The 72,089-nt window shown below is 33.6% G+C and overlaps 3 protein-coding genes across 3 annotated transcripts; 1 reads left to right on the top strand and 2 right to left on the bottom strand.

Annotated features, from left to right (window-relative positions):
• The first annotated feature begins 23,214 nt into the window (after positions 1-23,214).
• Positions 23,215-27,163, top strand: LOC127126506 (E3 ubiquitin-protein ligase At1g12760-like). The gene is made up of 4 exons (NM_001427576.1): positions 23,215-23,659; positions 24,330-24,449; positions 26,007-26,304; positions 26,444-27,163. The coding sequence occupies exons 1-4, from the start codon at positions 23,340-23,342 to the stop codon at positions 26,603-26,605; spliced, it is 900 nt and encodes a 299-aa protein (NP_001414505.1). The 5' UTR covers positions 23,215-23,339; the 3' UTR covers positions 26,606-27,163.
• A 1,275-nt stretch (positions 27,164-28,438) lies between these two features.
• On the bottom strand, positions 28,439-29,789 carry LOC127126505 (50S ribosomal protein 5, chloroplastic). The gene is made up of 2 exons (NM_001427575.1): positions 29,601-29,789; positions 28,439-29,484 (listed from the first exon to the last, which is right to left on the bottom strand). Exons 1-2 carry the CDS (start codon positions 29,683-29,685, stop codon positions 29,132-29,134), a joined length of 438 nt encoding a protein of 145 aa, NP_001414504.1. The 5' UTR covers positions 29,686-29,789; the 3' UTR covers positions 28,439-29,131.
• Positions 29,790-39,463: 9,674 nt separating this feature from the next.
• Positions 39,464-47,171, bottom strand: LOC127126504 (aladin). Its single transcript, XM_051055435.1, has 14 exons — positions 47,005-47,171; positions 46,864-46,919; positions 46,618-46,785; positions 46,379-46,493; positions 46,100-46,199; positions 45,825-46,004; positions 45,521-45,579; positions 44,348-44,435; positions 44,164-44,242; positions 43,755-43,854; positions 42,535-42,586; positions 41,486-41,623; positions 41,237-41,324; positions 39,464-39,825 (listed from the first exon to the last, which is right to left on the bottom strand). Exons 1-14 carry the CDS (start codon positions 47,060-47,062, stop codon positions 39,763-39,765), a joined length of 1,344 nt encoding a protein of 447 aa, XP_050911392.1. The 5' UTR covers positions 47,063-47,171; the 3' UTR covers positions 39,464-39,762.
• Between the last annotated feature and the right edge of the window lie 24,918 nt (positions 47,172-72,089).

Genomic DNA, 72,089 nt, shown 5'->3' with positions numbered 1-72,089 from the left:
TGAAACAGTTATGGCCCCTAGCGCAATTGTTCTCCCAAGCCAATGAGAGAACCTAAGCTAACCTAATAACGATCTAAGCTTCTCCAAGCAAGATCTTCAAGGTTGTCCTCCTTTGGCACTGACTTCTTTGCTTTCTTCATAACATTACATTACATAAAGAAACTCGTTTTACATACGAGGGAGTGAGATGAGAAAAGAAGTTACATTGAGAGATTAAAAGAGAGGCACGACATGCAGGTCGTATTTTAAAACCCAAAACAAAATAAAGGAAAACTAAGACCATAACCGATCACCACAAGACAATAATAAACACATTATTATTATCAATTTTAATTCTTTTAATCAACTAAAACCAAATTAAATCTCGACGACCGATCACATTACGCAGAGTTAGCCGAACGGGTGAATTTTGCCTTGCGTTAACCGGTTAACCAAATGCGTTAACCGATTAACACTGTTGAAAAACTGTTAGAAAATTTTCTTTCTGTCTTGCGTTAACCGGTTAACCAAATGCGTTAACCGGTTAACACTGTTTGAAAAACTTAGAAAATTGTATTTCGTCTTGCGTTAACCGGTTAACCATATACGTTAACTGGTTAACACTGTTTGAAAATCTTTTAGAAAACAGTATTCCGTCCTGCGTTAACCGATTAACCATATGCGTTAACCGGTTAACATTGTTCGAAAAAGTGTTTAGAAAGCACAACTCTTGTGCAGTCACAACCCCAATCGCATAACTCTCTGACAACACAACCCTTGTGCCGTCACTAACCTTAATGCACCAATTTCAGACCGTCAAACACATCTCGATTGTTGATTCAGTATGATTGATCAACACGTCATTGCTTCACCATACTAATGTCGGATCAAGAAGCAAACGACCATTGATCGCTCAAAGGAAAACAACCATTGAGTGTTTGAATGAACGAAACGAGAACACTATATCATATACAATGTATTTTGCATCAGGATTACTTATATTATATATATAACTTGATCGATCTCAATTTAATCTTTGATTCATTCTGTCTTTAATCGTATTAATACAGAAAATAAGCAGTTATCAGATTCATGGTTTCGTAAGTGGCTCTGATACCACTGAAGGAGAATTGCCATCCAAGGCGCAGCGGAATTTAAAATTTCTCCATTTAGTGATCCTTACGAATGGGCATGATCAGTGATAGAATCGTTACCTCTTGTGGCGATCACGAACGTTGAACGATGACAACGTCTCTACTCAGTCCACACGAACGGATTCCTTCAATCTCAGTGCTAGCTGCTATGAATGAAGGCTTTGAGTGAGAGAGAGAGAGAGGGAAACGAAATTCCAAATTAGAGTGACAATGCTTCTACACAAGGGTTCTATTTATAGAACCACTTGTGTGGGCTTCAAGCTAAAAGCCCACTTAAGTGTATTTTGGCCCATATCTTATAATATGCCCAAAATCACTTAAGCGTGTGGTACCTTACCATATTTCGTATTCCACTTAAGTGCACCGTACCTTACGGTGTTCCTTAGTTACTCTATCTCTCATCAATCCGTCCTTTGTGTGTGACCCTGTAGGTTTTCGCGACGTTGGCAATTATATTAAATCACGCATTTAACATAATAAACAGTGAGCGGTATCTAGCAACACATCACTGCTACCCAAGTCACGAAAATGTCATGTGATCTGACAAGTCCTTCTGTGATAAAAATTATGTGTATAATTACCCTTTTACCCTTATGTCTATATTGAACACAAGGCATAGACCATGTCATCCTTGTCCAGTTCAATATTGGGCCCATAGACATTTATCCTATTGTGCAGGATGGGCAAATTCCATCTAGGTCACTCATGTCCCTCAGCATGTTTCGTGGAGTACCCATCAACTGTCTTTATGGTTATCCAGTTACGGACAACGTTGGATCAACAATAAAGCACTCGACTCTACATCTAGGGTCCATAGTGGTTTCAGGTCGAAGAGTGGTATACACCATTATCACCATGAGAATAAATTATGACACTTTGCAAAACATTCTATATAGTGTTCTCATAGCGGGTCAATCCAGTATAACTATTACTCTTAATATTCATACCTATGTTTAAGACTTGATAACTCTTTATCCGTGATCCATAAGATGTGATTATCAGTCTACAAACATAATAGTCTTAATGCTTTAATGTTATCCCACTTCACAATAAAGCTCAACTACTGATACTTTAAGAATAATGTCCTTATGTTTAATGTGATCTCATGATTAAGTCATACTTGATACATTAAACGGACTAGCTATTCTAGGGACTTTATTAAACAAACATAATAAAGAAAAAGCCTTTTATTATCAATAAATAATTCGATACAAGTACCAAAAGTATTGGCCTCTAGGGCTTACACCAACAGTATTTATATGCATGTGTGATTTAGGGCAAAAGGAAATGCAAATGGGGATTGGAAAATATTGGATAGGTCGACCTATACAGGTTATGTGTCGACCTGTTTGATGCATAGGTCGACCTGTCCAAGGTCATGTGTCGACCTATGACAGTTATGTGCTCCCTATTTGTCGACCTGAAGACTCGACACATGAAACAATAACCACATGCTTTAATACAACAGCATACATGTCGACCTATAGCCAAAATTGTTTTTCCATAGGTCGACCTGTAGTTCTATGTGTCAACCTATAGCTAATTTTTTTCTCCATAGGTCGACCTATAGTTCTATGTATCAACCTGTACTGCTATTTTTCACCAAAAAAATTATTTTTTCATGCATGTTTGATGCATGAAACCTTTCTCATATTGTTTCCAAATACTTTTATGTTTTCTAATGCTAAGATGCACATAGAGATTCAAAGGATATCATGCAATATACATTTACGCTAAAGTATCCTAGTTTTGACATCATACAAAACACATCTAACGGAAGTTGCACTCACATACTCCCCCTTTTTGATGATGACAAAACTTAAGACGATGCATATGCGTTTGTAATGAAAAGCTCCCCCTGAATGTATGCACCTTACAACTTCATTCATCTTCATCTTACTTCTCCCCCTTTGACAACATAAAAAAGAAACGAAGCAATCCATGAGAAGGATCTAAAATCACGCATAAACGAATATAACACACATATATGTTTTGTAAAGATAAGAACATCAATATGATAACACTCACATATAATGATTTACATATTGAAAAGAAATACTTAAACATAAATACAAGATAATAGTGCAACAATAGAACAAATTGTCACAACTTATGCCACATAATCACAACACACATCATGAAAAATGAAGGATACAAAATGAACACAAAATACTTAACATGCTACAAAAACGACATGATTACGTAACACACGACTTTGATGCTCCCAAAATACTGCACACGAATGTGCTATAGCAAAAAGATAAACAAAGTACTACCATACAAACTAAAAACATAGATGAAAACATAACAATGACACACAATCATGGATATTATTAACAATGTAACATGTTCAATCATAAATCATGAGAAAAATAGATAACAAACCGATGCACCAATTTCTATATTTCAAGGAGAATGAAGATGACATAATGTCAATATAAGCATATGCATTGACATACATCAACTGGACATTGTTGGAAGTGATCATACATGAACTATCTTATATGTCAAGAACATCAATCATATGAACCATAAACAACATGCGAAAAGAAAAAGCTAACACACAAAAATGAAAAATGAAATGATAGTACCTTGCTTATGAAAAGATGAGGAATGCACTCTTATGAAGTATGCTTATCAAGAAATGTTAGATAGACAAGATATATTCAAAGTGCATTAACATAACATTTAGGCAAGTGTTGAGATGTCAATAATTCCTAATTCCCGTCGAATGTTAAAGAAGGGTTCGGTCGCAAGTGGTTTTGGAAAAATATTGGCTAGTTGATTTTTACTATCAACATGCTCAAAAACGACGTCTCCTTTTTCAACATGATCACGTAGGAAGTTATGATGAATCTCAATATGCTTAGTACTAGAATGTAGCACCGGGTTCTTAGTTAGGTTAATGGTACTAGTGTTGTCGCACAAAACGGAATACGAATTAGTTTTATATCAAAATCAAGTATTTGTTGTTTGAGCCATGAAATTTGAGCACAACAACTACCGACCGCTGCATATTCCGCCTTGGCAATTGACAAAGCAACTGAAACTTGTTTCTTGCTATGCAACTAACTAAGGAATTTGAAATATGTGACAAGTCCAACTAGTGCTTTTCTTATCCGACTTACAACTGGCAAAATCAGAATCGGTGTAACCAACTAAGCTACAATCACTCCCTTTGGAATACCAAAGCCCATAATTCTAAGTACCATGAAGATACCTAAAAATACATTTGACGGCTTTGAGATTAGATTCCGTAGGGTCCGGTTGATAACGGGCATACATACAAACACTAAACATGATATTTGGCCTAGATGCAGTGATATATATAAGAGGACCTATCATACCTCTATATTTCTTCACTTCCACGTCCTTACCATTTTCGTTCCTTTCCAATTTACCATTCGTAGCCATCAAAGTTTCAATCGAATTTGCATCAACCATGCAAAATCTCTTTAGCTAGTCCTTGCAATACTTGGTTTGACAAACAAATGTGCCTTCATTTAGTTATTTAATTTGAAGGCCTAGTGTCGCAACGCGAAAAATAACCGGCGGAAAAAAACAGTTTACAGAGCCGCCACCGACGCTATTCATCCTATGACGGAAAGGAAGCGCAGGACTAACCTAAGAAAGGGAAAGGAACGGTCTTACGACTAGAGATTGCAAGGTACGGGAGTCGGTTACGCAAGGGGAAGGTATTATCACCCCTCACGTCCGTCGTACTCGACGGGACCCACGCTCAAAAGAATAGAAAAAGAATAGAATAAGGTTGTTAATAAACTGCTCAAAGAAATTGCACAAACTGGAATAATAAACAGGTGAAAGAAGAGGGAGGAAGTGGACTCGGCAGGATGTTGCATCCTGGGCCTACGTAGTTTGTTAGAAACAAACATCAAAGTCAACGTAGTTCGGGGGAAAGGAGACATGCTCGCTAGGACATCGCATCCTATGCCTACGTATCTTCTCTATCCAGAGAAGAATCAGAGCACTCGTAGCTCGGATAACGCACGCCGAAACAAAACACCAAGAAGAGACGCTGAGACGTCAAAAGAAACTCTCAAAAGGAAACAGAATGCCAATACATGGACTTACATCCGACTCCAAACAATAACAAACAAAAGGAAACTGAATGCCAATACATGGACTTACATCCGACTCCAAACAAAAACCAAACAAAAGGAAACAAAATGCCAATACATGGACTTACATCCGACTCCAAACAATAACAAACGCTAACCAGTGAACACCAAAGAAAAAGGTTATCAGAATGAACCCCAAATGAGTAACCCAATGACGGGTGAACACACACAAAAAGAAAAAGGGTGCCCAGAGAGATTTCGCTCAATCTCCTGCCTACGTATCTCATCTGGTATGAGAATCAGGGCGACGTAGTTCCCCTTAACAGGGGTATAACACTCTCCTAACCAGAGACCAGGGAAACAACAAACTAATAGGGAGACTGACTCGGGCCTAATAGTTGTCATGCAATCCACAATCCCTAAGTTGAGGTCTCTAATCAGAACCTAACTCACACAGGAAGCAAGTCAAGCCAATAAAAACACCAACACAAGTGAACAAGCATCACACACTATATCCATACAAGAGGCCCAAACAATGGGTAGGCTTTAATCAAGAGGGGTCATATCAACCTCGACAAACAAGCCACACTGTAAGGGTAAACAGGAGCTCTTAACCACTAACATTGCGAGTTAGGGTGAGCAGATTAAAATGGTAATGAGGATGAGACCTCATGCTCTTAACCCTGGCCAGGGTGAGCTCAATGACAATGAAAGTGTGGGGATCCAGAAAGAGGGACCCTATTCCACTTGACTGGCTCTATACAAAGATCTTGGGTACATGTTCTAGAGCATCAACACGTAGTGCGAGCATAAAGAACGACTCACTGAATAACAGGGGATTGATTGCTAATCCCTTTTATCTATCAATTGCCTCTTCACTTAGGAGGACTTATCAAGTAACACATGCCTCACTTAGAGGTCTTTGGCACAATCTATAAACAAACACAAACAGAGCCTCTTAATGAGGACTTGCCAGCAAAATGCCTGCCAAAAAGGTGACAGGACTTCCAGACTACATGGAGTAAGAAAGTAGCTACCTAAGTGGTGTATCAACCACAATCCAAAGCTCAAGCAAGAGCTAAAAGCAACCAACTAATGTACCTGTACAAAAGCTAACCACTTAGTATCTCAGACATCCAATCAGAAAACAAACAGTGGAACTATCCAACTGCACACAACTCAAGGAACAAGGCTCAAGCACTCAAATGAGCTCAAACCTATCAATTAGAACCCTACAAAACACAAAGAAGTCAGAACACAATCCAATTTGCATCTCAAAAGGTGAGCAACTCAACCATTAATGCTAAGTGTCCAAACCTGAAACACAAGTCAAGGTTAGTTTATGTACAAAACACTAGTACAAAGACTAGGTTCAAAACCAAATCAAATGATCAAAACAGAACTCAATCTTTTGCATAATGCACATTCAAACAATCCATAAGATGTCCTCAAAAGGACCAGCACGAATTCACAAAGTAAGTACATCAAATGGTTCATGTCATGCAAAGGCAAACAATGTGCACAAAATTGGACTTCCAACTTAGAAAATCCAAATCAAAACAGAAATGCGTGCAATGGCCTTGATATTTTTTATGCAAGTTTCTCATGTTATGAATGATCATCATGCAAAAAATAAAATCCAGAAGAGTTCAAATGATGCATGAACGAAAATGCACAAATGCAATATCAAAAATGTGACACAAATTGTTACACCATATCTTCATGTGTCAAAAACAATGATAGCATATGAGAAAAATTCCAAATCAGTGCTCAAAAATCACATCATGAGAGAAGATCAAGCACACAAAAATTCAGATCAATTGGATTAACAAGGAATATTTCACAAAGCATTTATCATGACATATAAATTTAACACAACATGGATTAAAAAATCACAAAATAAAAATCCAGAAGCAAACAAATCATGAAATGGATACTATAAAAAACTAGACATTAAAACAAAGCCATGAAAAAAAATTGGACTCAATTTGGAGCATTTTACTATTTTTTTATGATTTTTTAAAGATGAACAAATAAAATGAAATGGAGGGAAAACAAAATTCAAATAAACTCAGATTAAATGTGAGCCACATGATCTAGCGCGAAAATCTGATCAAACGCACCAAATTCAAATGCCAAAACGCAGCGCATCACTAATACGCGTGGCAAGCATAATCAACAGTCATTATAATGCATGGCACGGTCAAGCAAAGCATAGCCAATGAAAAGGACATGCAAGCAAAACAGTCAGCGTCCACGCAAGCCAAATGAAATGCATCGTTTCATTAATGAGTTGGCAATGCACACTCATCAGTCAATTGGACACGCAGGATAGTCAAACAAAGCATAACCAATGGAATTGCCAAGCACGCGCACACGTAGCAGATGACAGGGCAAAACCCTAGGAAGTTGCAGACGGCAGAGCCGGTCATCTTCTCCGGCCGTCTCCGGCGGAGCTTCAACAATTTTTTCCAGAATTTCATGAAACTGGTATCGTTCGAAAGATCTTTCAACCTAGAGTCCAAATATCATAATCATTTCATCTAATTCTCCCTAACATGCACGGATCGAAGCAAAACATTTTCAACATCAAAACTTCCAGTTCATCATACAAACTCATTTCCTAACCATTTTCGAATCTAATCCTATCAGCGTGCTCAGCAATGCAAGATCTACATGATCATATCAAGAAATTGGCAAAAGGAGGTGATGAAATTTTGACTTACTTGAGATGCAGTTCACTGAAATCGCGTGTTCAGGCTTCCAAACTCTCCAGATCTTCTCCTATGTTTATGCCTTGAAGCTTTGTGCAAGAATAATCCACTGAAACCACTCGAATCTAGCTTAATTTTCAACTTCCATCAACATGTTCATGTACATGAACTGCTCCAAATCTTGCTCAATTCCAACAAACAATGGATGAATCTTGCTTAGAATTACGCAAGGATCATGATTTTGCAAAGAGATTGAAGGTTTGCGTGAAGAATTTTGAAATTCAAGGAGAGAGAATTTTGGAGGAAAATGTGAATTTTCAGATCTGAATTTGTTATTATGAGCAAATACAGTTAGGGTTTGGCTTTTATATGGTGTGTTAATCACAATGATAATCAAATTAGGCTTGGTGTTAAACATGATTAGTGAGAACTCAAGTGAAGTGCAAAATTGCAAGTGAGCTTAGCATGACCAATCCACACGTGAACAGTACCATGTTAAGCTTCAAATTCACTTAAAACCAACCAATAAACATGATGGAAGTGGTATTTTGCTTGTAGCTTAAGCCAAATTTGAATTATGAAATTTCCCTACATTTTGCACATGTATGAACAAGTGATCATGTGAGCTTTTTCCATGCATGGTAATGGTTCATTTGAAAAGTATTGGTCATGAGGAGTATTTTGCAAAAAGAATGGACCAATTTGGAGTTTTGAATCAAAAGTTATGTCACTTTGAACTTCCATGCATACTTTGTGATCATTTGGCCATAACTTCTCAACCAATCATCAGATGGACATGAAATAGGACTTTTTGGAAATGGGAGAGAAATATATACAACTTTCATATTCACCAAAAATCCATTTGAAGCTTCTTTGATGTTGATAAGTCAAGTTGAATGTGGACCAGAAACTTGCCATTTTTGGAAACTTGAAATTACATGTCACTTTCCATTTTTGGAAACTTTTGCCATGACTTCAAAATCTTCAAGATAGATGTTTAAACTGACAAATGAACCTCTTTTGAACATGATTGAGGTGTCTCAACTCATTTCCCCACCTTATAGCCCTCAGTTGACTGCACAGTTGACTATTTTGGTCCTCAGATGACCTTGAAATGCCCTGATCAGCTTGAGCCTCTACCACTTGGGGAAATGGCTTCAAAATGAAACCTTAGCTTATGTAAGCTCTTTGTGATAATCATGTGGTCCTTATACCAAGGCAATATCTTATCTCCTTGAGAAGCCCTGATTGGAAGAATGACATTGATTAGGGTTGACCAGAGGTCAAAACCCTAATCTAAAGGAACTTGAGGATAAACTCTGCAACTCTTGATGATGATAGAACCATGATGATGATAATATATCCTTGCAAACAAGATGATGCTCAAGACCTTTGAAGAATCAAGAAACCCTGACAAAAAGCAAACCCTCAGATGGTTGATCATCAACTCATAGAAACCCTCAGGCTTGAATCATGTAACTTCTCCATCTTCTGAAAAGACTTTGGAGGATGACTTCCTTATTTCACATGATATACAAAATGCAATGCCTAATGTCCTAAGAAATGAAATGAAATATGTCAAACTAGTCTCAAGAAGAGGAGGGCAAATTTTGAGGTGTTACACCTAGGAAGTAATTTAGCTCTCCCATAAGGCTCATTTCAAACTCTCCCTGCATAAGCTTAGAAGATTATTTAACAAGTTGCATATTAGTAGATCCAAAGATAATCATCAACATGTACTTGTAAAAGAAGAGTATCATTTCCATGGCGCTTAATAAATAGAGTAACGTCGACCTTTTTCCTTAAGTACCCTTGATTAATCAAAAACTTGCTTAGTCGCTCATACCAAGCTCTAGGTGCTTTTTTGAGACCCTACAAAGCGCGTTTTAATTTGAAAACATGCTTGGGATACTCGTGATTTTCAAAACCGGGAGGTTGAGCAACATACACCTCTTCATTAATGTAACCATTTAGAAATGCACTTTTCATATCCATTTGAAATAATTTGAAGTTCTTAGAGCAAGCAAAGGCAAGAAGAAGGTGTATGGCCTCAAGTCATGCGACCAGAGCATAAGTCTCCTCATAGTCAATACCCTCATCTCGGTTATACCCTTGAGCGACTAACCGGGCCTTATTACGGGTTATCACTCCATTTTTGTCAAGCTTGTTCCTAGAAACCCATCTTATGTCTATTACTTGATGATGTTTTGGACACAGGACAAGGTCCTAAACGTCATTCCTTTTAAATTGATTTAGCTCGTATCACATTGTCATGGGCCAATGCTCATCAAGTAATGCATCTTTATCATTTTTAGGCGCAATCTGTGACATAAAAGCAAAGTGATAACAAAAGTTACTTATCTTATAGCGTGTTGTCACGCCTCTTGTGATATCTCCAAGAATATTATCATTATGGTGATATTTGGATGTTTTCCAAGACAAAGGAAGGTTGTCTACTATAACTATACTCTCCTCCTTTCCTCTTCATGGTCATCATCTTCTACTTTCTCATTTTATTTTGTTTGAGGTTGATCAAGCCCTTCATCGGCTTCATTGAGAATGTCATGCAAAGACACACCTATATCATGAAAAGGCACACCCTTCCCAACATATTTTGGAAAAGACTCATCAAAAGAAACATGAATGGACACTTAAACAATAAGTAGCCTCTTGTTATAAACCCTATATGCCTTGCTATATTGTGAGTATCCGAGGAAGATACCATCATCGACTTTAGCATCGAATTTACCTAGATTGTCCTTTCCATTTTTTAAAATAAAACATTTACATCCAAAGACCTTCAAAATGGGGTTTTGTTTAGAATAAGACGTATCAATATCCTATTCAAAACATAACACATCGTGCTAATAGCATCGGCCCATAAGTACTTTGGTAAATTACCTTCATTAAGCATCATCCTCGCTAACTCCTCTAAAAGTCGGTTTTTATGCTCCATAACCCCATTTTGTTATGGAATTCTAGGAGCCGAAAAGTTAGGCTCAATACCATGTTTCTCACAATACTTTTCAAAAATAATATTTTCAAACTCTCCTCCATGATCACTTCCAATGGAAACAATTTTCAAATTGATTTTAATTTGGAACAATCTAACAAATTGTTTGAAAGTCGGGTATGTCTCATCTTTACTAGACAAAAACATAACCCAACAAAATCTAGAATAATCATCAACTATAACAAAGCCGTAATAGTTTCCACCTAAGATTTTGATCCTAGAAGGACCAAATAGGTCCATATGAAGAAGTTCGAGAGGTCTAGATGTTGAAACAACATTTTTTGATTTAAAAGAGACCTTCGTTTGCTTCCCCAATTGACATGCTTCACATAGGTGATCTTTTGTGAACTTCATTTTAGGAAGACCAATGACTAGATCCTTTGAGGTTACCTTTTTTAGCAAGTCAAAGTTAATATGAGATAAGCACCTATGCCACAACCAAGAGTTTTCAATTATGGTAGTAAGGCACTTAGTACCAACCAAAGACACATCATCTAAATTTAGCATATAAGTATTATTGACTCTCAAGACCTTAAATACACAATCCTTCTTCTCATTATGCTCAAATAAACAACAACTATTAATGAAAGTGGCTTTAAAACCCTTGTCATAAAGTTGGCTAATGCTAAGAAGGTTGTGTTTAAGACCATCACCAAGCATTACATCAGAGATAGTAGTAGACGAGGAATTACCTACACTACATTTTCCAAGAATAGCTCCTTTGTTGTTATCTCCATAAGTGAGGAATTCCTTTTTCTTTGGCACAAAATCAATGAAAAGCAATATGTCACCCGTAATATGCCTTGGACATCCACTATCAAGATACCACGTCTTTTTGGTAGATTCAAAACATTCAACATGTAGAGTTAAACAAAGGAAATAGGTACCCAATTTTCATTGGGTCCTTGGAAGTAAGAGAAACCAAGGTTTCATTTAGGCAACCATTGAGAGACTCCTTTAGGAACTGACATCTTCCTAAATTTGTAATTTTCAATGGTATGACCCTTTTTGCAACAATAATGACAAGATATATTATGATGAGTTATACTTTTACCATTCGAATCCTTTTTGAAATTTTTATGCTTTTTGTATGAATGATGCAAAGATATTTCATACTTAGAAGGATCAATAGCAAATGCACTTTTTGGTTGTAAAACTGTGTCTAATTTGACTTAAAGAGCATTTATCTCTTTTTGCCAATTATGACAAGATTCACAACCAAACCTAGAAGGTTCTTCACACATATTCTTGTCACTTTGAATATCTATCATAGATATCTTAATAGCTTTCAACTTCCTTTTGAAGTCTAATACTTTAGCTTCTAATTGAAAAATATATTTTCATGTGAAGCTAATTTCTTAAAAGCCTTTAATGCTTCTCTATGAAGATTATCAAAAGTGTCTTGTAATTGAGAATAAGATAAATCACTAGTAAGCTCAAGTTTAAAAGGACTTACTTGTTTCTTCTTCCTTCCATTAGCCATAAGACAAATTTGGGCTGATTCTACACTTGAAGTAGAGCTTTCATCGCTTGAGGAATCACTTGCACTCTCACAAGCTACATGAGCTCTTCTAGATTTACTAGGCTTCTTGTGATGCCCTTTTTCTTTGTCTTTCTTAATCATGGGAAATTCCGGTCTATAGTGACAAATTTCACCACAATTATAACAAGAGCTTATAAATTTATCTTTCCTATTCTCACTATCTTTTGAATACCTGGAATCCCTTCTAAATTTTACTAAGTTGCCTTCGGAGTGCTTGACCTTGTTCTTCCGAATACACCTTTGGTATCTATTGACAAATAGCCGAACATCATCATCATCATCGGAGATCTTGTCATCCCTTTCTTCATACTCTCTAGGCTTATTCTTTGAGGACTTGAAACTAAAAGTCTTTAGAGCAATGAGCTTCTTCTCTTCCACCTTGTCTTTACCTTTCTCTTTCTTCATTGTCTTTTCATATTCTTTTTCATATTTTTTCAAGCATGTGATTTCTTGCTCATGTTCTTCCAATTTACCAAACAAAGTAGTAAGGTCAAGTGCTTTAATATCATTCGCCTCTTTGATAGCGGTGACCTTGGGTTGTCATTCCATGTTAAGACATCTTAAAATCTGTTAGTAGCAGTAGCATTGGAGATAGGATTACCTATATCATTCAATATATTAATAAGATGTGTGAATCTCTTTTGCATGTCGGCAATGGTTTCACCATGCTTCATACGAAAGAGTTCAAACTCTTGGTTTAATGTGTTGATCCTATCTTGTTTGACTTCATTAGTTCCCTCATGGGAAACTTCTAACGCGTCATGCATAGCCTTGAAATTTTCACAATGAGAGACACAATAATACTCATCAATACCTAATGCGAATATGAGAATATTTTGTGCTTTCCAATCATGAGACCACAACTTCTTATCATTATCATTCCATTGATTTTACGATTTTGGTATGATGACGCCTTCACCATTGGTCATTGTAATTTGATTAGGACCATTGGCGATGATGTCCCATACACCCTTATCAACGTATTTGATATGGATACACATATAAGCTTTTCAATAGCCATGATTTTCTCCTGTGAAATAGGTGCTCTATTATATGCCCCTTTAGGTTCGGTAGCCATTATCTAATAAGCAAATCTTAAGATCGGAAACAACTGGAGCTCGTGATACCACTTATTAGACGTTAGGCCTAGGTCTAAAGGGGGTGAATAGATCCTAAGTTAAAATTTTATTCAAAAATTTTATTTAGAAAATTTTATGGCGCGGAGGCAAGTTTAAAATATTTCCCGGATCTAAAATCGTCTAACCGAACCTTCTATTGAAAAGCCCGGATATGCGTATAAGTACCTGGTATGATAATAATTCATAATTTGATTTATCAACACTTCAAGCACTAAATTGAATACTCTACTATAGTTACAATCTATCTCCAATGACAACAACACACGAAAGAGTAGTTGGTATAATTTATCAAACACTTTGCGTGCAATCAACAAAGTTTGGATATTGGTATAATGTTTGTAGTTCTCAAAAACCAATCACTACCAAATCGTATGTGATTACTACAACAACACAATTTAACAAAGAATTCAAAAGTTACTATCTAAACAATGTTGATCAAGAGATCAAAGTAATAAACAATTTGTGAACCAAAAAATAAACGAGATAGATTGATAGATAGATGGATGGATGGATGGATATATATATATATATATATATATATATATATATATATATATATATATATATATATATATATATATATATATCAGATAGGTATACCTATAGAGGTTATGTGTCGGCCTGTTCGATGCATAGGTCGACCTGTCCAAGGTCATGTGTCGACCTATGAAAGTTATGTGCTCCCTATGTGTCGACCTAAAGACTCGGCACATGAAATAGAGACCATATGCTTTAATGCGGAAACATACGTGTCGATCTATAGAATTCATGTGTCGATCTATAGCCAAGAAAATGTTTCCATAGGTCGACTTGTAGTTCTATGTGTCGACCTATATCCAGAAAATATTTTCCATAGGTCGACCTATAGTTCTATGTATCGACCTGTACTGTTATGTTTCACAAATTTTGATTTTTCATGCATGTTTGATGCATAAGACCTTTCCCACATTGTTTCCAAATACTTTTATGCTTCATAATGCTAAGATGCATATATAGATTCAGAGGATACCATCCAATATACATTTACGCTAAAGTATCATAGTTTTAACATCATACAAAACACATCTAACGGAAGTTGCACTCATAATATACAATTTCATATTTACCAAATTGATTTAACTAAAATAAATATTGTTGAAAAAGTATCTACTTACAATCTTTTCAGTTACTTCGCGTGTAACCTTTGATGTGAACTCACCGCCTTTTGTTTGATGTCCCCTCTTCCATTTCTCATGTCATGATGGTGGAGATGGCGTGCAATCAAGGATTATAGAATCTCACAACTCCAATTCCATTTGTTTTCTCTTTTCTTCAATCATCTTCTTTTTAAGTTTTTCATATCCTCCACGAGACAACCTATGTGGATAGATATTTCTAGATTTATTATACTTTCCTTTTTGGATTTTATCCAAGAACTCAGGATGGTGCGAGACTTTACAAATTTCTCCCAAACATCCTGATCAATAAATGAATACATAAAGTTAGAGGCTTATATTCAGGGTCATCTTCATCTCTTGGATTATTAATATAATCATGGGTGAGTTGTGTCTTAAATTCCATCTAACGCTCACCAACATATATAAACAATTTATTTTTCACCATACTATCATATGGACTAACATCAAACACCTCATATGTTTACATAATACAATTGTTATTAGTATTAAACAAAATAAATAAATTATCATATATACTTATAAAACAAATCATAAAATTCAAAATAAATACTCTAATATCGGTCCATATATTGTTTTTCAAATTATCTTTAATGTCGTGTAAACCATCTATCAAAATACTCATTTTACTTCTACCTTGTAACACAATGTAACCTATAAAGTACTTAGCATTTTCACCATAAGCCCTGCTGGTTGCAGCATCAACTGTAACCGGGTAGTGAATACCCTTTTCATGGGTTTTTTCATCTTAGTATACACCGTGACACCTCTAGTTTTTCGTCTATATTTTTTATTAACAGAGGTTTCAACAGATGTTGTATGTGAGGTCCTTCTCGAATCGGCCACGACTATCTAAATAAAGAAATATACTAACTAACATCATTTTAGTGATAAATAATATGTAGAAACATACTAACTAACAACGTTTCAATGATCAAAATGGAAAAATAAATGATCAAGAGAAACTAAAGCCATTCCAGTGATACTAAAGTCATTTCAGTTAAACAAATGTAAGTTAAAAACAACTCATAGAAATGAAAGACATTTCAGTGATATAAACCTACTGTTGGAATAAGAACAAACATGAAAAATAAGAATAAACGTACCTCAAACATGATGAATTTTGATGCTTGAGTCTTGACGAATGCCAAATGTTGGAAGAGTTTTGATGAAAGTTACGATAAAAACCGCCTAGGATTCTTGCAAAGAGAATGACGATATGAAGTTAGAGCGTTGATAGGTAATGAAAAGTTAGAGTCTAATTCTCTGAAGTATTTCATGTAAAAGATAAATCATGTGGTTTAGCATAAAAAACCAACATGTGTGTTTTAATTAAAAACAAAAAGTATAAAAAGCACCATAGCGTCGTATTCTGGGAATACATTTAAAATATCTATGACGTCTTTTTTTTTGAAAAACTGAGGGATTTGATTATATAAAATAAAAAATTAAAAAGGCCTTTTGAAAAAATTGATTTGAAAATATTAATGCAAAATTTATTACCTCTCAGTTGGATTATGTAACCGAGGTTAATACTAATAAAAAATGAAGAAAAAAAATTAACAAAGAAAAAAAGAGAAGCTAGAAATGCGCCAACTGAAAAAAAAGATTAAACATAAAATAAGATAAAATGCAGTAATTGAGATTAGGAGCGAGCTCCCTTATAGAGCTATATTCCTCGGTTTTTAAAAAAACCTAGGGAATAGGTTGTATATTTTTGTTTTTAAAAATAGAACATGGTGCTCCCAGGATATATCCCTTCAGTTTTTAAATGTTTAAGGTGAAAACTTCATCGTGAAATGTCTTATTTGTTGTAGTACTCACTTATTTCTATGTTATCTCGACACATGTCAATATGTTATCAAATCGAAAACTCTCAAGTGAGTCCGATTTGGTTTAAATCCAAACCATGCTCCCCCTGTGTAATCTTTTAAAGCTTATTTGTTGGAGACCTATTCAACAAATATGAAGTTATGAACACCGTTTCTCCCCATAACTCTATCAACAAGTTTTTCCCTTTTAACATGCTTCTCACTATGTTCATGATCAAGTGATTCTTCCTTTCAGCAACATCATTTTTCTACAATGTATAAGGCGACATTACCTCATGTATTATGCCCTCTTGATCACTAAACCTCCCAAAGTCATTTGAGATATATTCACCTTCACCATCCATTTTGAGAACTTTGAGTTTGTAATCGCTTTGCCTTTCAACCATGGACTTGAACTTCTTAAACACTTCATGTACATAATCCTTTCTCTTGATAAAGTAAGTTCATAGTTTTCTACTATGACTGAATGTGACAAAATTTCCATTGCCACCAATGAAATTAACTTGCATCGGTCCACACACATTTTAGTACACCACCTTAAGATGAAACTTGGTTCTTAAACATGTATCCTTGTTGAATTTCCCCTTATGTTGATTCGCTTGCACTCATTCTTCATAAATTTCAACTGGTATTTTGATCAGTGGTAGTGTGGTAAATATTTTGTTCCTTTGCAAGGCATTGGGATCTCTACAGTTGAGATGCCCAAACCTATAATTCCATACTCATTCTTCTATACTAGTTGCAATAGCAAGAAACATATGATTCATAAACTTCAACTCAACTTTGAAAGTTCTATTGGGATCCATATGATCTTTTAGGATCAAAACCCCGTTTGCATCCATAATGTGTAAAGCCTTGTTCTCCATATGAATCTTGTAACCTTATCAAGTAATTGGTCAATACTTAGAAGATTACATTTGATTCTGGGAATATACAACATATCATTTATCAAATAACGTTTACCATCCCTTCTCTCGATCGATACATCACTGATCCCTTCCACCGCTAGAGTGGTATCATCCACGAAATTAACCTTGTTCTTCATGACACGATTGATTGTAACAAACCAATCTTTCCTTCCCATCATATGCATTGAACATCCGGATTCCAAATAACATTGATTTCTCCATTGTACTGTTTCTTTCATAGTCACCATGGCATTTTCTTCTGCATGTAACCAGTTGGCAAAATTGCAATCGATTACACTTTGGTTTTGTAGTGTTTTTCAAACTGTTGTTACTGCTGCATTATCCTTCTGTGATCATGACCAAAAGTGTGTTCTATCATCAAACTCTTGTCTTGTAACTCTAGCTTTATCGTCTTGAGATTCTTTCTTGTTGGCATTGTACACTCTTGCAAAATGACCAAGCTTTTGATAATTATAGCACTGCACAATGCTATTGTCAACCCTCATTCTACCTCATTTATCTCTAACATTGCCTCCTATAGAGTTTTTTGATCCAACAACCCCATTCCCACAATTTTCATCCTTTTATAATGTCGAATTCTTGGAATTTTGGGACTTTCTTCCACCAAAATTATGAAAGTTCCCTCTACTTTTGTTCACGGGCCACTTTCCATTCGCCTTCTTATTTCTCTCATTAAATTGGGCTTGGAAAGAGATATCTGCCTTTTCCTTATCAATATTTCTTTCCTCCATTCTTTATTCATGTGCTTCAAGAGAGCTTTGTAACTCTTTTTTTCTCATCGACGCAAGATCCTTCTATTCCTCAATCGCAACCAGGGATGTAAATTTGCATTAGTTAACGGGGATCCCTGTTGGGATTATCGGTTTGAAGCTCTGAAGTCGGGGAATTTCCCCCAAGGGGAAGGGGACGAAGAGAAAAGTTTTCCCAATGACACTTTGGGGCGGGGATCGAGGAAGTACACTCTGCTCTCGCAGATTCCCGACCCCAACCAAAGTATTTAAATTTTATATATAATATATTATATAATATATTATATATTATATAATATATTATATAATATATAATTATATAATTTTGCATGTTTATTTTATAAAAAAATAATTAATATGTTAGAAAACAAAGAGTCATCAGAGGATCATTTATTTATTTTTATTTCATTGTATAATGTATTGTTTCATTACCCAATTACCTAATTCTAGAAAAGTGCACCCAATACATAAAGTGTACACACCGTCTCCTCTTCTTATTTTTTCAATTTTCTTTTTCTCCTCCATTTCTCATATCCTTTGTTCTCATCATCATCAAAACAACCAATCTCCTTTGTTCATTGTGCTTATGATAATTACTCTTCAACTTTAATATACTTCAATTAACAACCTAATTTTTATTCAATTAGTAAACTAGTGACTATGTTTTCATAACTATAAGTGTTGTTGCATTTTTATTATTATTGATTTAAGATGTGTTTTTATTATTTTAAAAAGAAAGATGTAAAATATATGTTCTTTAAAAGAAAGAAAAAATGAATAAATACTACTGTCATAGTTTTGATAAAAAAAGTATATAAATATTTTTAAGATTCCATCTTCGTGGATCTCTGATTCTCTGTGAAGATCTGTGGGGATGGGGAAAAGTATTCCTCTGTGGCGGGGATCGAGGACATGGATGGAGAAAACATTGGGGTGCGGGGCGGGGAGCAGAGAAGCATCCTTTGCACATTCCCTGTCCTGTTGACATCTCTAATCGCAATCACATAATTTTCAAATCTCGGTGTCAAAGAATGCAATATTTTCACGACAACATACTACTATGTAATCATTTTTACACAGACCTTCACTTGGTTCACCAATCTTGTGATTCTTGTTGTGAATTCATAAACTGTTTCCTTTTCTTCCAATTGAATCAACTCTAGCTGCCTCTTGTGAGTTTGTAACTTCACCACATTTTCCTTGTCAGCTCCGCCATATGTTTTCTCCAAGATTTCCCACACTTGCTTTGTGGTTGTGCTATCACCAACCTTCTCAAAGTTATCCTCATCAACACATTAATGGATATAAAATAGCGTCTTATAATCTTTCGTCTCCTCTTCCATATGCTTAGATCGTTGTGCATCTTTTGCACCTTCTATAAGTGTATTTACCCCATTATTGATCAGTTCAAGAACATCTTGATAGTCAAACGACACCTTCATTTATTTGCACCTTTCTTCGTAATTCATCACATCGAGAACTAAGAGATATGCATGGGTTTATTCATTGGAAAGAAAGGTCATTTTCGCACACTAGGTGTTCGATGAATCGAACTAGGCTCCTGAGGCTAAATGTTAGAACTTGGAACCAAATATTGGTGAATTATTGAGTGTGGAGAGTGAGAGAGTGAAAGAGTGAGAGAGAATGAGAGATTAATTAAGGGTGAAAATATGACCATTACTTAATTAGTGAGATACCCAGATGGTATATATATATAACTACATGAGATGATGTACAATTATCAAATAGAAAACTGAAAAAACTCTCAGATGTAATCAATTAACATATTATGTCAACCAATTGCACTTATCTACTAACTCAATTTTTAACTAAAAAGTTCCAGGTATAACCCGTTGACATAATATCTCAACCTGTTGCACTGACTTGAATTGTATTATTTTCTCAACAATGATCTCATTGCTTTTTTTATTTAAATAACTAACAACTAGTCTATATGTTTCTAATATTGAGCCAGTAGTTTGTCCTCTAATATAGGATAAGTTGTTCGCCTACAAATATTTGTCGTAAATTGAAACTCGCGACATACCTACTTTTCTATTGCTTTAACCTTCTTCCTAGCCATATATATTTGTCTAAATTGAAGATTATCATATTTAAACATGTCACGGTTAGTTGTGGTGAAAATGTAAGACATATAAGTTAAAGGAATGAAAAACACATGTTGTATAAGTTTCAATTGTATTTGTGAAAGTCTGTTGTTGTAGTGATGCGTTATCTTTGCATTACAATGGTTTCCACAACCCTTAATAAACCTCGACTAGCATCGATTGCGTTTTCTCAATCAAAACTTCAAAACTTTTAAAAATATCAAAACTCTTTCACAAACAAGATGAAAAAGGAACGTGGTGTAATCCACAAGTTTTCGGGAGTTGGGAAAGGAGATGTAGTTCTCGCCCTTCCGAACTCTCTTATCGTCCAAAAATACTTCAAACCAATCAAACTTTTTTCTCATCGCCGCACGATTGATCCTCAAACCCTTTTCGTAAACGGAAGGTATTTTGTGTCAAGACAATGCAAAGACAATGTTTCGTCCATTTTAACATGTTAGCAAGCTAGCGATGTTGTCTGTAAATGTTGATTTGTAAATTCACTCAACCATGATGCGAACGCTCCCTTTTCCACTTATTTTGGGTAGCAAGTAATGTTTTTCCGTCGATTGACACAAAGTAGCTTTTGCTAAAATCGACAAATAAATAAATATTTTCTATCCAAAATTACGTAGCCTTGAGTTCTCCATCGTACCAGGAGATACTTAGGAGCATGATTTTGAAATCTTGTCAGACACATTAATTAAAAAAATCCAAAAAAAAATCTCTTTTCCTTTTCGCACCCTAATAAAAAATAAACATTTTTAGTCCTATCCTTTCATTTTTTAATAACTCGAGAAGCCTAACATTTCAAGGTAACACTAATGCGCATAACTAATTAAACGGTTTCTGTTGAGTACAACTGACGTGAGGGGTGCTAATACATTCCCCCTGTGTAATCGACTCATGAATCCTGATTTGGTTGCGACGACCATAATCATTATCGTCATTTCTTGAATTTTATCAAAAAAATTCTTTTCCTTTGTAGGAATACATAAAATTCGGTGACAACTCTGTTAGTCCATTCCGGGAGCATGCAATTGAGTTTCACGAGATCATATTTCATTTTTTGAGGTACGACACATAACCGCCGGTTGTTTAGCTAGATCAACTAAAGAATTTCCATTATTATTGGGAGGAGCAAGAAACGTTGATATTCCCATAATTTGTAGAAGATCATTATGTCAATAAGAGTTTTTGTTCGTGATCTTCTTCTTATATAAATTGTATATGTTAAATGTATTTGTGGCATAACAAACATGACTCTTAAGTGATATTTATTATAGTGTTCTACAAGCCGTGTCAAATTTGTTACTGAGCTAGCATGATGATCATCTTTAGAACTCTCAACTATTATACTCTTTACATTTTAAAAGATTTAAAAATAAGGAACCATGCCCCCTTGATATTTAGTTCTTAGTTCTTTAACTCTTCGAAAGAGTATTAAGTCTGACATTTTTTTAAGTTAACAAACTAAAAGATAAAGGGTGAAAATACACCGGTTTTACTGATTAAATATGTTAAATTGTATATAAATATAGTATTTGAGAAATGATATTCCTACATCAAAATCTATACGATGAATAGTAGAATATTATAATAATATATATTTTTAAAAATAAAATATTAAAAAATATTATTTTATTTTTATTTTTAAATTAACTGATATTGATATAAAATTGTGTGATGAATCAATTTTATAACTTTATTAACCAACTTTTTACATTGTATTAACCAATTTTGATGACTGTTCAAAATTTATTTGGACAACTGAATGTTTATTAACCAATTTCATAATTTTATTAATCAATTTTTTATTTTTTATTAATCAACTTTGATATATTAATAAAAAAATTTTTTAATATCTGAATGTGTATTAACCAACTTTATTATTTTATTAATCAATTTTTTATATTTTATTAATCAACCTTATTTTATTATTTTAAAGATACTGTTCACAGATATTATTCCTATATTGTTTATTTAATGTTCATAATTATTATTTTTTAATTTAAAAAAAGATTACGCTGAACAGCGTATTATGCTTAAAAAAATACTACGGTAAACATTGTATTATGCTGTGTATATATTTGATGTACAATGTGGTGTATGAATAAATAGTATTTATAAGCACTATTGACCAAAATATTGTGACCTATAAAATTTAACTTTACTTGACCTTTTTTGAGTATTGTATAAATCTTTTTGATTGGTTGAACATGTGTGATTTGTTTTATCTTTTCTTTTGTGGTATTTATGTTTTTTTTTATGGTTTTGTCGTTTCTTTTATCAGTACATTCATTTTTTTCTTAGAATGTGCTCCGTCAAATCATTGATTTTCATTAATTTTGATTGAGTCTAATATCTTATTTTGGGTGTAGACCATTTTTAAAAATATATCGTAAAAATACTTATTAATTTAAAATGATGTGTTAACTTACTATTCTATTTGTAGTTTAATTAAATACTGTTTTTCTATTTCATATGTTTGGGGTTTAATTAATCTTTTTTATCTAATAATATTTATTATTCATATGTTAATATTATATTTTTAAAAATATTAATTTATAAATATCAATAACTTATTTACTTAATTAATATATAATATAAATAAATATTATCTTTAAAAAATGAACTCCTTAATCATTTACATACACTTAATCTATTATATGGTAGGGTAAAACTAATTTATGTTCTCACTAGCTTTAATCTTTTACAATATATTATAGCAAATTATAATAATGATTTATTTATTGAGTTTAAGAAAACCAATTGTATTAGTATACCTCCACCAAGGTCACCACCACCTTCCATCGCCACCAGTTACTATTTTTTTTTTTACTATTAATTAAGCATTTCTAAAACCCATTTCGTCTTTCTCTCTCTCTTAATTTATTCAAACCTCTCTCTCTAAAAATCATAAACATGGAGGAACGACAGCCCGAACAAGAACAACACTGCCAGGTCATCACTCTCGGAACTCATAACCCTCTCCTCCCCGGGCCCCAATCGGACGATGAAGACGACGGCGGATGCGCCTATTCAAGGGCTGTTCTCGTTGTCGACATGGTCTGGAACCTAGCCTTCGTGCTTGTCGCCGCCGCCGTCATCCTATCCACGTTCGCCGAGCGTCCCTCCACTCCTCTGAGACTTTGGCTGTGTGGCTACGCCTTGGAGTGCGTTCTCCATGTGGCTTTTGTTTACTCTGAATATCGTCGTGATTCCTTCTCTCACACTCCTTACAGGTTTATCGACTCTTCCTTTTCTCCATTTCTTAATTAGGTTACTTATTTTTTACTCACTTTTGTTTTTTATTTTTATTTTATCAATTGCTAGTATAATTTGGGTCTATGTGATGTTGTTAATCAATTACTAGTATAATTAGGGGCAGATTCTGCTGAATTTTTAATAATCATTGCCTCTTGAAATTGCTTATTGATAATTATTTATTGTGTATTGGAAGGAGCTTATGGTTCATGAAGCTTGCTCCTATTTCATTTTTCAACTACTGAGCTTAGCTTTGAAGCACTATGTTGTTAATGCCACATAACCCCCTAAAATAGTATAGTGTAGCAATGATAGAGTTTTGCACAATCCTTTTAACTCTATCACTGCTACTACGCCATTCCGCTATAGTTTGCTATTGACAAGATAAGGAACCAACAGAGACACACGCACTTGACATGGTGTAATGAGTTGAGTATTATATGGCTAGAGAAATTTGGAGATACTCTACACCTTAACACTTTCTTTTTATTTCGTGTTGAGGACTGTGTGATTGATGTTCAGGCCTTCATGGTGTTATATGAGATGAATGATATTTTTCTAGTGTGTGATTGTGGTTTCTTTGATAGAACTCTATGTTTGGCGGATTATTGAGCTTTTGTTTCACTCTGGTCTTTATTGTTTTTTCAGCATTGCGAAGAAGTTAGAGCCTATGAACACACTGGCATCATCTGTTTGGTGGGTTTTTGGATTTTATTGGATTGTTGTTGGTGGCCAACCACTTCTTGAAGATTCTCCGCGTCTCTACTGGTAATAACCTTAGTTTGTATATGTGTTTTTCCATTTTCATTTTTTGGGACTGTTTGGCAGGTATTAAATGTTGTCATCAATGCCAATGAAGAGTAGTCAAAGTAGTGCAATTTTTTTATACTGATTAATCTTCTTCGTCTTAGTGCAACACAACAGTTTAAAAATGCAAAGATAATTTTATCTTCTCCAGAGTTCCGTAACCAAGCAAAGTATTATACTTAAGAAGTCATAAATGGGATAATTGTAGCTATGTTATTAAACTCGGCCGTTATCTCGGCACGGAACGGTAAAACCAAAAAACCCGCGTCAGCCGTGCCGTTCGGTCACAGATGGGTTACTCGGCTGGAACGACCTCGATAATGAGATTGGATTCGGAACGACTCCGTCCATTTTCAGCCGTATATGATATTACCCTTAAATGTTCAAGGATAACAAAGTTATTTTATTGAATTTTATTAGCATTTGGAAGTATGTTGCTCAAGACTTATGGTTTTTATTTCTAAATATAAATACTTAATGAATTTTGATTAGTTATTTTAGTTTTTAACAATTACGTGTTCATTCACGTTAACTGTATTAGTGTCAGCGTCACTAAAATATCAGCCGTTCCGTTCCCCCGCTCCCGTTCCGTTTCTCTTTTTGGAGATGGCTACACCATGCCTCTATCCGAGATTGATAACATAGAAATGTAGAATGTTTTTCCATTGTCTACCCATAATTAGTCACTGTTGATGTGTTATTTTAAGAGGGTCTGATGCTCTGGTTTAGGTCTGACCCTTCTCCAGACCTTGCAATGATGAAGAAAGCTTTAGCATTGTGATGTCCTTTTATTTATTTATTAAGAAGGATAAGTTAGTAACTATGCTCATATTTTTTGTTCTGTCTTTAATTTCTTTCGATTGTTGTGTTAGAATTGAGGTGAAGTTGTGCAAGGTCCTTTCCTTCCTCAGGAAATCATAATCATTTCTCAATTCTCACAAAATTGCCGGCTAATTTACATGTCTTTCTGTTATAGCTATTTCAACCTTGAATCTGGATAAAATACAAAGTCTACTGATTTAACTGAAGAACTCTGTTGAATAGTTTGACTCCTGGTTAGGACTAACAAGCTTCATATGTTGAGATCTTGATCTAAAACTTGAACTGTAATTCAGAGTTGCCTTTTCCATGATATGGTGCATAGGAAAGCCCTGGTTGAAAATGCTTGTATTTCTTGGCCGAGATAAATTTTGCCAAAGTAGGTTAAGGTAGAATTGTGATTACTGTGACTGTTTCCAATAAGACCTGTAAAGCTTGGCTTGAGTTTATTAGAATTTGACCTCTTGTTGAACCTAGGGGTTCAGAGTCTGAATTTCATACTAAGGCTCTGTCAAAAGGCTGAGCTCAACCCAGAATCGATAAATATACTTTGTTTGTATTTTACTAATTCATTACTTGTTTATTTCATCCCAACCTAAAAATCTTATTTAACATAATTATTTTCTTGTATTTGTCTGACAATTCTTGGATCTCTCAAACGCTTAATGATGTTATTAACTTATTATCACATTCTTGCAGGTTAACAGTGGTCTTTCTAGCCTTTGACGTATTTTTTATCATCTTTTGCATTGGGATGGCATGTATAGTTTTCTTTGCTCTCTTCTGCATCATCCCAATAATAGCGTTAGCTTATGCGTTAAGAATCAGAGAAGGTGCTTCAGAAGATGATATCAGGTCACTTCCTATGTATAGGTTTAGTCAGTCAAATGTAATGGTTATGGTTGATGACGACAACAACAAGCAACTTGTTAAAGCAAGAATCGGTTCATACAATCAAAGTCATATCAGTGAACTATCTCTTCATCCCGATGATTCTGTAAGTACAAACTGTGTCTTCTCTTAGCTCTCATTCCACAATTCGTCAATTCATAACCCATCTAGTCCAACCATATATAGATCCAATCTATATATGAAACTACTGAAAGAGAGACTAACTACTTCTGATTATGCTGCAGGAATGTTGTATCTGCCTAAGTACATACGTTGACGGAACAGAACTTTACCGCCTTCCCTGTACCCACCATTTTCACTGTGGGTGCATCAGCCGCTGGCTTCGGACAAAAGCAACTTGCCCGCTCTGCAAATTTAATATTCGAAGAGCCGACACATTGGTTTAACATTCTGTTGATAAAGACTAGACGGCACCGAGGTTAAGTATTGCTTGAGAGGTACATGACAGTGGAGAACCAAAATATTTGCTAATCTGCTGACTAGTGTTGGTATATATATATAAGTAGAAAAAGAAAAAAAAGAAATGATCCACCATTTCATCTTAGGATTTTAGTTTCCATAAAGGTATTTTAACTTTTGAATATTCTTAAGTTAGTTTATGACGGGGTATATGTATGTATATATTGTGGGCCAGTCAAAGGGTCTCCCCCATAATTTGTACTTATAAGGCTATTACAAAATCAATTTTCTGTACAGTATTTTCTTTTAGCACTTTATCCACCTCCAATCACAAGTACAAATTTGTATCCTTACACCAAAAAACTCAAATATCAAATTGAAATGTAAAAAGACTTTGAAATAATTTATAAAAAAAGGGACTTTTTGGGGTACTCTCTGAGAATATACTTATCCACTTGACTGTAATTTATGAACCAGAGTCAACAAAAAGGCTACACTATGCTCATTGTTTTCAGATGCATAGCCATATACTATTACTTTTAGGACCAGCAATGAGATCAAATTAAAATGATGGTTTAGTCGTAATGATATTATAAAAATTATGTTTTTTTTTTAAAAGTCAATAATAATTTGTGTATAATTATTACTTTTTAAAATAAAAAACTACTTAATCTTTCTTGTTATGTAAATAAAAGTTGGTTTAAATATATATATTATTTTGATTTTAGTCCTGTGAAAATAATAATTTATATCTTTTTTTTTTTAAAATTAACTAAAATTCATTGACATCAAAATTTTGTTGATGTGGCACTAATTAGTTGAATTAATGTTGTTAATGGTGTGTTTTATATTTTTTAAAATATTTTTTAGAACTAAAATATATATCATAGAAGAAAATTTTACCAAGTATTAACATAAGAGTCGCTTTTGACTGCATAAAACTTAAAATAAAAATACAAACAATACAAACAACCATTCAAAATTATAAACTCGACAGCCTCTTATTAGGTTATTATACAACATTATTAAGAATATTAATCAAACTTAAAAAAGTAAATTGCGTATCATTTTTAGGAATAATAATTAAAACAAAGTTTGAATCTTTGGTCAAAGAAAATCAATGTCCTTGAATTACTATAATAGAATTACTATCATTCCTTTAATATATGAGTATTAGGAATGTGATTAATTTTGTAAAAAAAACAGGAATATGACTCACTCAAGTTAATAGTAATGATTAATTTTGTAAAAAAACAGGAATGTGACTAACTCAAGTTAATAGTAATGAATTCACCACTTATATGCATTACTTTTTGAAATTATCCATATAATTTGTAATATATTTTTGTATAAAAAAGATGTATCTAAAATAAAAAGGGACAAACAAATCTCACATACATTCTTTGATTCATTAATGTTTCTAGTCGAGTTTGAGGGCAATGTGCTGAGCACAAAACTATAAAAATGGTAGGAAAAACATGGAACATGAGTACATACTCAGTTCATTTATTCATACAGACATCAGAAAACACAATCCATTGATTTGTTTCATTCTTTTTGAACATAACTACAGAGAACATGTTCCCAAGCATTTAAAACCACTGCAAAATCAGTTCAATTAAATATCCAAATATATTAAACCTTGAATTTCAAATCAACCCATTGATAATACAAACCAAGACTAGATGTCAAAACCTAGTAATGATAATGACAAAGGTTGTGCTACAAACAATCACAAAATCTCACTAGTTAATTTAGTGTTAGAAAAGGAAGGATAGTTGTCTAAATTTGAAAAAATATAACAAGACACTGAGATCATGCTAATACTACTCATTCCACTCTTCAATTTTCTTTTAATAAAATGATAGAATTTGCTATTAGCTAATTTGTTTTCAACACTTAACCTGCAACAAACAACACAACACAGAACAAGATTCCCAAACAACCTAAACCAACATAGCACTAAAACTTCGAATTTAAGACGTTTCTTGTGTCAACATATGTAGTTACATTAAATCGCCTCTATGCTTCCGTGTCAGTGTCGGGTGTCAGCTTCCTGTATATGCTTCATAGACTTAACACTTCAAAATGGGACTAATTAAAATATCCAAACACATCAACCATGACATGATTCCAAACCATACACCATTGACACGTCCACACCATAAACATTTTGAAAAAATTGAAGAGTTGAATGTATTTCCATATGTTGGTGCTGCATAAGTGTCGGACACTAACGCTTGTTGAACACTGGATACATGAATGTATTTTCCTATGTTGGTGCTGCGGAAGTGTCAGAACACCGAACACCCTTTAATAAGAAGTGTTGATGCTACATAGATTTCAAATCAAACCCCCTATTTCAACCTTAACCAAACAGAAGGCATATACAATATATAAACTAAAAATCTTGATTGAAAATGAACAAAATTGTCAAAATACACCAGAAAAAATGTTGACAACAAGGGCAGAGTCGAACAATAGAAAATCAGAATGAAACCTGCAAACAGATATTAAACACCTTCCAATTTCTTCATCTTGGAAGGTGGCCAATTCCCCTTCTTCCTCAACCTCCTCTTTTGAACAAGCCTCTTTCTCTTCAACCTTATCTTCTTGGCAAGCTTCATCTTCAACATCCGCTCTTCCCTCTCCTTCAATTTTGATTCTAATGGAAGCTTATCTACAGAAACAACATCACTCTCTTTCTTGCTCTCACTTTCTTCTACTCCATCTGCAACATTAGAATCCGCACCAGCAGCAGCGGATGCAATAAAAATTGAATTTTTTCTCGGTTTCTGAACAATGGGTGTCAAGATTCGAAATCCCTTCAAACAGTTGGTGGGCAGACCGATTCGTACTCTAGAAACTGACACACAATAAGTTCGAGAAAATTAAGATTACAGAAACAACAAAAACAATAATAATAACAACATGAGAATGTACTTGGGAGAAATTAAGGAGAAGAGAGTGAATAATACTTACTAGGGTTTGCTGTGGGATGAGGGAAAAGGGAGGAAGAAGAGGTAACAGGGGTGGTTGTGAAGGAATTGAAGCAGAGAAGTGCCATAGTGTTTGGTTTTTTATATTTCTTTTTCAAATGAAGAATTGGTTTATATGATGTTATGTTAAGGATAAGAAAGGCACATCAGAAGTGTCTTCTTCCATGCTCACCACTCACCGTCGCTCTTGAAGTAATGTTACCTATATTGAGATTAAAAGTTTTTTTTTTATAGTAAAATTGTCTCCTAAAAATTATCTAATTTGAATAATTCATAGTTTTTAAGAAAATGATTACACGAGGAAATTTTGATGATAAAACTAATATCAGTTAATAAATAGAAGTATGATACTGGAAAAATAATAAAAAATGATGCATTTGTATTGCAAAAGGACAATTATTTTGAGCCAGAAAAAAATATAAATAAGTCACTTTTTATGAGACGGAGAGAGTATTATTTAACATAAATTCAATTGGGAATGTTAAGTTGCATCCATTAGTAGGGATATATGTCGGGATTCTCTATTTGGGATTCTAAAAATGGAAAAAAAAATTCTCCGCAACAACGGGGAGAAGTCCGAAGTCATAGGTATCAGATGAATTCAAAGGTCTCAAGTCACCGGTCCCAAAACAAAGGTCAATATCCTAATTCTAAGTCCATAACTCCACAATGATGACAAGGATAGTAACCACAAGTCCATGAATTAGGTGAAACAGATTCCTTTTTAGGTTTTTTTTCTTTTTATTAGTGTCTTCTTTGCAATGATATCAAAAGAAAGGTCCAAATGGACAAAGAAAAAAATAATATAATCACACACAATATGATATGAAATGTTAAACATAAAGTATAAAGTAAATGACATAAAATAAAAGTATAAAGTAAATGACATTGAAATAGAAGTCAATACAAGTGAAGAGTTAGTAAAGGATGTTAGTGAAGATGAAAAGATGTTTTTGGTCATTTTTTGAAGAGCACTTAACTATTCATTCCCAAGCATGAAAATGTGAACCTATACATCATTTATAAGAAGGGCTCCAACTTAGATAAAATCAACAAGTATGCCACTAGCTCTCACAAATGGAAAAGGGGCAACATTTTCACACAATACCATGAGGAATATGAGACTTATAATCTCACTTGTAAAAATGTCTTTGCTTTTGGGACAAATTTAGCGATATGTAAAACAATCGTAATTGGACTTATGTAGAAGTTACAACTATCTGAGACCGATCAATAATAATGTTTGTGTTAATACATACTAGAGAAATGATATATAAATCATTCTCCTAAAGTCATGCCACAGAAAAAAAGAAAGGGGATGGTCAAGCACCAAGGCTAGGAGGAAGGTCCATTACTTCAATCCACACTTCATGACACTTAGGACAAACTTATGCATCAATCTAAAGTACCTTAAATGATCCATGATCACTTATAAGGTAGACTTAAAATGATGAAAATTCATCAAACACCAATCCACGCATCATGAACAAGATGGGCACAAGCCATCCAATTGATCAAAGGGAAAAGAAGAAGATGAAGAAGAAGGAATCAAGAGAAGTAACAATCAAATTGGATCAAAAGTTTAATCAAGTCATCATCAAAATCAATCATCCATTTTGGTGGATTAGGGTTTTCACCCCATCAACACCCAAGATCCATTGAGTTTGATGAGACTTGAAGTCCAAACCATCATGATCCAAGGCCAACAGAAGTTCACAAGGTGACACAAATATAAAATGCAATTAAATAAAATAAAAATGCATCAAAGGTATTTTTAAATAGAAATAAAAGAGAAAATCCATAAAGTCCTTCAAAACACCAAATAAATGGCCAAGAAAATTATGGAAGGTTGGAAATAAAATAAGAAACATATAATAAAAAATTTCAGAATTTTAAAATGCAGAAAAGTAATTTTTAACCAGTTAAAATAAAGGAGAAAAGAGAAATTTCATGAAAATTAGAAAATCAGTGAAATAAAATGTGTAAAAATAAAAATCAGATAAAGAAAAATAAAAGAGAATTTTAGAAATTATTTTCTGATTTTTTGGATAAAAAATGAAATTACTATGAATTTTTAAAGAAAAAGCAATTAAAAATAATAAAAGAAAAAGAATTAAAATCAGAAAAAACACTGAGCGTTGGATCACGCCTCATTAATTGATGTGGCAGATCCAACACTCCAAAGGTTAAGATGCATGGTGGAACACGCTGCATGCCAAACACATGATCCAACTTAAATCCAACCAATCAAAACATTTCAATTTGCCAACGTGTCTGATTCAAACTCAGACAACCTGAGAAAGCTCTGGTCGTCTTCTCCGGTGAGCTCTCACTGGAGTTTCATCGTTTGGTAAATTCAAGACACAGGACCACCACCATTGTGATCTTCTTCTCATCCCGAATTCAATCTTATACTCCAAATTCATTTATGTGAACTAAGCAAAGAGAATTTCAAAGAAGTTTCAGAAACAAGCAAGCCACGGAAAATAAAACTAAATGATGAACACGATCAATTAGCATCAGATAAGTTAGGAGAAAGCATCAGAGAGTGAAGGACTACATTGTGGTAACTTGTTTGAGTTTAAATGATGCTCAAAACTACCTTGTCTAGATGGTGATCAGAAGTTGATGAAGCTTGATCTCGTTATAGCACTTCAGGAGGTCTCAGAGCTTGAGAATTGTTGCAAAAGTTTCAGAGAGTGCCGAAGGTGCTAATGGAATCAAGAAATTAGATTGAAACAAGTTGAAACTTAAAACACGATAGTTGAATTTTTCAGGAAAAATTTCAAGTTGCAGCAGGGGTTTCTTGGCTCTCCAAAGCTTGCAAATGAAGGCAATAACTTCCTCTATTTATAGGGAATGTGTTTAGTGATTTCTTCAGTTTCAAGTCACCATGTTTAACTCAATAGGGCATAAAGAGTGTAGAGAAAATTTGTAAAAGGTATTAAAATTGGTTTTCCAGACGGGAACTGGGCTTTGAAATGATTTTCCAGACGGGAACTGGACTTTGAAAAGACTTGCCATACGGGAACTGAATTTCGAAATGGTTTGCCAAACAGGAACTGGACTTTGATATGTTCTTCCAGACAGGAATTAAACATTGCAATGATTTTTCAGACGAGAACTGGGCTTTGAATTACATGTCAGACGAGAACTGACTACACATTAATATTAATACCAATTGGTCTGATTTCGACTTTTATATAAAATGTCCATTATTTTTCAAAAACATTACACAACACACATATGTGCCAGACCAAATGGCGCTACCTCTTGAACTTAACACATAAGCGCCAAATGGATTGGCAGTACTAGGAGCAGAAGCCAATCCAATTGGCGCCTCCTCTTTAAATTAAAGAACAATCACCAATTGAATTGACACAAAAAATTTAAATGCGGGATAATTTGGAAAATTATCTGAAATGTGGATTATTTTTGAAAAACTGAGTTATTTGGGTAAAAAATTCGCAAAGAGGAGGCACCGCTGGTAATAATTGACGCATTCACTCAAAAAAGCACATAGGCGCCACACACATTGGCGCATGAACCACTAATGCGTCAATGGGCCTGACACATTTGTTGTAGGTCAAAAAGGAGGCGTCAATGAGTCTAACGCCTATGTGTATTGTCTTATTTATTTATTTAGTTAATTAGATTAACAACATAATAACAACAATAATAATAATAATTGTGAAATAAAAAATTAAATATTAATATTATTTAATTAAAATAGAATTACATGCGAGAAAATTTTATACACATATTTTAATAATCCGCTTGATCATAACGACCATCGGATCCACACCCCGGTTAGCAAAGGACAGGGCCGGGTGTCGAACCGGTGGCCGTTATGACAAGCGAATCGTTAAAATTTATGTACAAATTTTTTCCGCATGTAATTCTATTTTAATTAAATAATATTAATATTTAATTTTTTTATTTTACAATTATTTTTAATAATATTATTTAATTAATTTAATTAACAAAATAAAAAAAGCTAATACGCATAGGCAACAAACCTATTGGCACCTCCTCTTTGGCCTACAACACATGTGTAGGGTGCATTGGTGCATTAGTGGTGCATGTCCCTGTATGTGTGGCGCCTATATGTTTTTTGAGTGCACGGACCATTACCAATGACGCGTCCTCTTTATTGTGCAATTTTTTTGTTTTAAACATGAGTATTTTGGTTAATTATGAGGAAAAAATTTTATTGTGGTATTTTGATTGAAAAACTTGCTTATTTAAAAAAATTATATAGAGAAAAATACTTAACCTCGTCACAAGAACATCACATTGGGTAATGAATTTGAAACCTTGCTTACGAAGCATTGCTATTTTATAGAAATGCTCATCCATTCTATGGGGTGCGCCTGACACCTGTGATAATCCAAAAATACCCTTATTAGTGTCTGAAGATGCATCTCATGACGCACTTAAAATTCTCATAATTTCATCCACACACCCCATTTTATCAAAATATGATATAAAGATGTATCTCCGTAAATTTTCTGGGGTGAATTTGGAGATGCATCTCCGTAAAACCCCCTTAATTCATTTTAAGCCATTGGAAACATATTTATTGCACATGGCAAGGGATATTTCAAAGATACATCTCCAGAATCCCCCAGAATGCTTTCTAGGCGATAACATTATCCTAACTTTGACATTTTTTTGTGTGCAACTTAAATTTTAGGCCATAAATTAAAAAAACACATACATTAATTGATTCATACGTACTACAAATACATAAAACAAGTCATACATTAATTAAATTAAATTCAAAATGTATCGGCTATACATAACTTGTTTTGAAAATATAAAAAATAATACAAATAAACATAAACTACTGAGTATGTCTAACCCCATGGCTTCTCCTCCTCCTGTACTGCAAAGCATTTCGTGTCTCGACCATAATATTTTCTACGAGGACCAACTTGGGAATGTCTTCCTAAAAAAGTCCAACCTCTATGCTTGATCCCGCCATATCCGCAATACGCTGACAAACCAAAATCACGTCTTGGGTCTAGTAATCCCTAGTTGTGTGTCTTAGGATCGATCATTCGAGGATTCAAGGAATGTGAGACTCCAAGGGTCCTCTTATTTTCTCTTTTGTTAAGAAAAAGATTTTAATAGTACACTTAATTAGGAAAAGACTTGAATTGTATCGAGTTATTAAGAAAGAGGTTTGAATTTACGTTGCGGAAAGAATTGTAAAAATTGTTTTGAAATGGTTTGAAATTGATGAGAGAGTGACAAAGTACCGCATCTAGAAAATGTAGATGTGTCTTTGTGTGCATTTTACACAAAGAGCTATACAGATAAGCCAAACAAGCGTACCCCCAACTATAACTTCTTAGTTTATCTACATGTTTTAATAAGGGTAAATACATAACATGCATACTAGAACCACTATCTTCGGGAAATAAAATTAAACCAATTAAAAGCATAATATAACACCTAGTTTTTATATTCGAGTTTTTTCGGTAGAATTTTCATCTAACTGTAAATTGTTGCAATATACCTTAAGGCGTGAAAGGATACCTTGACCTCTCGAGTTGTCATCTAACAAGTCGACACCCAAGAGTTCCATGCAAATCGAATTTGCATAGTTAGTTTTTCCATTTACCGCCTTACCCTCGATAGGAAGCCCCAATAACATGTACATATCTTCTAGCAAAGAATTGTCACGGTTTTTACGGGCACTTAAGACATACGCATCAGAGACTGTTGCAATTATGGAGATATTGCCATCATTTACGCCAAACAGAACTTGTATTTGTGGAAATAGAATATTTCACCAACTCTTTTGGACGTTTCAACCATGTATCAAAGGTTTCGCATTTCGCAAATCTATTATTCAGATTGATGGAACATGGTTATACGGAAAATACAAGGGCACCTTGCTTATGGTTGTTTCACAAGACGACAATAATAATGTCTTTCCTATTGTCTTTGCTCTGGTGGAAGGTGAAACCGTTGGTGGTTGGGGTTTCTTTCTTAGTCATCTCAGAACACGTCTCGCTCCACAAGCCAATCTCTGTTTGATTTCAAACATACATGTTGCTACTGAGAGTGCTTACAATAACCATGATAACGGATGGCATAATTCTCCTTCTACCCATGTCTATTAGATTAGACATATCGCACAAAACTTCATGTGTGCAATCAAAGACAAGAACCTTTGCAAAAAAGTGATGAATGCAGGGTATGCTCTAACTCAATTGTCATTTCAGCACTACCGTGACGAAATTAGATTGTCAAATGCATATGCAGGAAGGTGGGTGGATAACATATCATTGGAGCAGTGGACAAGGGCATTTGACGGAGGATGTCGATGGGGCCACAAGACAACAAACCTTATGGAATGCATGAATGACGTCTTCAAAGGCATTAGAAATCTACCAATAACCGCATTGGTGAGAACAACCTATTTTAGGTTGGCATCGACCTTCGCAACCAGAGGCGAAAGATGGAGTGCAGTGTTAATGTCGGGTCAATTATTCAATGAATGTTGCATGAAAGTGATGAAAGAGGAAACTGTCAAAGTTAGCACACATGCGGTTACAATGTTTGACCATCACAGGAAACTTCGTGTACAGGAAATAATGGACCACAATGAGGGGAGGCCAAATTTATCCTATGCTATCAGATTAAACAGAAGTTGGTGCGACTGTGGCAAGTTTCAGGCCTTTTCTGTACCTTGATCCCATGTCATTGTCGCATGCGCACATACTCGCCAGGATGTTTACGGTCATCTATCTGATGTTTACAAGGCCATTAACCTCATGAATGTCTACAACGAAAGCTTTGTAATGCTAGTAATGGAGGAATATTAGCCTCTATATCAAGAGGACATAGTATGGCACAACGATGAGATGCGAAGAAAGAAAAAATGATGGCCAAACAACACACGTATTAGAACAAAAATGGATATGATTGATAAAATGATAAGATTATATAATATATGTCATCAACCCGAACACAATCGGAAAAATTGTCCCAATCTCAGAGCAACCTCTACACCATAATTTAGTTTCTCCTTTCAATTTTTATAACCTTTGATTTTGATATATTAATAACTTTTTGTTACAAGAATGTTAACAACAAACATCACCCCAACTTAAACACACTTAAAAACAAGAACATTTTCCAACAAGAAACCAGATATCACAAAACGAACATTAGTGACAGGTCTAAATAAACAACACATACAACAGATATCAAAACAAATAAAAATACTTAACCATAATATTTAAACACAATATTTTTAACTAATTACAACAATCAAACTGATATCATTTGGTCCAAACATCATTTTACTCGCATCCTTATCATTTTTAACTCGCACCCACCCACGCACGGCATCATGTCTCTCAATACTTCTAATTTTTTTGCCTTCAGGTATGTCTTCGCCTAACCAACGAATCAACTCCCTTTGTATTTTCTCGAAACTACAGATGTTCTAGAAGAGCATCTCCATCGGAGGTTTGTCTATCGAATAAATCATTTTCCCATTGCGCCAACGAAGATGAACCATGTTTGCAATATAATGAGAAGAGATGGGGAAAAATAAATCACACCACACCTCTATTTATACTAAAAATTACACAACACACATAGGTGTCAGACCAATTTGCGTCACCTCTTAAACTTAACACATAGGCGCCAATTGGATTGGCAGCACTAGGTACAGAAGTTAATCCAATTGGCACCTCCTCTTTAAATTAGAGAGTATTCGCCAATTGGTCTAGCATCAATGCTTTGACGTGTGTGTTTTTTTAAAGTGGGATAGTTTGGAAAATTATTTGAAATGGGTTATTTTAGGATATTTTTTTAAAAGCTAGGTTATTTGGATAAAAAATTCCCTCTTTGCTACGCAATTTTTTATTTAAAACATGAGTATTTTGGTTAATTGTGGGGAAAGAAAGTTATTGTGCTATTTTAATTGAAATTTTTGGTTATTACAAAAAGAAAAATACAATATGGCTGAAGAGATAATACATTTTATGAAAAATAAAGGTCATTTTTTTCCACCCTTATGATATGACTCACACTTCTGAAAATCCAAAATTTTCCTCGGGTATTTTCGGAGATGCATCTCCGGACGTACCTTAAATCTTTTCATCCTTCGTAAATCAAGTAATCACCCCATTTTTGACAAAAATTGATCCAGAGATGTATCTGCGAATATTTATGTGATGAATTTGAAGATGTATCTTCGAAAACGCCTATTTCGAATGTACATCTCCGAAAACTTATTTGCATGCATCTTGGACAAAAACATTGTTCTAAGTTTGTATTTTTTAATCCAAATTTATTTTATTTCTATTAACAGTGTCATAATTTGATTCAAACATTAATAAACATGAACATCATAGAACAATGTAATACATAATATTACAAACATTGTTATCAAAGTATGAAAAATAATACTAAAACATCCCAAAATACTTATAAAAGCATAATCTACTGCGTATACCTAATCCTAACCCCTGACTCCTCCTTTGCCACTGTTAACCCAAGGCATTACGTACCTCGGTAAGAACGGAATGTCTTAGGGCAACTGCATCATCGTCATTTCTCTCAAACAGATCAAACTATATGCCCTCATACGTAATCCGCATAATATTTTGAGAGATGGGCAACACATCAATGACATGGTCATCTCTGGCCTGCTCATTCTCCAGAATCTTCTCATGAGCAAGCTTAGGTGGACATCCAGGAGCGTCTAGTGTCATGACAGGGTGTAACACACTATAGAACCAAGTCATGTAAGTGTCCACATAAGACCACTGACTTGTGCCTGATATATTGTGATATTTCTTTGATACCAAATGACTCTCGTAATTCGCAAGTATGTCATCAAGATGTTTATGGACAATGTTGTTAGGAGAAGACTCAAAGGGAGATCTCGGTATGATCTGCACATACCCAAACTGATGCATGCATCACTCCGACAGATACTTGTACATCAGATTCGTCCCACAAGCCAACCATTCAGAGCAAAATGAAATGAGGTTGAAGGCAACAATGTCTTGGTGAGTGGGGTGTGGTGTCCAATCGATGTCATCATGTTGAGTATGGTTAATATATACACGAAACGGCCGCACAGCATCATATCCTCTACGCAGGCAATGTAGACAAACATGTGGTCAATCCTCAATGTACTTTAGCACACAGTTAAACCCATGTATGCGGTGAAAGTGGGATAAGATCAAACTCGCGCCCGTTATATATAAATTAAACTCATTCGGAGATGCATCTCCGAAAAAACACATGAATTTGAAAATAAGGGTTAATTCGAAAATGCATCTGTGATGCATCTCCGAATTAAATTTTGACAAAGTGAAACAACCCAACCATTTGCATTTATTTTGTGTAGTACATGCAAGGTATCTCAATACCTACAAAATTTATTCAATTGATAGAATAAAAACCTGTAAAATAGATACGAACACGGACACAAATAATGGACAAGATATCTTAGTACTATCTCGTCTCATACCCGCAAAATAAATATTTATATATTTGTATTTTTATTATTATGTAAACATCTTAATCTACCAATTTCATTAAATACATCACTATTAAATTTCTATGCATTTTAATATAAATGTGTATTTATTTCTTAACTCAACACTAACACCCTCAAATATTTTTTAAATTATTTTTAAATGTTGCTAAACAATTAAAATATAATAAATTTTCTTGAGTTCGAGAATTTTTTTAAACGGCAGATTTAGGAGTGGTATTATAATACCCTACTCAAACCCCACACATTATATCCCTATCCGATTTCTACCCAAAATATAATAAGAAAAAAAAAGGATTACTTTGATAGACTGCAAATCAAAATCTTTTATCCATTAAAACGTTTTTAATTAATACCAAACAAAAACAATTTTTTTAAAACAAATAGCTATTTCATTTTTCTATCAGATGCCTGATATCTTTTTCGATCTGTTAAACTTATCCGAGTTTCCAAAAACATTACTATTCACTAGCCCTTTTTTCAAGGCCAATATTTAAATACAAACAAGATAATAGCAATTTGACCCCCAAACAATCAAATAATTTTAAAACATTGAAGCTAACATCAAAGTTAGCTGGCGCCAGCCAACAAAATTTCGCAGAAATCCTCCTTATGTAAGCATATGAGAACGGAACAAGAGAGGGTAAGTGCAACAGAATCCACTGCTCCAACACTGCAGAATAGAAAGTACAGACGTATAAAAAGCTTCCAAGTGTAATATGAATCAATAACCAGATCAAGCATCTTTCTTTAAAAAAACAAGATGAAGCATCTATGACGTGTGTCGTTGGAACCGGGCACTGTCTATGAAGATTCATACTAACCGAATTAAATGTTCTTTTTTTAAGGCCAGTGAAAATATTACTTAGAACTAGAGCTGTCAATTTAGGGGACCAGGGCCTAATTTTTAAGGCCCCAAAAATATAGGGGGCCCAAAATTTAAAAAATAAATGAGCCCTTAAATATATGGGGCCCCTAAAATAAAGGCCCATAAAATTCAATTGAGGGCTTAAGGCCCCATCATTTTTTAAAATTGATTTTTTAAAGAAAAATTTGTTTTTTTTAAAGAAAAAATTATTATTTTTTTATTTTCATGAATTTTTTTTTTCAAAAAAACCGACTTTTTTAATTTCATAAAAAATCGATTTTGTTTCAAATAAAACTAAACTTTTTAATAAAAAAAATCGATTTCATTATTCCGGAAAAAATCGATATTTTTTCTATTATCGGGAAAAGTCGATTTTTTTTTATTTTCGAAAAAAGCCAATTTAAAAAAAAAATCACATTTTTTTTATTATTTTTGAAAATATCAACTTCTTTTTTTTATAACAAAATGACATTTTATGTTTCGAAAAAAAATCGATTTTTTTGTTGGAAAACATTAATTTTTTTATTTTTGAAAAATATCAACTTTTTTCTTTCGAAAAAAAAATATTTTTTTTTAAAAAACAAATCGCCTTTATCATTTTAAAAAGAAATCAATTTTTTTTTGTATTTTCGAAAAAATCAACTTTTTTCCTATTTTTGAAAAAAATAATTTTTTTCTTCAGAAATATCACTTTTTCAGAAAAAATAAAAAATATAAATATTTTAAAAAAAATCGACTATGTTATTTGTTTTTTGAAAAAAATTAATGTTTTTCTTGAAAAAATCAACTTTTTTTTTAATTTTTGAAAATAATTTTTACTTTTTTTTCAGAAAAAAAATTAATTTTCTAATTTTTTTATTATTTTTAAAATATATATTTAAAAAAATAAAATATTTTATTTCAAATAAATTATATTTTGAGCCCCTCACTTAGGCCCCTTAAAAACCAAAAATAAGATGGGGCTTAAAAATAAGGGGCCAAAAAATTATTGATTTAGTAGGGGGCCTAAAAAAATTGGGCCGAATAAGGGGCCCAATTGTTGGGGCTTTCTCATTTAGGGCTTTTTTGACACTTCTACTTAGAACCATGTTCATAATAATGATATCACAAGCACATTCACATATGCACCTCACATAGTTGCATATAATTTGTCAAGGAAAATACAGTTTCAGAAGAAGAAAAAAAGCAGAACAAATGAAACTCAAGACAGACTTACCACTGAAAGCAATGGCCCCTGCTTAAACTTCCCGTGAAATGAAAATGAGATTGGCGTTGGATTTTCTCCGGGTCCTCTTATAAATCCACTAAAACATATTGAGAAAAAAAATTATTGCAAACCAGTATATTGAATAGTAATTGGCAAAGCAAGGAATATCCAAGACACATAACTTTGAAATTAAATTAATTGAAAAGAGATGACATAAAACAACAACGGTGATTGGAACATTTTCAACCAAAAACTCACATCAATGATGTAGATATCACAGGAGTTCTTCTTGTATCATAGATGGCAATTAGCCCCCCATATACGTCATCCCCACCTTTAAAAGACACGGCCAATCTCTCTCCTGAATTATCCCATTCTATTTTTTCAATTCCCTGACTGAATAAAATGACATTAGATAACAAATAAACATCTAGTTTCTAACAAAAAAAAAACATGATAACTATATGATATAGGAAAAGGAAGATAAAGAACCTAGGCAAAAACCTAACACAACAAAAACCTTAATTTGCGGAAACATAAATTTAACCACATCCATGTGACATATGTGTAAACTCCAGTCCATCACACAAGAGCATCCAAGAATTACACTGTAAGACTGAGGGATCCAAAATTATCAGGGGATACATCAATGACATTCCATGATTGAAATTTGAAATTATACTCTATAAGAACAAGGTCAATCGATCCAGGTAAAGAATCAAGAATTCACTCTATAAGAACAAAGAATATGGAAGAAAAGAAAATGGAAATGTCTAATTCGAGGAAAACATATATTTTATTTCATAAAAACTATGGCTGATTATTTTAACTAATTTAGAAAAGCTGGCACTGCATTTAAACTTGCAATATCCTGTTTCTGAAATTTAGAACAGGAAATGATGAAAAAAATTAATGTCATCTTCAGACTTGGCCATACTTTACAAAATAAAAAATCTACGTTGAGCTAAACACATTTTTTCTTGGTTTTTTAGTACAAATGAGAACAAGAAAACACCAAAAATCAACTTCACCTAAGAGATACAGTTTCAATTTATATGATCTTACAAATCAAGAGCTAAGAGTATCAACAACCTAAAATTCAAGCATCATCCAAACCAAAATACATTATGATAGAACAGGAGGAGAAAGGGCTAATTACTAAAATAGCTGAGGATGCAAAATGCAACAGTCAGTTACCACATCCTAAGAATTGGTTAATAAAAAATTTGTAAAATGATAAGACCTTAACACCAAATCACAGCAATTCAAAAAATTATTGAACCCAAAAAACATTAACTCATATTTACCTGCCTGTCAACGATAATATCTCTGGCAACTCAACAGGTAACAGATGTGCATCTGGAAAAAAAATGAGTAACTATCAATCAATACTTATAATGAGACAGACAAGAATTGTGGGTAGAACATGGACTTCAAACACACAAGGGTAGCTATAAAAACATTGTGTGCTTCTGTTCAGGTAGCAGGAGATGATTATGTGCAAACTCCTGATTGGGCCCTTTTATGTGATAGACCATGAGCTGATTAAACAGTTCCATCTCGCGAAAGAGCTGATACTTTTACCACGTTTTCTTTCCTAACACTAGATGCTGACAGACACAAATTTTATTACAAACCACATCTTATATCAACCATTTACTAATTCAATCCAATTAACAAAAGGTATCTGTTGAGAAATCTGCATGTGTTTGGCAAAAGGTTTTAGCCAAGACATTACTTGTAGCTTGCACTCAACCTAGAGGGCATGTGTTTTTCAAAGGCATCATTTGAATTTATGGTATTAGGGAAATATATTTCAGTCATTCACTTTATTAGGGAAATATATAGCAGTGTGTCCGTCTCTTATTTCTTTTGCCTTCCCATTCAAATAACAAAATTTTCATCATGGGAAAAGAAAAAATAAGTGGTTCCATCTGACATGATTACTGTTGTCAGCCTTTTCAGAGTCATTGTTTACTATAAAAGTATATACAGTATTGATCCCTCTTCCACTCTTTTTCCTTTATCGTCTCATCCATATATTTGAATATCACATGTTTCTATTTATTGAGTACTAGTGCGCAGCCGTGCCTGCTTTTTTCAGTCTATCAATTATATTGTCAAAAAAAATGGAATTACAGATTTTCATGTTATTTAGATTTTTTATGATTTAATTGGATAAAAATGTAAATTATATTGTTTAAATGAAGGATAAAATCGGAAGAATAAAAACCATAACAATTTGATATCCCTTTTATATAGTTATAGTCTAAAAAGTCAGATGCTGGATTGGATAAAAAAGGACAAAACTTTAAATTAAATAATGCAAATAAAGAGTTAAATTGGAAGAAGAAAAACTACACTAAAACTTACAATTTCCTTTATGTATAAGTATAGAAGTATAGATATAGATATATATGTAGAGATTACTGATTAGTTTAGCTAGATACGGAAACAGTAAAAAAATCAACATAAGATCCTTGAAAGAAAAGGATCAATACCTAATGAGGGAGGAAAGGTTCAATACCTAATGAGGGAGGCTTTGATGCGAAATGAACTGATGCCAAAGTTGATGATTTGGAAAATGCAAGCAGTATCATACGCCCATCTGGATCCCATGTTGCACACTGAGCACACATCAGACAAGAAATCATTTAAGTATTAACATTATGTCAGCCATCAGACAAGAAAATTTACAAATAACTGCCAATTGCTTCAGATTATGACTGTATTATTCTACTATATTGTTAAACTCTTCAGTCATTGTATCTTCTTATTACACTCACAAGATATATAACCTAATTAACTCCCGGTTTCATCATGAAATGAGTCTTGGTTGTTATCCCTTACAAAACAAATCCAAAATGCAACAGATGTTGTCTCAAAGTCAATACGTAACCATAGGGCACCAAAACAAGAATGTACACATTACATACCTTGACAAAACCACTACTAGTTGATGACCATTGTTCTGATGTCCAAGTGTTTGTTTCCCAAAGATAAAATGTTCCATCACTGTAAGAGAGCATAACAATAAGGTCGTGATTTGTGAATCATAAGCAGTTCATGTTCAATAAATACTTCGTATTTCCATAAGCAAAACTAAGAATGTTGCATTACAATTTTGAAGCAAAGAAGTAATCTCCAGTGGGCGACCACTTTAGCATTGATATGCCTCCTAATCCTCGTCGAATAGGTGTCCCCACACCTACAGATAACATAAAAAATAACCAAATATTCAGAAAGCGGAGACAAATATCACTACTCAAGATTTTTCTATTGAAATGAGATGACCATCAAAATGTAAATATACAAACAGTCATCGGACTCATCACCCTCCCTTCTTTAAACTCTTAAAATTAAAGAGTCAGAATAAAACATCTATCAACTTAACATAAATAGGGCAACAGAAATTTGATCACTCTTTTTGTACAGGAACATTTTAAAGAAAAGGAGATTATTCCTATGAAAGTAAGGCGTGCCATATGTCTCGACAGGGGCTTACATTGATACTTAAATTTAGGTACGGCCTATTAATGAATGACTACTAGAAAGAATTGAAGACCACTTGGCAGACAGAATGCATTCTTACCAGTTAAGCCAACCTTCATTGGGGTAACTTTGATCGGTAACTTTGATCAACTTGTCAATTTATTATATTAAAAGTTCGAATCTATAATTTTTTTTGCATAACACTCAAATGCACAAAATAAAATATTCCAATCCAATAGTAAACTTTATAAGAGCACTAAAATGGAACATGTCAAGACTAGTAATCCAATTATTATATGTAGTAATGTCCTCACGTTATTTTGACGGTATAAATTCACCCATTGTGTTACTGTGGGCTATTATGACAAAACACCTAAAGAAACATAACACAATTTTGCTTTACTGGAATTCCAAAAACAAAAAAAATAACTTCCGAGTCCATAGGAAAGTGACTGGTAGATATTACACCACTAGTACACAATTCAATCAAATATAAGTAATTAAGGATTTATTTCTCCAAACTCATAGCAAAAGTCGGATTTGTTAATGGTCCATCATGTCATATATTCAGTATATTGATGTTCTGTTTAAATCATCAGTCTAGGTTGTAAACATATACAGCTTAGGGTACATCTACATTCAGTATCTTTTTATACTGAGGTGAACAAATCAGTTTTAAAAAAAAATCAGAACAAGCTTTAAGCTTATTCATAACATATTTATATCATTCGTGGAAAGAAAGGGATTATTAAAAGTATAAAAAACATCAAACTGCTTAAGGAATCAAGATCTACAGTGTACCTTGGGCAACATCCCACACAGTGAAAGAAGAGCTCTCGTATGAAGCAGAAGCTAAGTATGTGAAAATAGGTTAAGAAAAAATGGTTAAGTATAAGTAATTTAAAAAGAAAAAACGTGTGCATCAAACTCACGAGTCTAACCCGTAGTTAATACTTTCCGGATATGCATACTGTGTAGAAAAATGTACCATCATACACCAACACCTCTTCCAAAAAGAAATAATATGTAGGTGCCATAGGTTATATCCATATTTGACAAATAAAAGGTAAAATAAAAATAAAAAAATTGACATTTATGAGGATATCTTCCATCCGGACTCCAAGTAAGGGCGCTAACATGTTCACCATTCTGACTTCGAAGAAAATCAACCAGGAGATACCGAATTCCAGAGCCTCTCGATAGATTTCCTACAAAGGATATAGTGCCAGATCTAGTAGATGCTGTGTTTCCAGGATATGAAGCAGACCATATGCAAATTCCACTCCTGCATCAGTAAACCCAAGTCCGGTAAACAAAAAACACTATGACTAGGGAATTGCCACTGTACATACCATAACGAGCACAAAGACAGAACCTCACTTGCAACCCACAGTTAGCATCCTCCCACCATTTGGCCTCCACTCTAGCACTCTAACATCTCTCTGAGACTCGTTGGTCAAAATAATTGAATCCTTCCCATCTATTAAAAATGTAAAACTAGAAGTGCTTACAACAAAACAAACACCATCCATAACACAACAATAACATTAACTAAATAGCATTGCTACTTGGCACAGACAAAATCCACTTATCTTAGCTTAACTTAAACTATAAGCTGATAAAATATCTCAATTCTCAAGACCAGAAAAAGTTAAGTACCTGGATCTTCATAATCACGAACTAATACTTGGTTGGGCCCAGAAATAAAAGCAATTATATGCCTATTAAGGTGCCAACTCACTCCTTGAAGATTAACCTCAGGCAACAAATGAACCTAAACATAAGCATAAAATTTACACAACAAAAAATTCTAAAATTAGTAAATTACAAGCAACGCGTGTAATTAATTTAAAATTTAAAAAAAGCACAGTGCAAGCAATAAGATCAATTAATCATACATCGTTAGGGTAGAAGAGGTGTCTGAGACACTCGTTTACAAGGCCTTGCAAAAGTGCCAGAGGACCTTTTCTAGGAACGGTTACCGCGGCGGTTGCTTCCTGTTCGGGAACGTCGTTCTCGAGAGGCGGAGGTGGAGGCTGAAACGGCACGGGGCTGAACACCAATCCCTAATTAACGTATAAAAGCAATTAATAAAAACTGAAATTAAATAGGATTGAATTGAATTGAGATGGTGCGATTGTTACGAGATGCTTTCCGTAGGTTTGATCGGCTCGATCGTCGGAGAGTGCATCGACGGTGACTGCAGAGAAATTAAGAGTTAGAGAAGGGAATGAAGAGAGAGAAAATCATATAGAGAGAGAGAGAGAGGGGTATAGTAGTAATACTTAGGTCGCGGTTGAGTTCGCAGAGGGTGAGTGAACCAGGAGGAGGGAAGGAAGCCATGGTAGAGTTTTGAGTTGAGAAGAATAGGGTTTTAGCTTAGATTAGCTTAATACAGAGAGAAGATTGATTCATCGCATATGAAAATTATAATATTTTTCCCGCTTTTTTTTCATTTATCTTTCTTGCAATTTTTTTTTATTTAACTTCCAAACTACGTTTACATATGATTAAGAAATTGATTATGAAATTCAATGTTTTTATAATTGAAAAAAAAAGGACTTAATGCATCATTTAATCTATTAATTTTATAAGATTTTTTTTTCTAACTAAAAAATATTATATGGTGGTCTTAATTTCACTTTCGTTTAAACTATGTGGTCATTTCCTTTAGTTTTTATTGGAAAAATGTCAGGTTTGACTATTCTTATATGACGTGAAAATTTAATATTACTGAAAAAATGTTTAAAATGTGTTGTAAATCTTTGAAGTTAAATAAAAAAGGCATGAAGTTGAAAGGCATGAAACTGAAAGGTTAGGGCAAACAAAGACATTTCTCTGAATAAGGCAAACTCCATTGAAGACGATAGCAACAAAGGTTTCACAGACCAATTCCATTTAAGACGATAACAACAATTGTTCCATAGACAAACATAGTTGAAGACGAAAGCAACATTTCTCTGAATACGACTAAGGTATGATTTCTCACTCGTAACCTATTAAAACGTGAACTTTTTTCTTTAACCATCTTCCTTAGTACTAATGTTATCTTATGTAAGTTGAATAGGTAGTGGATAAGATGTTTAAGTGTGTTGTTCATCATTTTGGTGAGTTTTCTAAGGAGTTTGTTAACTTCACAAAATCAGGGTATCAAGGGTTATAGACCATTTGGGGTGCTGATCCAAATTATTGGAGTTACTTTGAAATTTTAGGCATGTTAAAAGATTTAGGTTATCCAACTATAGATAAACTTTGATATTACGATGAAATGAGTGATTGTGATATTGTGTTGTTGGAGGATGACAGGGGAACTAGAAGGATGAAACAATTGTAGTAATGACTTGGGATTGTCATTTATGTGTTACTCATCCTGTTTCATAGCCTGACATTATTGATAAACTGATTCTTTCATTAGAATTAGATAATGAAGTTGTTGTGGATTTGGGAGATGAGTTTGTAATTAATGAAACTAATGTGGGGACCAATGTGGTGCAATAGAGTATAAATGTTGAATTTGAGTTAGGAGTTAATGAAACTGATGAGTGAACCACTGTGATGCAAGAGAGTACAAATATGGGGACCAATATGGGTGATGAGAGGACAAACTGTGACATTTACGAGGATGTGGGTGATGAATGGACAAACTGTGGCATTTAGGCATATATCACTAAATGGAGAAAATATGATGCTAATCTTTTCAAGAAAGAATGCTCATGTAGAATGTGGATGTTGACAGGGCAGCCATGTTGTCATGCAATGTCATGCATGAAGAATTAACATTTACAAATTAATGATTTTACACCTGATTGTTATAAGAAGGAACTTTATGAAGCTTGGTATGCACTAGTTATTTATCCAGTTAATGGGGAAGCTTTGTGGACTAAATATGATGTTGTCGATCTCTAGCTACCACCAATAAAGAGACAACTTGGAAGACCCACGAAAAAAAGGAATAAGGAAGCTGGAGAAATGGTGAGGGGTGAGACACACTTAAAACGAGAAAACCATATAATCAAATGCAGTCATTGCCACAAAGATGGTCACAACAAGGCCATTTGTAAACTACCACAACCAGAAGCACCTCCAAATCAGGTACCAAAAGGAACCTCAACTCAAGAACCACAAGTAATAATTTCAAGTCAACCACTACAACCATTTATTTTAAGTCAACCACCACAAGCAACAATTTCAAGTCAGCCACCATAATCAACAGTTTCAAGTCAACCGCCACAATCAACAGTTTCAAGTCAGTCACTACCCAAAAAGAAAAGAAAAAACCTCAAAAGGGTGGGAAGTCTATTTCAAGTCAACCATGATGTTTGTTATGATGTTTGTTATGCCTTATAATGTCTTTTTGTAATGTTATTTTAGTGTCTTATAATGACTTATTGACAATGGCTTATAATGCCTTTTTGTAATGTTATTTTAGTGTCTTATAATGGCTTATTGGCAATGCCTTGTAATGCCTTTTTGTAATGTTATTGATATTCCTTATGATGACTTAATGATAATGACTTATAATGTCTTTCTGTATCAATTTTTGAAATATTATAGATATGCATTATAATCTCTTTAGTTACATGTTTCACAGGTTATATTTTGTTCCAAAATTTAGACCAGTTATGTATCACTGTTAAAATAGAGAATAATGAACAAATATTGCTAATGTGTTAAAATAGACACCAACATTATTCATTAAATCAATAAAAGATTACATTCATAATATGAAAACAGAATACTAAATTACCCTAATCCTAATTGAAATATATTGTTACAAACACATGATTCAACCCTAAACTCAATATCTCAACCACAATGGATATTTTCAACCATAATTCAGTGTGGATAACCTCACTCTTAAATTTGTTAATTTTCTTCTTTTGTCTTTCAAGCTTCAAATCCATTTCATCAATAAACTCATCATCTAACCAATTGAAGAAATTACAGTCCTTGTCCATATGGTTTCTGTAATTTCTACAATCCCAAAATTTTCTCCCATAGTTGATACTATTAACATCACTAACAGTACGAAGAATACTATCATCTTGAAAAAAACATTTCATTCTCTTGTTTCTACAAAGCACATACCCAGATGTATCAAAGTTGGTGATTGAAGAAGTGCTTGCATTCTTTGACATTGAAGCACTGATGGAAGATGGAAATGGAAGAATGCGAAGACACGATGGAAGAAGGAATAGTGAAAAATAGGAAACTACAATCCAAATGTATGAATAGTAAAACAAACAAACAAACAAGGAAGATGGAGAATAGGAAATCACAAACCCTAAATTGTTTACAACACAACAATTGAGTGTTCATTGTACTGTTTGCATACCTGGCATGTCACCTTAGTCATACTTAACGTTATTTCACCTAAACTAACGAAATGGACCAAATAGTTTAACGGAAGAGAAATTCAGGGACCATTATGTAACGTTTTTTAGTTATGGGACTAACACGAAATTTCTCTTAAAGTTAAAGGACCTAGGGACTAATTATGCCTTGAAAAAAATACTATAAATAGTTTTTATTTCTACCCGTTTTTATATTTTCTTTTCCAGCTTTTATTTTTCAAAAAATAAAAATAAACAAATAGATGAAAGAAAATTATAAGAAGTGTTTATTTTAATAAATACAAAAATTCATAAAAAAATTATAACAAATTATAATTTATTTATTAATGTTATTATGGATTATAAAGTGTCACATTGATTGTGCTTCTTGTGCTTTGTGTCGTAGGTCAAATAAGTAGATTTTTCATTTGTGTAACCTGCAACATTGTCGTGGAATGTGTTTTTTTAGGTGGTTAGTGTGGAATTTTGCTCTTTTTGAATCTTTCTACTTTTGAGGTGTTTATCTTATTGAGTAGGTGTTTAGGATTAAAGGTGATATTTTTATAAGTTGACATTTGGTATTGTGATTCATTTGAAAACTCATAACGATTTTTTTGAAGTATGTCTATTAATGTGGATAATATGGAAGAAAATGACATTTTGCTTGCTTGAAAATGATATTTTGGTATGTTTGTGGCATATTATTGTCGTTTTTCTATATGCCTCGAGAATCATATTATCTATTTGAGCCAATAGCAATTTGAAAGTCTTTTACCTAGTTTTGAATGTGAAAGTACTTTTGTTGTCTTCTTAAAGAATTTTGTTTATGATGTTGGTGATTTCTTTTTGTTGAGATTTATCGTATCTTTCTCATTGTGGTGTGGTGGCTACTAGTATGTTTTTTCTCTTTTGGTAGTTGAATGACTTTTTATTATTCTTTAAACATAAACTCAAAACTACTATATCTATCGTTAAAAATATAAAAAACATGTATGTTGTTTCATCTTAATCTCACATCGACGTCGTCATTATATCATCAAATTATTTTGTAATAAACAATTAGGTATAAGTAATAATGATATTTAATTTTTTTTTTGATAATATAAATTACAGAGTAATATAAAATATTTTTTTACTAAAATAAAATTAAAATAGGAACAAGATGGAAACAAGTATCGCAACGAGATTAGAAACATAACATAACCCAAAAATTCACAAATCTTCACCTTCTGGTCGTCAATCATTTCCCGAATCTTACCATAGTTTCTTTTTTGTTCCCTTACAGACTATTTGGATGTGGTTATTTGTCGCCATTGTCAATGTTACAATCTCAATTAACTTTGAACATCTATTCTTGCAGATTTGTAAAATCACTTAATCTTGCAGATTTTCCTTGAATCTTAAAATCATCATTTATTTTAAACTCACGATTATCCATTCATCCTTCTGAATACTACAAATATCTTAATTGGAATTTGCAAGTTTATCATTATAGTAAAAGTTGAACCAATATACTTATTACTTGTAACCACAACAGAAAAATTTAATGTATTTTTCTCTCTTAGGATTTTGTTGTTGCTGCTACAATTGTATCTACTCTATTTCATCTTTTTTTAGTACAACGAAGTTTATTGTTGATAAAATTGTTTATATTTTTTTCCTTTGCATAATTAGTTATAATGAAGAAGACATTATTGTTGTAAAGTTACAATTGAGTTTTGGATGTTCGAGATTGTCATGCTTCTATGTTAATGGTGAAAATAACATAGTTATTAACAATATAAATACAAAGAGGCATGAAGACAAAAAGATCATTATGCAAAACTAAAGTCATCTCATTGTTTTTTTTTTGGGTAAGATGGGTATGGAAGACCCTAATGCGGATTTTGAACATATTTCATTGATTTTTAAGGACCAATTGATTTTTTTTAAAGTTGTTTTAGAACATAATGGACAAGGCAATATAGTTCAATTGTAAAATGGTTAAGAACAAAGTAACTCAATGAGTATATGCATTGTAAGTGTTATAACAATGATTGATTGTATAAAATAGAAAGTGACTTGTATGATGCTAAAATATTTTCTATGTAATACAAGTTATTATTCTCTTAATAAAAAACGGTGTTGTTAATTTATAAAAGATAATTTAACAACATGAGTTATTGGTTTGCCAAATGGAACCAGGTTATCAAGGCTAAAATAATGCAAGATAGTAGCATGATAACAATTAACACTTGATTCAAACTAATTGTGAAAAACTTGTTGAAACTTTTAGCCACTTAATAATACCTGGTCAACATGGCATAACAATTAACAAGTATTGATAATTCATTTCACTTAACAATTAACAAACATCGACAGCATTACCTGTGTCATTATATTACATCTCTTGAGAATGCAGGATTTTCGGACCAATATAAAAAGCATCCAAACATAATTAGGGGATGATCACACTTTTCTAGAGATAGAAAACATAGCAAGAATAGGGGATGATCATTTACTGTTTTCACATTCGTTTACTTTTCCCAACCAAATATCTTATAGTCATCACTTAAAATCATATTAACTGTTGAACAACGGTAATATCACACTAGTCTATATGGATATGTTAACAAAATACCTACCTTTGATTTTACACATCAACAATCAACTCCTCTTCAGACATGTCTTCATTATTAGAGTCTCCTTCAGACTCATACTAGTCTATGAAAGCCATTACTTTGTTAGTTGTTTCACTTTCACTATCATCGTTAGAATCACACCAAGTGATTGACAATCCATTTTTCTGTTTCTTTATAAAGGTGAGACATTCAGCTTTGATGTGGCCAGATTCTTCACATTCATAACATTGAACTTGTTTGCCTCTATTGAGGGGATTGGTGTATGGCATCTTATCTGAGACATTTGTCATCCATTGCTTATCCAACCTTCTAAAGGATTTGTTGAACTTTCTTCTAATAAGTGTTATTTATAGCATCTGATAGCCTTTCACCTCGATTTTCACCCTCTTCAGAGTTGGATACGAATGTTATACCTTTGTTATTCTTTTCAAATTTATCACTTATAACAGTCTCAAAGGTTTGCAAAGAACCAATGAGTTCATCAACTTTCATGCTACTCAAGTCTTAGACTTCTTAAATAAATGTAACCTTCATGTCGAACTTCCTAGATAGAGATATTAATATTTTTCTGACTAGTTTTTCTTCAGACATCTTCTCTCTAAGGCAGATGAAGTGTTGCCAATGTCACAAAGTTTGATGTTAAAACCATATATGGATTCATCTTCCATCATTCTCAGATTTTCAAAGTTAGTTGTGAGGAGTTGCAGCCTTGATATACACACTTTGGATGTGCCTTCATGAGCAATCTTGAGAATATGTTGATAAGTCTCAACATGTTCTTGTCAACACCATTGAATATGGCATTCAAGGCTTTGTCATTTGAAAGAGTTTCATTATCTTCGTCTTTTGACCAATAAACTTCATGCTTTAAGCTTGTTGTACCATATTGAGAAGTAACCATAGGGTGTTTCCAACCTTTAATCACATTTTTCTAAGTTTTGATGTCTATATATTTAAGAAAGGCAACCATCTTATTTTTCCAATAATCGTAATTAGTGTCATCCAAAACATGTGGTCTATTGATAGACCTTTTATCCTTTGTGTTGTCCACATGAACAAAATATATATTCCTTGAAGCTCACCCAAACATAATAGGGCGCCTGCTCTGATGCCAATTGAAATTATGTTTCTCAAAGGACAAATGTTGGACCAGATGTTTGGGACAACTTGACAAACTTGTTAAACCAAACTAAACACACTATGGTAACAATGATGAATCAAAGTAAAAACAGCAAAAAACACAATGGTTTGTTAACCCAATTCAGTGCAAACAACACCCACAACTAAGGGGCACTCTACCCAATAAAGGAAATACACTCTAAATAGAATTAGTACAAACAATCTCAGATGAACAAACCCATTGCTCAATTCATGTCTTCTTAATTTTACCCTTAGTGTATTTCTATTTAGGACTCCCCATAAATATGAGAATCGCTTATCACTTTCTCTCAATCATTAACCTTAACGATCAACAACAATAATCACAATGATCAATGTTGAATTTATAACTTAACTAAATAGACCAACTATTATACCTTGAGATATGAATGAAGTAATAACATGGTGTGCAAGAAACACAAATTAAAAGACTCAAACAAACACTAGCACAAAGATGTTCAATCCTAGCGCACACCCTCAATGATGAGGTGAGAGTATACTTAAATAACAACGCAATTATGGGTATTTTCTCCTTTGGATATTGTCATTGATCTCGTCCAAAATAATAACAAATCTAATTGGATTTGATTTATTCCATAAAAATCTCAAACAAAAAATATGATTTGTTTTTAATTCAAATTTAAATTTCCATTTAAATTGATTTGATCTTCAAACAATTGTCAAACGAATTACACCACACATTGCTAAAAGATAGCAACAAATCTTATTGTACAAAGCTGCATAATAACACGCCAAAACAGCAAGGGCCACATGCTTGGACATTTGTTCCCATACGTGGCCTTTCTTCACAAAAATAGCTTGAACATAACATGTTGTTTTACATAATGCAGTCAATCCAAAAGGAAACAACACTTGCAATATTCTGTTAATGTATAAATCTCGGTATCCTTAAGTTCTATTAGGTTCTTAATAATTAATGCACCATCCTTCATAATTTATCTTTAACTTCTTTGAAAATCTCCGTTGTATAAGTTTTAGCGACATCACTCTCAATCAAACTCGGGCAAGTTGTCAACACAGGTTTTGAAAACTTTGATTTAAAATCAACAACCAGTTCATTATTTATGTACTCTCTCAGAGCCTGCTCAAAAGTATGCAGAAATTCAAATTTGCAACCTTTGTTCCTGACATAAATCTTAATTATTGCATTAACATATTCACATTGAGACATAGGTCTTATACGTCAAAAAAATTTATCACATAGATATGCAGTTGCCCATAGTGACTTCTTCTCATACGTTTTGGCAACCCAAGGATTTCTTTCAAGTTCATTTTCTTTAATTAGATATGACTTAAACTCTTCAAACTGATCATTTGTAAAATCTGAGTACATGGATTTGTTAAAACCTTCCCAAAATCCCGACTTCTTTACATTTTCACATGCATTCTTATTCAAATGTTAAGCACATAATCGATGGGTCGCATCGGGAAAAATCTATTTTATAGGCTTCATCGTAGCCCTATATTCATATGTTACCACTGCTTTTAGATATTTATCTTCCATGCATTCTAAAAAACACCTTAACAACCACTTATATGTCCATGTCATTTCGTTTGATACCAATGCAACACCAAAAATAATTGTCTACGAGTGGTGGTTACACCCTAAAAATATAACCAACATGTAGTTATATTTGTTCTTCTTGTGAATTGTGTCAAATGCAACCACATCACCAAAACAAAAATAGTCAGATATACTACTCCCATCAACCCAAAAAAGAGACTTCATTCGTCCATCAATGTTAACAACATAACATATTCAGTGGCATGGAATCAGTAGATGACTTTACATTTGGATAATTTAAAGAAGCGATAACATCACCATCTTTAATAATAACACATTTTTTTTATTAAAATAATTGTATAGATCTTTACTTGTAAACGCAACACCATCATATTCACCCTTATGAGCAACCATATACTGCATTATATGGCAAGTTATAATTCCACGTGATTGAAGACAATCAATCCGAGCTCTATATGCTTCAGAATTTTGATGATAAAGGAGTTGTAAGTGCACGAACCTAGATGGGGTTAATTCATGGTTATGAGCCTCTTCAAAAACCGACACTACATATTTATCCTTTTTGGCTTTGTAGTGCACACGAAGCCTTATTGCACATTTAATACGAGTCAAACGTATGTGATCTCTTTTTCTATTTATCCTACATAAGTATTTCTTCTCTCTTAAACTATATTTATTGCATACAAACTGCCTCATTACTGTTATCTTACCACCTTCATGCTCTATTCTCATAACATCATTTTTCCTTAGGGGAAAACCTTTATATTTACCATACCGATAATAAAATTCATAAGCTTCATTAACAATACCAAATTCCATGACACAAATTTCATCAGAAGTAATGAAATTAATACTCATCAATCTACCACCTACAACTACTTAACTATTGATCATTCCGCTCAAACCAATTTCTCATCATCGCCATTATCAACATCATCTTCATCATTTGAACTTTGATGTCCACTAGGTACAACATCATTGACATTTTCATCACCATTATATTTGGCATCATATGAATTAATGTAATAAACATTGTTCAAATTAACACCAACAAAATCGTCGTACTTGTCCATATGGAATTGGCCAATATATAACACAACATAAGAAAACAACAATCATAAAAGATAATTCCCAAATTGAAATCAAATTTTAACTAACATATTGAATAACTAACAAATTGAAAATCAAAACTCTTAAATTTTAAATCCAAATTAAAATAATGACATCAATCATAACCCTTAAATTTTAAATCCAAATACAGATAAAGACATCAATCATAACCTAATTCCTAAATTGAAATAAAATTTATCTAACTTAACGAAAATGTAATATATTAAAAATCAGAACCATTAAATTTAAAATCAAATTATAAATAACAACATCAATCTTCGGAAAATCTAAATTTCCAAATTGAAATCATTAAATTTTAAATCCAAATAGCTTGACAAATATGTTATCAATACGAAAACCAACTAACTGTGTGAGGATTGATTGTATGAGTGAATATTAATGGTTCTCTCGATTGTACATTGTTGGAAAGAAAACCCAATTTACAATGGTGAAAGAAGAAGATAAAATATGTGTTACTTAGTGATCATTTTATACTTCAAAATGTACAGACTAATAGTTCATTTTACTAACAATCACCGCATTTTTAGTTGCAAGTGACATTTTTTGCATACCCTTAGCTTCCGGATAATTGGAAGAATCAATGTCTAGAAATAATTGACAGTGTAGCGCGGTGACAACGGCAAACAGCGGCATCCAAATAGCCTGTGACGGCGGCAATAGCAGCAAAGAAACGAAAGTCGGAGCCGGAAAAGGATGGACGACCGGAGGTGGTAAGGTGACTGTAAAACCAATATCAAGATTTGTGAGTTTTTGGGTTCTGCTAAGTTTTTCAACTTTGTGCAATCTTGATTTCCATTGTTTCTATTTTGATTTTATTTCTGTAAAATAAAACACGTGGAAGCATCATGAGAGTTTGAGAGATCATACGGTGGAAAGCCACCGAAAGTCACTCTAACATTCCGCGCGTACCTTAGAGAATCCGTATCCCCCAACACCACCGTCGACGCTTTATAGTGGCCGTGCACCGCCACCTTCCGCTTTCCTTAACCGCACCACCATCTCACAATTCCTCACTCGGTTTCGTTGGTCACGACAACACCATCTTCCACCACATCAAAAGATAACCGCCGTTTCAGCTTTCATCTCCTCCAACCCAACAATGAAATGAATCCATTATCAACCTTCAGATACAGAATCTTTCAATCAACCACAACTTCATTCTCACCCTTTTTTCTCTTCAACCAAAAACGATGGAAAAAACCCGTTATTTCAGCCCAAACCCGTTTGGAGGACCGAGTAAGAGACCCACATTTCGACAAATTAACAACCCATTTCAAAAAACTCAACATTGTCCTCAAAATCCACAGCCTCATGACAAATCGAAAACGCGGTTCTTTTGTTTCGCTTCAGCTTATGTCCCGCTGGAGAAACATCCTCGGACTCAATGTCACTGTCACTTCCTTTCTTCAAAAATACCCTCATGTTTTTGATTTGTTTCTTCACCCTTTTAGGAGGAACATGTGTTGCAGAATCACGAGGAAGATGAAGGAGTTGATGTTGCTGGAAGAGGTTGTTGCAAAAAGGTACGAGCTTGATATTGTGATGAGGGTGAAGAAGTTGCTTATGATGTCATTGAATGGTACTCTTCATGTGCATGCTTTGAGGTTGATCAGAAGAGAGTTGGGCCTTCCTTGTGATTTCAGAGACTCCATTCTTGGGAAATATAGTGATGAATTTAGGTTGGTTGATTTGGAGATTGTGGCATTGGTTGGTTGGGATGGTGAATTGGGAATGGCTCATGTTGAGAAATGGAGGGAGAGAGAGTATAGAGAAAAATGGTTGAGTGAGTTTGAGACTAAGTTTGCTTTTCCTATAAATTTTCCAACTGGGTTTAAGATTGAAAGAGGGTTTAGGGAAAAGTTGAAGACTTGGCAAAGGCTTTCTTATACAAAGCCTTATGAGAGAAAAGATGTAAAATGCGGCGGAGCACAACGCTATGAGAAGAGGGCTGTTGCTGTTCTTCATGAGCTGTTGAGCTTAACTGTGGAGAAAATGGTTGAGGTTGATCAATTGGCTCATTTTCGAAGGGATTTTGCAATCGAAGTTAATATGCGTGAGGTACTGCTTAGACATCCGGGGATATTTTACATATCAACAAAGGGAAACGCGCAAACTGTTTTTCTTAGGGAGGCTTATGAGAAAGGAGGGTTGGTTGAGCCTAATCCGGTGTATGCAGTTCGTAGGAACATGTTGGAGCTTGTGTTATTAGGGCGCAGGAAAACCAAACAATTATTAGCTTTTGATGAATTTAAAGAGAACAATACTGTTGTCTGTAAAGTAGATGAAGGTAAAAGAGAAGGAGATTGGGCGATTCAATTCTTGGAGGGTTATGAGAAGAATTGATCCTCGTAATTTTGTGAAGGTAGCAGAAACAACATATTTGGAGAGTTTGCTAAGTAGTGTTTTGCTCGTGAACATAACAAGTACTATCTCTTCAGCTAGCTCTCATCAATAGAAAACGCCTGATTAGGAGAAATAAACCACGTATGAAATGAATACAAGTAGGTAGTTTCATTTTCAGCAAATTAAAAAATTTGCAGTTGGATTTGGATTTGACTGTGTTATGATTTCAAATAATCCCCATGCACCAAATAGATACTATACATGAACTCTTGTTAATGTCCATATGAAACGGCTCCAAAGTCCATATAGGACGATAGACCTTCATTCATGAGAACATGAGTTTCCAATACAACCCAAACCTGTCATTAGGCCAAACGAGATTTCTGTAGTTGATTCAAATGTTTAATATGTTTACTAAACTGCCATTAATAAAATTCAGCAAAAGTTTTCACTATTGCATTGTAAATATGTAAATATTCTTCATCTTACCTGTAGTATGCTTAGTAGGTCAGTGATATTATTTTTGATAGAAGGCAAACACACCTGTGTCAAATCTCTTTATTAGGGATTGGATAATACTTTGATGCTTCCAATGCATAATCACTTTCATATGACAAAACCAGAGCAATATTTTAGAAAACAACAACCCTATTCTTGATTGAAACCGGTGTTTCTTAATGTAAATTTGGCTGTTATCTGATACATTAGTTGTGTACTATTAGGTGTCTGCAGTGTGTAGGTCTGTGCACAATTTCCGGTTGGATATTTGCTATCTTTCATTTCATAATCCTTTTGGTATCTGGTTGTTGTCTGCTCCAAAATCGCAAATTCCAATCGCATTGCAGATCGCACAGAGAATCCCAACCCATGAACTGACCCCAGTCCGCATGATGATTTCCTTATACGATTTTGGCTGGTTCACTCTGTTTATCCCAAATCACTCGTAATTTCTCCCCCAATCTTCTTTGCCCGACATCTCTCCTCTTTCTTTCTCATTTCTCAGTGTCTCTCCCAAATAGCACAAAGCTGTTGAAGATGAAATCAAGTGATTCCTGCTGCATATTCGTCTTTTGTAGGTACCACCTCTCTTGCTTATTTTGTCTTTCTTTTCAAGGATTACATGTCACCTTGTTTTTTTTTGGTGTTCCTTTCATTCTAAAGGCAATGCTTCAAACTGAAAGTGTCTTTAGACTTAAAACATTGAGTTAAATTTTGGTGCTATTTTTACATGCTAATTTTGAATGCAAATTTTGGAACCTACTTGAACAGCTGAAAGCTCCTGAAATAATTATTTATTTTATGTATAGGGTTTTTGCAATTGTGAATGGACTTTTTTTATGCCTTACATGCATAATTAGTAGAACTGCATTATTATTAGCTCTTTATTGGCTTTGTGCATTATGTGTACTGTTGTATTGTTTTTCACGATCTTAATTGGTGGAAGATTCTGGAACCATGGAGAGTATGGAGAATTAATCCCAAATAAGCCATTGGTAGGATATACGTGACACTTGCTTATCAAATAGGCCACATATTCTGTGTTAGTCTTTAGTTTGTGCTCGAATAATTATTGGCATCAACTCCACATTTTCTCTGCTAAATCTATGTTGTTTTATAGATTGACGAGCACGCGCAAAGGGAGATTTTATGAATCACAGATCCTTGGAGCATCCCATTTTCGTTTGATTTTAAAGAGGTAAATATTTTTGGCCTCAATCAAATGAGTATAAACTCAGATTTTATTATGCCTTCTGTTTCATGTGAGAATGTATTGTGTCTGGTGCTATTTTCTTTGAACTCGTCTTTGCTCTGTCTTTATCAAACTGAAAATCAGAAACGGAAACGGAATCATCTGTTGTTCTCGTGATCTTCAGACCCAACTCAACCCCCTTATGGCAGTTGATCCTTAATATTTCTTGACAATAATGAAAGCATATTAAAAGTAAAGGTGTTTCAGTTGTGTTTCTCTGAACAAACAGTAGTTGAAAACCCGTGCATCCGCATGGAAAAGCTCATTGATATTTTAGATCATTCGATAAATATTTACTTAAACAAAAATGTATTATATAATTTTAAGTCTAACATATAGTTCAATGTTGCATCGAATCTAGATTCGATTGACATGTATAATACAATGATAACCATGAATTGAAGTCTCGGTGTCTTTGATCTAGTCAGGTTTAACAATACTACGGAAAATAATGGTTGGGATTGTGCTCACTCTGCTTCCAGTTGTTAAACTCATATCATACTAAGGTTTTATTGGCATTAGCACCGTCAGAGCTTGATATTTAGATAGCAAAGTGCTATAGAATTGATGCATGTTAATCAATTAGTAAATGTTAAATAGATGGAAAATATTGTCCAGGTAGTTCTTGAATTGACTAAGAAAGATGATTGGCGTGTATTGCTATAAATTTAGGTATGGTTATGTGCAAAAAAAACATACATTGATTCAAAGGTTAATTTAATGGTGCAAAAAGGACGTGTAGGTTTTTTCTTCTAACTTTTGTATACATGAAAGACATTAACTCTAAATAATGTAGTCAATGTGCTTGACTATATTGTCTTCAATCTTGTTACCTCTGTGCAGCCACTCTTGCCACTTTTGGCTGGGAATGAGAATCTTGCAAATACTCTCAAGACAATAACTATAGTCGAAACATATCATTCTTATATTAACACAGAAACACATCAATGTCAAACATCATGAATCGTGCAATATAAATGCAAAACTTACACCAACTATTGGGTGAGTCGGCTTTATGCGTAGCGCTGGTGAGGTTAATATAATTCCTTCCGCCATCACATCACTTCAATTTGAGGTTATGATGCTGCCTACATACAAAAAGCAGAAATTTAAATTCAAAATCCAACAAAGAAATTTCATAATAGAGGTATCTAAGATTTCAGTCTTACTTACAACATCACAACACCTCCAGGGGAGTGACCAAAGAGAAAGCACAGTATCCTTGGATTCTCTGATTTAATATTTTTCAAGAAAGCTCCCTGTTTCTATTATCACTATCAGTATGCAAAGTACACAGTCAAAACACGAAATGGCATTTGAAAACACAATTTATAAAAATAAGGGAAATACTCATCCCACCCTATACTCACACCTCTTTAAGAGGTAAATATGTCTGGCCTAAATCAAATGAGTATAAATTCACAGACTTTAGCGTCATTATGCCTTCTGTTTCATGTGAGAATGTACTGTATCCGTGGTGCTATTTTCTTTGAACTTGTGTTTGCTCTGTCTTTCAGCAAACTGAAAAATCAGAAATGGAAGTGGTGTCATCTATTGTTCTCGTGATCTTCAGACCCAACTCAACCCCCATATGACACTTGATCTTTAATATTTCCTGAAAACAATGAAAGTTATTAAAAGTATACGTGTTTCAATTTTGTGTTTCTTTGAACAGACATTGCGGTGAGCATTATTTTGGAGTTATCCTAATACAGTTTTGTAGTCCTGAGAACAAGTATGGTCCCACTAATGATAGAAACCAAAAAACTCAGATAACAATTGTGTACTATTGAGTGCAAGTGAATGAACTGAAACTCTTTTTAATGGTGGAAAATGCAGAAAAACAAAATGTGAGTTCTATGAACTTCTAAACCAGAGCTAGGCTCCTAAACCATATATAATTTTCCTCCTAGCTGATTGACTCTAATAAATTTTATGAATGAATCTCAACTTTGACTCTAATCAATTTTATGAATGAATCTCAATTTTTCTCCACTCTTATAACATAAAGTCTGCCAAGGCTATAATTAGATTGGTGGAATGTGATGAGATGAAATAAATTAAGTTATTTCATTGTTTAGATTTGTTGGAAAATATATTATTTCCGATTTTATTATTGTCTTTAATACTACCTTTATTTTTCTTTATTCTCAATTAAGGATAAAATAAATTGTAATTATTGTATCTTCACTATATAAACCAGCTAAGGCTGATGAATAAAAAATAACAGCTTTTACCAATTTTTTTTCTAATATGGTATCAAGAGCACTGGGTTAGGGGTTACCGTAAAAGTTTAAAATTTCCCTGTACGTATTTTTTGACCCAAGGTGGTCATAAACAGTGACAGTAATGACGGCAACAATGGAAACAGGAACAACATTGTTTTTGGTGACGGTTATTCCAACATAGGCGGTAATGATCGAGAGGGTTCCTCATACTCCCTCAAGGTCAATATCCCTAAAATGAATGGGAATAACTACAATGAATGGGCTCAAACCGTTCGATTGGTATTGGATAGCAAAGGAAAAATTGATTTCTTAACCGGAGCAGTAGCTGAACCGACAACAGGAGACCCTCGTTACAAACAATGGAAGTCGGAAAACTCCTTGATTATTGCGTGGCTGGTAAGCTCTATGGAAACTGGAATAGGTAAGCCCTACATGTTTTTACCTTCTGCAAAGGATGTTTGGGAAGCTGTTAAGGAAACATACTCTGATATTCAAAACTTCTCTCAAATTTTTGGTTTAAAATCAAAGTTATGGCATGTGAAACAAGGTGACAGGAGTGTAACTGCTTATTACAATAAACTGTTAACACTGTGGCAAGAGTTAGATCTCTGTTATGATGACAAGTGGAGGTGTACAGAAGACAGTGTTTTGTTTCTCAAGAGGCAAGAAAATGATCGTGTATTCATGTTTCTCGTTGGGCTCAATAAAGACCTTGATGAGGTAAGAGGTAGAATTTTAGGAAAAGTACCATTGCCAACTCTTCGTGAAATTTTTGCAGAAATAAGAAGGGAAGAGGCACGACAAGGAATTATGATGGGTAAGACACAACGAAATTCTGAATCTGAAGACTCAGCTCTGGCTACTAGGAACCTTGACGAGGGAAGAAGGTCAGACAAAGTTCCTTGGTGTGATCACTGCAAGCGCGAATGGCATACACGTGAAACTTGTTGGAAGCTCAAAGGCAAACCTCCTAACTGGAAGAAGAAAAGTGGTCGTGCATTTCAGGCTAGTAATTCTGATCAAGGGCAGCAATCTCTTCCGTCTCAGTTTCCATTCACTACGGAGCAACTAGACAGACTGTACAAACTCCTTGAGTCTCCAACCCCTTCTTGCTCTATAGCAACAAAAGGTAATTCTGCATTTCTTAGTGTCAGTCCCAGTCATACTTGGATAGTAGATTCAGGAGCCTCCGATCACATGACAGGTGAATCTACTTTGTTCTCTTCATATAGTCCATGTGCAGGTAATCAAAAAATAAAAATTGCAGATGGCTGTTTTTCAGCCATTGCAGGTAAAGGGTCAGTTGTGTTGTCTCAAATGTTAACTCTTAAAAATGTCCTTCATGTTCCAAATTTATCTTGTAATTTAATATCCGTGAGTAAATTAGCCCAAGATATAAATTGTCAAACTAATTTTTTCCGATCTCACTGTGTCTTTCAGGATTTGAACTCGGGGAAGATGATTGGCAGTGCTAAGGAGAGTGGAGGACTCTACTACCTTGAAATTGGATCTGCATCACAACTACCTTCAAAAACAATAAGTTCCTGCTTTGAGTCTTTTTCCGTTTTGAATAATAAAGATGACAACATTATGGTATGGCATTTAAGATTAGGTCATCCTAGTTTTCGTTACTTAAAACACTTGTTTCCTAAGATATTTCACAATAAAAATTTTTCTTCGTTTAAATGTGAAGCATGTGAATTTGCAAAGCATCATCGTTCCCAGTTTTCAATACAACCTTATAAACCATCAAAGCCTTTTTCTATTATACACAGTGATGTTTGGGGCCCTAACCGTACAAGTACACTCTCTCTCAAAAAATGGTTTATCACATTTATAGACGACCATACAAGAGTATGTTGGGTGTACTTGTTAAAGGGAAAATCAGATGTTTGTCAGGTTGTAAAGAATTTTGTTTTAATGGTGCAGAACCAATTTCAAACAAATATCCAAATCTTTAGAAGTGATAATGGCAAAGAATATTTTAACACTATCCTGGGTGATTTTTTTCTAAAAAATGGGATTGTTCATCAAAGTTCATGTCCTAATACTCCTCAACAAAATGGAGTGGCCGAAAGGAAAAATAGACATTTACTAGAGGTTGCTAGAGCTCTACTTTTTTCAAATAAAGTACCAAATTATTTGTGGGGCGAAGCTGTTTTAACAGCTGCGTATTTAATTAACAGAATGCCCTCCAAAGTTCTCAATTTTCAAACTCCTATTAACGTCTTCAAAGAATGTTTTCCTAATACTCGTGTTTTAACTGATTTGACTTTAAAAATCTTTGGTTGCACAACCTTTGTTCATGAACATAAAAATGTTGGAAAACTTGAGCCACGTGCTATAAAATGTGTCTTTGTTGGATACTCCCCAACCCAAAAAGGATATAAATGTTTTGATCCAAAAAATAAGAAAATGTTTGTCACTATGGATGTTACATTCTTTGAAAATAAACCTTTTTTTGATGACACTCATCTTCAAGGGGGGGAGATAAACGAAGACTCGTTTCAAATTGAGGACATGAGTTTTTTAAATAACTTATCTTTACCAATATCACAAAATTCTAAGTTTTTTACACCTGCACAAATAGAAAATGGCCGCGATTCTTTATCTGATCCTACTACTGTCATGAGTAAGGAACCTTGTGAATCCGAGCCTACATTTTCTCTTGTAGAAAATAATGAGAATCCTGAAAACGATGATAATGATGATCTAATTGAAATGCCACAAAATAATGAGTCACTTCAACAAAACAAATTTGAATTAGGAAACGGGACTTGGAAAGGAAAGGTTTTTGTGAAAAAGCACCATAAAGGAAAGGACAAGTCCACATCTCAACACTGCCAGGAATCTGAACCGGGGAATGATCAATTTCCTAACAAAAGAAAAGGTAAGTCTATCTCTGTTTCTGAGAGTCGTATTTTGTATCCTGATATAGATGATCCTGTTGCCATTAGAAAACCTGTCAGATCTTGCACTAAACATCCCATGTCCAATTTTATATCATATTCAAATTTGTCTTCATCTATGTCTGCCATCACTTCAAAATTGTCTAGTGTAGAAATTCCAAAAAGTGTACAGGTTGCTTTAGAAATTCCAAAGTGGAGGGAAGCTGTACTTGAGGAGATGAAAGCTCTAGAAAAGAACAAAACTTGGAGTGTTACGCCACTACCAGATGGCAAGAAGACAGTTGGATGCAAATGGGTGTTTACTGTGAAGTATAATTCAGATGGGTCAATTGAAAGGTACAAGGCTCGCTTGGTGGCTAAAGGCTTTACTCAGACCTATGGTATAGATTACTCAGAGACATTTGCTCCTGTTGCAAAATTGAACACTGTCAGAATTCTTTTGTCTCTTGCTGCTAACCTGGATTGGCCTTTGCAACAGTTAGATGTTAAGAATGCCTTTCTTAATGGCGATCTAGAAGAAGAAATATATATGGACATTCCTCCTGGCTTTGAAAACAAATTTGGATCAAATGTGTGCAAACTAAATAAGTCTTTGTATGGATTAAAGCAGTCCCCTAGAGCTTGGTTTGAAAAATTCACTCAGTCCATGAAGAAACAAGGGTACATCCAAGGACAGGCTGACCACACCTTGTTCACAAAATTCTCCCACGATGGGAAAGTTGCTGTCCTGATTGTTTATGTTGATGATATTGTCCTTACTGGAGACGATACAGTGGAAATGACAAGAGTAAAAGAGAAATTGGCAGTAGACTTTGAAATCAAGGATCTGGGATTCATGAGATATTTTCTAGGTATGGAGGTTGCTCGATCAAAAAATGGTATTGTGGTTTCACAGCAGAAATACATTATAGACTTGTTGAAAGAAACAGGAATGAGTGGATGTCGTCCTGCAGATACCCCTATGGATCCTAATACTAAACTTTGGGGAGAAGGTAATGTTTCTGTTGATACTGGGAGATATCAGAGATTGGTTGGGAAATTGATTTATTTGTCACACACCCGACCTGATATTGCTTTCTCAGTTAGTGTAGTGAGTCAGTTTATGCATTCTCCTTTCGAGGAACATCTTGAGGCAGTATATAGGATACTGAGATATTTGAAGGGAAATCCTGCAAAAGGATTATTTTTTAAGAAGACTAGTGAAAAAAATGTGTCTATCTTCACCGATGCCGATTGGGCAGGTTCAGTCACAGATAGAAGATCAACATCTGGATATTGTACCTATGTTTGGGGTAATCTTGTGACATGGAGGAGCAAGAAACAAGGAGTTGTAGCAAGGAGTAGTGCAGAGGCCGAGTTTAGAGCTATGTCTCAAGGTATTTGTGAAGGATTATGGATCCTTAGAGTCCTAGAAGAACTTAAGATGAAAATTGAGCTTCCATTGAAATTGTACTCTGACAGTAAAGCTGCTATTAGCATAGCTCATAATCCAGTTCAACATGACAGAACCAAGCATATCGAGATTGATCGACACTTCATAAAGGAGAAGTTAGATGCGGGAATCATATGTCTACCCTTCGTGACTTCAAGTCAACAAACTGCGGATATCCTGACCAAAAGCTTGGCAAGGCCTACTTTTGAGTATTTGATAGACAAGTTGGGCATGATAGATATCTATGCACCAACTTGAGGGGGGGTGTTGGAAAATATATTATTTCCGATTTTATTATTGTCTTTAATACTACCTTTATTTTTCTTTATTCTCAATTAAGGATAAAATAAATTGTAATTATTGTATCTTCACTGTATAAACCAGCTAAGGCTGATGAATAAAAAATAACAGCTTTTACCAATTTTTTCTAATAAGATTGATAAAAAGAGGATTAAATAAAACGGAACATGATGAAATACATTCCATCAATCCATTCCTATTTCATCATTTGTCTACCTTCATATTTATTCACCTCTGATATGGGTGAAATAGACATTTTGTTCCATTCCATAATAAAATATCTAAAATCTAAACAATGAAATGAAATCTTTATTTCATTCCGTTTTATTCTACTCCATTCCACTGTTCTATTCGGCTTAGTTCGTTTTAAAAAACCCAAACATAATTCAAAGAATATCCTAACTAATTTTTATTCTCAGCTTTTATAACCTTCTAGAAGCTAGACTTGTGTGAATTGGACCTAATAATTGGGCCATCACATGTACTAGGTCTTAGGTTATGTTTGGATTGAAGGTATGAGATGGAATGGAGTGGTATGAGATGGAATGAAATATAGTTCCATTGTTTAGATCGTGTGAAAACATAACTTTAGAGCTTTATTAATGGAGAGAAAGAAGAATGAAAGATGAGTTTATTCCACATCTGAAACTTACCATGTGTGATACATTTTCATATAGAACAAGTTAGGTTCTAGATTGCTTAGTTAGCAAGTAACCGTTATAACTAATTTCCTAGAGTTAAGTACAACCATTACAATGTGGTTACAAAGAAGTTATGACAGTTAGGAACAACTTACTAACTTCCTATACTGCTAAGCCATTCTATCACAATTAACATCTCCCCTCAAGCTGAAATGTATATCAATCATTCCAAGCTTCTTGGATCCCGCAGGTCTTAAAAGCTCAAAAGTTTACATCTGGAACGGCGTTGCATTGTTCTTCGGGTGGTTGGTACTGTCATTATATTCTTGCTCTTATGCCCATTGCTTTGATCCACACGGTTTTCTCAAGCCGTCTCCTCTCTCCGTTCCATTTTTCTTCTCGCCGCCGTCGCCATCTCCTCTCACTGCCACCATCGTGTTTGCTGTCGCCGTCTCGCCACTAAGATTGTACAATTCGTTGCTGTTTCGTCTCCGCTGTTATCAGAGTTAACTTCACCGTCGTTTGTGCCATGCTGACGAGTCGATGGCATAAAACTTTACACGTACAATATTAGAAGTTAATATCTTAAACATAAACATTAAAATGCTTTGTAGTTAAAAGTTGAATCATGTTCTTAAACACAATCAAATTCATTACAAACTATGCCATTTTGGATGCTTTTATTGTTTTCTCACTTTCTGCAGGTGTACTATTATGAAAATCAATGGCATTGGTGTTTGACAATGAGCCCGTCTATTAAGACATGCAATAGACTAGAAAATGAATTACAACGTTAAAAACCACTAAAACTAATAGAGCAATCTAAGTTAACAGACATACTCAGTAATTTTTTAAGGTATTGCAGGAATAAACTTGTTGCATCTTAACATAATATCCATTTCCATTTCCATTTCTTTGGTGTTCTGGGTGAAAACACCAAATATCCATTTCCATTTCTTTGGTGAAAATTGTAATGGAGCTCATGTCTATTTTATTATTGGTTGGAGTTCTGAACGCATATTTAAGTGTCTGAGATGTATGATTTAAGATATTTTCACCTGCTTGTTGTTCTGAAACTTCCTGTCGAGTTTTCAGCTGGATTTAGCAGTTGTTGGTAATCAAGCATCTAATAGGCACTCCTGAGTTGGATGTGGACATGAGTTTAGAAATTAGGTGGTTGTGAGAGGTGTTAATTGTTCTCTGTCTCAATGATGGCTTACAAAACAATGGCGAGATCATATTTGTGTGCATATGATATGGCATTTGTGTCTTCTTCTTTCCAACATTTCCTGAAGGAATAATAGAGTAAAATGTGTTCTCACAATTTTAAAACAAACGAAAGAAAATGATCACAATGGGAATATGAATCAGAAAAAGAGAAGACTATATAAGTTTATTCGAAAGAAATTATAGTAATTTAGCAATATATGGGACAACTGAGAAATCAAATATCCTAAACTGATATCTCCTTACAACACAATTTTTCACAACCGATGGACCCACAAGCCACAAATGAGACCAAGAAACAACAAACCTACAACATTTACAATATTTGCCTAGTACATTCAAACTTATTTGTCACTTCTGAACTTCTCACACTGAAGAATCATATGTCCTAAACTGATAGCTCCCTACAACAAGCATCATTTTAAAATACACTGGAAAATTTATTATGCCTCAAAATTGAATTTATCTTTTCTACATTGATTTGTTTAAAGTCACTGAAGCCTGATCATGGATTACATGTCACCTTCTTGTTTTGTTTGGTATTCTTTTCATTCAGAAGAAAATGTTGTTTCAAAGCAAATTAGCCTTTTGGAGCTAAAACATGAAATTTTAGACTATGTTTGGATATGCTAGAATTAACGTAACGAATGGAGTGGAACAAAACAAAAGTGAAATAAATATATTATTCTATTGTTTGAGTATTTTATTATGGAATAGAGTAATGTTATCATTTCTCCAAAACCAGAAGATATAAAAAGTGATGGAATGAAATGCATTCCATCATATTTCTCTTCATTCTATCTATTTTTAATTAATTAAAATAATAAAATATAAATTTATATTATTTCATTCTACTATGTTATTTTCCATCAATCTAAATATAGTTTACCTCATATTTTTACATGCCAATTTTGAATTGCACGCAAATTTTAGATCCTACTTAAACAATTGAAAGCTCCTGAAATTATTTATTTATTTTATGTATTTGACTTTAGCAATTGTGAATGGATTGTTTTATGCCTAACATGCATTATTATTAATTCTTTATAGGATTATGCATTATGTGTATTGTTGGGTTGTTTTTAATGGATCTTAAATGGTGGAAGTTTTTGGAATCACGGGAGTATGGAAAATATGAAAAAGGTAGAGGTGTCCTCTATTGTTCTTCTTAAATTCGAATTTAAGTGGTTAACTTATAAGTAGATTAAAAATTGTGAAAATTAAATTTATATGAAAAAGACTTGTTTAAAATTGACGAATGTATTTATTTTTGGATTAAATATATTTGTGATCCTTTTAATTAGGGGTGTGCAAAAATATGATTAATCAAACTATATTACTAAACTGAATTGCATTGTACCATAAAATAACTGAATCACTTGAATGATTAATCAACTGAACCATTTATATCAAACAATTCTAATTCAGTTTAAAATCGGTTCATAACCAAATTTTTTTTATAAACTATTTTAATTATATAAGCAAGTTTTTTTTATAAAAAGAAGAACTAATGAGAGTGAAAATAAAAAAATATTTGTAATTATGAAAAATAAAAAAGATTTTATTGAAAATTAAAAGTAAATTTATAAAAAAAGTACTCCCTCGTCTTATAATAAATGTATTATTTGAGCTCTGCGTGGTTCTTAAGAAAATGATTAAATATTTTGATTTTAATAATAAAATTAATATCATTTATTAAAATATCCTTAATTATTATAGGTAGTGGAGTTGTTGAAAAAAATGAGAGTTAATAAATAAGGATATAGTAGTGAAAAATAATAATAAATATTATATTGGTATTTTAAAGAGACATTTATTTTGAGACATGAAAGACACTTTTTATGAGACATAGGTAGTATAGTTTTTTTAGAAAAAGAATCCGAAAAAAAAATGTTTTGTATTCCATAAAATAAAAAATACTAATAATTTTTTTTTTGAAAATAATTTTTTTTTATTCATTAAAAAAATATAATTTAATTTGAAATAAAGAAATATTATTTTGAAATAAAGAAGTTCTGGAAAAGTTTTTTTTTTAAATTTAGAGTAAAAATTTTTCTCCAAATTTAAAAGAAAATTATTCTGAAACTTTTTATATTGAAAAAAAACATAATTTTTATTCTAAATTTTTTATTTTTCCCCCAAAAAATTATTCTGAATTTTTTTCTAGAAAAATTAAAATTAAAACATTTTTTTAAATTATTTTTTTGCCAAACATTTTAAAAAATGTATTCCTTTTTTTTTTTCAGAAAATAAAATAAAATTAAAAAAAATTGATTTTAAAAGAGTTCAAATTATAAATTTGGTTTATAATTGTAAATTGATTATAAACTAGTTTATAAACACAAACGGGTTATAAATTAGTTTTAAACTGAAATGAAACCATTTTAACAGTTAACTGTATTTTTATTGAAATTGTTATTATAAATTGAACTGAACTATAAATGTGAGTTGATTCAGTGCAGTTCATGAACCATGAACACCCCTTATTTCTAAATATCTTAAATTTAGTTTTTAGTTTCTTAAAATATATCCCTCAAACAATGGTCCTTCTAAAATTTTGCATCCACACTTTTGATCTATGATACTAAAACCGTTGTTAATTCTGTTGCTAGGATGTAAAAACCATCAGTAAATTGCAGGAGAGGCCAAAAGTGTTGATGCAAACTTTTAAGAGGACTATTCTTTGAAGAAAATATTTTGAGGGACTAAAAAGAAAATTTGAAATATTTAGAAGGATCACAAACATATTTA

The sequence above is a fragment of the Lathyrus oleraceus genome, chromosome 3, assembly GCF_024323335.1.
Source record: "Lathyrus oleraceus cultivar Zhongwan6 chromosome 3, CAAS_Psat_ZW6_1.0, whole genome shotgun sequence".
In the NCBI taxonomy this organism is placed as follows: domain Eukaryota; kingdom Viridiplantae; phylum Streptophyta; class Magnoliopsida; order Fabales; family Fabaceae; genus Lathyrus; species Lathyrus oleraceus.
The sequence above is the reverse complement of the archived record's forward strand: the minus strand, read 5'-3'. Positions and strand labels throughout refer to the sequence as shown.

What these genes read in the sequence shown, in the direction of transcription:
- LOC127126506 (NM_001427576.1), top strand. Translation starts at nt 23,340, where the DNA reads ATGGAGGAACGACAGCCCGAACAAGAACAACACTGCCAGGTCATCACT. An exon ending in TTCTCTCACACTCCTTACAG is followed by an intron (nt 23,660 to 24,329) that starts GTTTATCGACTC and finishes TTGTTTTTTCAG; the next exon opens with CATTGCGAAGAAGTTAGAGC. An exon ending in GATTCTCCGCGTCTCTACTG is followed by an intron (nt 24,450 to 26,006) that starts GTAATAACCTTA and finishes ACATTCTTGCAG; the next exon opens with GTTAACAGTGGTCTTTCTAG.
- LOC127126505 (NM_001427575.1), bottom strand. Translation starts at nt 29,685, where the DNA reads ATGGCACTTCTCTGCTTCAATTCCTTCACAACCACCCCTGTTACCTCT. An exon ending in TCATCCCACAGCAAACCCTA is followed by an intron (nt 29,485 to 29,600) that starts GTAAGTATTATT and finishes ATTGTGTGTCAG; the next exon opens with TTTCTAGAGTACGAATCGGT.
- LOC127126504 (XM_051055435.1), bottom strand. Translation starts at nt 47,062, where the DNA reads ATGGCTTCCTTCCCTCCTCCTGGTTCACTCACCCTCTGCGAACTCAAC. An exon ending in TACTTCTTTGCTTCAAAATT is followed by an intron (nt 44,243 to 44,347) that starts GTAATGCAACAT and finishes GCTCTCTTACAG; the next exon opens with TGATGGAACATTTTATCTTT. An exon ending in ATCAAAGCCTCCCTCATTAG is followed by an intron (nt 42,587 to 43,754) that starts GTATTGAACCTT and finishes TTTTTTTTCCAG; the next exon opens with ATGCACATCTGTTACCTGTT.